Source organism: Acartia tonsa, chromosome 7 (assembly GCF_053477335.1).
Source record: "Acartia tonsa isolate MP-2025a chromosome 7, ASM5347733v1, whole genome shotgun sequence".
Classification (NCBI taxonomy): domain Eukaryota; kingdom Metazoa; phylum Arthropoda; class Copepoda; order Calanoida; family Acartiidae; genus Acartia; species Acartia tonsa.
Window position 1 is genome coordinate 27,612,850 of NC_137266.1, and position 72,089 is coordinate 27,684,938.

General features: G+C 30.8%; 1 protein-coding gene, 1 long non-coding RNA gene and 1 pseudogene across 4 annotated transcripts; 1 reads left to right on the top strand and 2 right to left on the bottom strand.

Annotated features, from left to right (window-relative positions):
* The first annotated feature begins 13,242 nt into the window (after positions 1 to 13,242).
* On the top strand, positions 13,243 to 32,176 carry LOC145325216 (uncharacterized). Of its 3 annotated transcripts, none has more exons than XM_080168108.1 (14): positions 13,243 to 13,596; positions 22,531 to 22,655; positions 23,379 to 23,442; positions 23,753 to 23,869; positions 24,274 to 24,585; positions 24,713 to 24,832; positions 25,350 to 25,480; positions 25,841 to 25,942; positions 26,366 to 26,571; positions 27,894 to 27,981; positions 28,235 to 28,612; positions 28,905 to 29,025; positions 29,342 to 29,430; positions 29,938 to 32,176. In XM_080168108.1, exons 1-14 carry the CDS (start codon positions 13,593 to 13,595, stop codon positions 30,217 to 30,219), a joined length of 2,139 nt encoding a protein of 712 aa, XP_080024234.1. In that variant the 5' UTR covers positions 13,243 to 13,592; the 3' UTR covers positions 30,220 to 32,176. The 3 variants fall into 3 exon arrangements, with proteins under 3 accessions (XP_080024234.1, XP_080024235.1, XP_080024236.1); XM_080168109.1 differs by having other exon boundaries at positions 13,304 to 13,596; positions 25,353 to 25,480; XM_080168110.1 differs by having other exon boundaries at positions 13,304 to 13,596; positions 23,759 to 23,869.
* A 4,947-nt stretch (positions 32,177 to 37,123) lies between these two features.
* Positions 37,124 to 37,941, bottom strand: LOC145324479 (trimethylamine monooxygenase pseudogene; annotated as a pseudogene).
* A 1,129-nt stretch (positions 37,942 to 39,070) lies between these two features.
* Positions 39,071 to 40,757, bottom strand: LOC145324244 (uncharacterized). The gene is made up of 3 exons (XR_013881219.1): positions 40,709 to 40,757; positions 39,427 to 39,546; positions 39,071 to 39,193 (listed from the first exon to the last, which is right to left on the bottom strand). It is a non-coding gene; the product is annotated as an uncharacterized LOC145324244 (long non-coding RNA).
* Positions 40,758 to 72,089: the final 31,332 nt, after the last annotated feature.

Here is a 72,089-nt window from a genome sequence, read left to right on the forward strand (position 1 = left end):
CCCCCCCCATTCAAAATTTACCCCTCCCCAACCATTTAGGAGGGGGTATTTACCCCCCCCCCAAACAATTTTGGGGGGGTAAATACCCCCCCCAAAATAAAAAATCTCTAATAAAAAATTTTTTGCGCGCTTCGCGCGCATTTTTAATACTATATATTTAATAAAAATTAAATTACCCCCCCCAAAAAATTTTACCCCGGGGGTAAATTTGGGGGGGGGGGTAAACTAAATTTACCCCTGCCAACAGATTTCAGGGGGGGTAATTACCCCCCTCCCCCCAAGCAAATTTTACCCCCGGGGTAAAAATTTTGGGGGGGGGGTAAAAAAAATTTGCGGCGCGCTTCGCGCGTCATTTTACCCCCCCCCCCCCAAACACGAATTACCCCCCCCTAAAAAAGGTTTACCCCCCCCTCAAAATAAAAAGCTTGGACGCCCCTGAATAGAAGAAAAAGAATAGAATAAAAAACAACTAAAGAATTTAGTATCGTTTTTTTATTAATGTAAATTATCTATTTTCTAAAAGTTTTTTTTATATTTTATCAATAAAATTAAATGAAAAAGAGTTATCTTTATAGGGTTATTTAGATAAGCGGATATGCCTGAAACATGCAAAGGATCATTATAAAGCTTCACTCAAAATTACATACATATGGGATAATTAGTTTTCGAGATCTTATTAGACAAACAAAGTCATTTAAGATAGAGGAATGTGTAAGGTTGCGCGATTTTTAAAAAAAATTTTAAAGTTCAACAAAAAGTATTTTTTGTTTTACCTATTGACTGAAATGTAACACAATGAAAAAAGAAGTTTTAAATATTTTCATCCTATTTTTTTGTAAAAGTATTTGGAAGAGGATTAAAGAATTAGTAACAGTACATTTTAACATTCGAAGGTCGAAAAAAGGGACTTTCCCTCAAAATGACTTTCGATAACTGGAACATTATCCCCATAGAGAAAAAAATAAAAGAGAGGAATCGAAGCAACTAGAAGACGAAAATAGGCAGTGGGCCTAGAGGCCTACTCAGCGCTATTGCCGCGCTAAAATTTATTGCTATTCCACTACTTTTCCAATGGGAGGATTAAAATTTATTTTAAAAAATATTTTTTTACTTTTTACTATTTCCATATTTAGGGCAAGAATATTAGATTAGATATTTTCGTTTTAATGTTTTAATTAAAAATTACATAGAATTTTATTTTTATTTAAAAAAATTTGTTCATGAAAGATGAATCCTTCTATTTCTAAAAAGAGGGAAATTTTTTTCATAATGAACATTCAGCTGATTCTGACCGCCCACGGCTGTTTGCTAAATATCGCTTTTCTTTTTATTCACATTATTATTTATGATTGACTTACAAAAAGCCCTGGGCGGTTTTTGATTTTCGTCTGCTTCTAAATTTAGGGATGGGGAAGTAGTATTTTACCATGAAAAAGGGGTGAGTATTCATCCTCTTACCCTTTTTCCTTATGATTATCCCCGTTTTTACAAATTTTTTTAATAAATTAACACTGAGGAGCTAACTTTAAATAAAGTATTGAACCTAAAGCTTATATCCGGTTTTAATCCAGTGGAATAAATCTGATTTGGACCACTCTAGAGAAGTTTTAAAAGTGTAAATTGAGGTATTATCTTTAATGGTGCTTCACATTACTCTTCGGGTGGTTTTGTTTTATGTTTTTGAATGAAAGTCTTGGTATGATTATGTATCATATGACCCTACATGCTAGGGGCAAATGATTTGCCGCAAATCCGCAAGTTTAAAAGTAACAAAATATACTGATGCTTTTTTCCTTTGAGGAAATTTTGACAAATGTCGTCATAAGGAAGAAATTTTTCTATCAAATGTTTAGAAAATGTTACATATTGGTTCAATATCTACAAATATTAAATACTGTTTTAAGATTATTACGAGTAACAATTTTTTAGCCAACAAATGAGAGAATGTGTTTATTAAAATTTGGTTTAATTTCCGTTTAATGTTCCTTCCCTTCCCATAGATAGTTGAAATATTAAGTCAGTTGTTTTCGCAATACTTCTATATGCACAAAAGAAAAAAAGGTGGTTTTTCTTTAAAGTGCCTAGTCAAGCACAAACTCCCGCCTTAATGGGGGAGTTTTTGTTTGTTTGTTTATTCTATAGGTCAGGTTAAGTTAGGTTAAAGTTGATACTTCTTAATGGCCCCGCAGAGTTTAGTCTGCGCTAGGGGGTAGGCATAAGGGGACACCACATTATTTTCAATTTATTTCAAAATAAAGCGGGAGGGGGGTTCAGTGCAAAGTGGGAACTTTGATGGAAAGCACCATTCACTGCACAAACAAACAGTCACACATCCATCTACTTAAGCACATTTTAGTTATTTATTGCATTGTATTATAGACAGCTTTCTGCAAATTAAAAATTAAAAAAAACAAGTCCAGTTGCGTTGCCCCCCAGGGGCCAAAGGAAACTTTCTGTAACACAAGGCTATAAATGATTTTTCAGTAAGGCTAAGAACCGGTTCTAATCCAGCGGATATTTATCGGTTTCGTAGCCAAACTGGCATGTAATATTCCCTTTCCATGAGAATTACGCAATGTTAAAATATCTGTATATATGTGATATTTATCTTATTATTGATCTACTTATCTATTATATCATCCATTAATCACTCCATCTATCTTTCTCTGTATCATCGATCCGTTTATTTTTCTTCTTCTCTATCGATTTGTATCTCTCTCTATCTATTCATCCAACTCTATCTCTTTTAATTTTAAAAGCGAAGTTTTTCTATGATTAAGGCCAGTCCGTTCGTACGTCCGTAACGGTTAGCTCTTTTCGTTAATTTAAAACAGGTTAAAATTGTTCTATAGATTTCAAACTTTTTCAATCTATCTCTCCAAATATGTATTCTTCTACCTAAATATCTATCCATCTACCTATCTGTTTATCCAATCAATCTATCTAAATTCCATTTACCTATCTTTCTATCCATCTACCTAACTGACTATCTATCCAGCTATCTATCGATCAATCAGTCTGTTTATTCTAGCTATCTATAATTCCATCTAACTTTATTTGGTATCTAAGATTTAATCTTTCATAAACATTAAACATATTTCATTTCTTTTTATCTTATCCATTGATATAGTTAGTTATATATAATTTTAAAGTGTAGTACCTCTGAAATCATTTACATAAAATCAAAGTTTAAAGTTTATGCATCCTAACATTTTTTTTGTTAAAACTAAAGTATAACATCAGAAATTCTGTTAAAAGCGTAACATCTCTATAAATATGTCTACATTGTGAGTACATTATATTATCGAGATGACCGCAAAAATTTCCATTAGCATTTTGAATAATATTCTGTTTCTTGGAAAATGAAAGTAATTATACTCTATCATTTTTAATGTTCGAATTTTCCAAACATATTATTTACTGAGCTTCGCTTCGTGAATGTTGTCATCCTTTTTTTAATATGTGAGCTAAATTTCCTGTTTGCTTAAATCATTGTCAGTCCTGTTTGTTGGGCACCTTGTGCCTATTTCTATTTTTATGGAGTTGTGTATGTTTTGTTGGCCACCTTGTGCCTATTTCTAATTATATGGAGCTGTGTGTGTTTTGTTGGCCACCTTGTGCCTATTTCTATTTATATGGAGCTGTGTGTGTTTTGTTGGCCACCTTGTGCCTATTTCTATTTATATGGAGCTGTGTGTGTTTTGTTGGCCACCTTGTGCCTATTTCTATTTATATGGAGCTGTGTGTGTTTTGTTGGCCACCTTGTGCCTATTTCTAATTATATGGAGCTGTGTGTGTTTTGTTGGCCACCTTGTGCCTTTTTCTATTTATATGGAGCTGTGTGTGTTTTGTTGGCCACCTTGTGTCTATTTCTATTTATATGGAGTTGTGTGTGTAACAATAGAAGTGAACCAAAATATAGATAAAGCCTATCTTTCCCCCACTATCTCTCTACATAGTAAGATTACACATCTGTATACAGGGACAAAAGGAATGGGTATATTTCCAATAATACTGATGCGCATGCATACCTTAAAATGCTGAATTTAGATAAAGCCTATCTTCCCAACACTATCTCTCTACATAGTAAGATTACGGATCTGTTTTTAGGAATAAAGGGAATGGGTGTATTTTTCAGGAATTTTGATGCGATTGCATACCTGAAATGCTGAATTTAGGTCTATCTTTCCCCTCACTATCTCTCTACATTGTAAGATTACACATCTGTTTTCAGGAATAAAGGGAATAAGTTTATATGTAAGAAATTTTGATGCGCATGTGTTCCTAAAAATGCTGCTGATTTTTTATGCAATAAAAAAGATATAAATAAAAATTGCTTATTCCAACTACTTCTACATTGTAAGATGACACATCTGTATACAGGAACAAAAGGAATGAGTATATTTATGAGAAATTTGGATGCGCAAGCGTACCTAAAAATGCTGCTTAGTTTTTATGATTTAATAGAATACATATATATATATATCTTTCTCCCACTTTATTGTAAGACTAGCGACTACGCCCCTAGAGGCCTCTAGTGGCCTTTAAATGTTTTTTTTATTTTAAATATCTAATTTGAGAAATAACTTGTCTATGTTATCAATTTTTAAATTCATGAGTCTACGCAGCGCGACTAAGCTAGCGAGACTACGCTAGCGTCACTATGCGGCGGAAATATTTAATTTTTTTTTTATTTTATTGTGATTTCTCTTGGGAGGGTGGTGGTACCCTCCCCCAAAATAGTTAAAAACCTTCCCGGGACATATGACAATCTACCCTGTTAAGGAGAACCCAATCGGTTCAGCGGTTAGCGAGATCCTTTGGTACAGACACACAGATACACACACAGACAAACAAACATCCTGTTACTTTAGTATAAGGATTACACATTTGTTTTCAGGAATAAAGGGAATAAGTTTATACGTAAGAAATTTTATTACGCATGAGTACCTAAAAATGCTACTTAATATCTATGATTTAATAAAATAAATATAGATAATTTTTCCCCCACTATCTCTCTACGTGGTAAGATTACACATATGTCCTAGGGATAAAGGGAATGGATATATTTGACATTTGTCAAGAATTTTAATGCGCATGTGTACCTAAAATTCTGGTTTTTTTATGATTTAATGTAATAGATGTAGATTAAATTGTCGTTCCTCAATTATCTATACATAGAAATAAAAGTGTTAAAGATATGTAAAAATTTCTTTAAGAAAGAATAATGTTTTTTAATGGCCTATACCTTATCCATGGAAATCTCAAAATCTTAACCTATTTATTTTTCCTGTTATTCTTGCAGTCTTTCTTTGTGTTGCATAGCTACTACAAAATTAAATCATTTAATTTTTGGAATCTTTAGTATTATTTGACTTTTTAACATTTTTATTATAACCCAAGGATATTAGGTTAAGTAACAGACAACCAACCCTTGAATGCACGACCTTTGTCTGGTAAGTCCTAACTGTACAATTAATTTCGCCATTGGCCAAGGCTTTCTCCATTATCTTACTGTATAGGTCGTGCACCTGACATAACAGTAGTAGGTACCATTTTTAACGTCTTAAGATTCTTAACTAGTTTGTATTTTTAAGGTATTGTTTAGTTATTAGTCCTAGTATATCTCTATTTATTTATAGAATGACATTCAATTTCTTCTGTTATGACAAATATCCCATAGAAATTAATTTAGGCTATTTTTTCCACTTGTTAAAGGAGAAAATGTTTATGCTTTACCGTCAGACCGACGGGCCAAGTTAGTGAAGTGACAGACAAAGTGAATAATGAAGTAGCTTCGCTACAAACGAATGAGGATTGAAAATGACAAATCAAAGATGTAGTATGAATGTACAAGCTCAAGCTTATTGGCCTGATAAATCATCACAAGAAATATAAGAAGCATATCTTTTATTAAAGCTGATAGTTTCTGTTATGTAAATCTCATGGAAATCTACACTATATATTCAGAACCCTTATCTTTAATGATGATTATATCAAATCCCAAATAATAACATATCTCAAAAACGATTACCACGAAAATGATAGAAGAGCTTTACCAATTAAAAGCTTTTTTAATAAGAGGGGTGTAAATATATGATCATTCTTTTTCGTATTGGAAACTGCCTATTCTTCCTACCATAATAAGAGTTAGACAAAAATGAACAGGACACACACAAAATAGATAGATAGATAGATAGATAGATAGATAGATAGATAGATAGATAGATAGATAGATAGATAGATAGATAGATAGATAGATAGATAGATAGATAGATAGATAGATAGATAGATAGATAGATAGATAGATAGATAGATAGATAGATAGATAGATAGACAGACAGACAGATAGATAGACAGACAGACTAACTATATTTTTAGAATAGCTACACTACTAAATAGTAATTAATTCTATATTTCTATTAAAACACTAAAGTGTGTTAGAAAGTGTAAATTACCCTATCAACATTCAATATTGGTTTGCAGTTGTTAATAGATCGGGAGGAGTGGGGCACCTCTTATAACCTTTATTTAATCAACTCCTATTTGAGCTAGAGGGCTGCAAAATTTTGTGCGGTTTACTTTTTTCGTATAGAAGTTTCAACTATCAGAATTTGACCAATAAGTTTTAATCAATAAAAAAAATTACAAAAAAAACCTTAGACCTTTTTAAATTTTAGGTTAGTTTTTTTTACTTGATGAATTTCTTTATCAACCAAAAATAGATGCTAAATATTAGTAGGGGAGGTAGCTAGCTAAAGATAGATAGTAAATAGGTCCGCTTAATGGGCCCCGCAAGATTTTTACCCGAGATACAATTTATCTGATTACGGATATCTTAAAATTGGTCTCTCCTATTAGGGCGGGCCATAAAAACACTCAATCTCAATAGAATAACAACACGATAAGAGACTATTACAAACATAAATTTTACTTTCAAATTAATGTACGATGCCTTTCTAGAACCCTCCTTTATTAATCGCGAAATGCACTTTGATAACATTAACTTTATACTCAGACAGAGAGACAAAAATTAAGCAATTTTAGGTAATTTGAATCGTTTAATATTTGTGTTATTTTGTTGCTTTTACCCCACTTCCTTTTAAATAAAACTTTGCACTTAGTTGTTCTTTTTGCAAGCGAAGCTAAACAATAATTATGTCATTTAAACACATCTAAGTTTAAGTCTTTTAAACAAATTTCATCTACTTTTATCGTATAAGTGTAATTAACTATTTTTATTCTTCATTTAAACTGTTATTATTTTGCTGCGCTACGTGTGGAAATTATTATTTATATCTTATTTAGGGGAGGGGGGGATTTATATAGTTTACATATTATGTTTCATTTTAATTAGATTAATACATTGAAATACTTGTCCCTTTCTCTGTACGACACATACAAACACACATTTGATATATTTTTGTAATAATATTAGCTTTAATAAGGAGTACAGCTTTTATATCTTTTTATTTCCGCTGATCCGATCGGATTTTACTCTTTTACTATTGGTCCTGTGGTGGTTTTAAGCTATTTTCTTCGGGGGTGGGACACCACTACCCCCCCCCCCAAAAAAAAAAAAAATCCCCCCCCCCCATTTTTTTGAATTTTGAATTTGATACTGGGGCAGATCCAATTTTTTTCCCGAAAATTTTGAAATTGATACTGGGGCAGCTGCAATTTTTTTCCCCGAAAATTTTGAAATTGATACTGGGCCGGGGGCAGCTCCAATTTTTTTTTTTTTTAAGGCTAGGGGCGAAGCCGCTAGTCTTATATAAAGTGCTATGTTAGACGTGTTACAAGGATGACAATATCCATAAAAACGAAAGTCTTAAATTAGAAGGTAGGACAACTGCTTGTAGTGTGTCAGAACCGTATAAGCAATATATTAATCAAGCTCTGCTATATTGATTAATTACAGGATATTTTACCCTGTTGCTCTAGGAATGATTATTTCAAAAATTAGATGCATAAGATCAAAGTCTATTTAATACAAGATTATTATATAACATAAAAATGTATTGGCAAAGAAAGTTAAAAATCATATTGTTTTAAATGGACGTACGGACTTTCGGGTAACTTTCATAGAGTTACTACACTTACTAAATCATGCCTAACAGTTACAGGAATCGTAAAGTCTCGTTTAGAAAGCAAGGGCCAATAAATCGATCTTGTTATTTTGATTTAAAATTAAGATTTTCACTTATAATTAAGTTAGCTAATTTTTAAAAGCTCTATAAAATTATCTCCTTACTAAATAGTATTAGATTTCATAATCATTAAATGTGAGGATTTTAAAGAAATAAACTTTTTAACGGATAGCTCTTCTTTTTACTTTTATACAAAAAAATTTGCGGCCTATCTCATAGCAGCCTAAAAAAACTTTTTTCCATTGCATTAAAGACTGGCAGACTAACTGACAGGCGGACAGACAATGTGATTTTTGCAGTGAGTTCGCTAGTTTTTCTTTCAAAAAAATCATCGAGAAAATAAATTCCTTCCAGACTGACAGTCGAACAGGCAGCCAAAGTGAGTTATAGGGTAGTTTCGCTACTACTAATCTTGTAATCTTAAAAGAAAGATTATTAGTAAATTAATCATATTAAATTTCACTAAAATTATCATTACTTAAAAAATATAATTATAGTTTCTAAAGTTATCATATTGCATTATAATAACAACATATTTGCTTGCTTTACCTAGCTGTAATTGTAATGTAATTCTATGGTATCTTGTAATCTTTAGAACCATACAAAATATAATTGTGCTAATATGTCAGAAAATTGATCCATTTAACAAGGATCTAAATTTGTAAGTAGCGCAGTACCAATCAAAAAAAAATAAACCTCCAATTTTTTTAGCAATAAAAGTTTTCTTATCCTATTACATAAAGTAGTAAGCTTTTTTGTATGTAGCGAAGGATCTCAATAAACACTGAATCCAAATGGTTCTCCTTTACAGTGGAGCTTCTTTTAGGTCCCGGGATGGTTTTAGGCTATTTTAGTTTTGTAAAAAAAGTCTTGGGTATTGTTTTAAGCTATTTTTCTGCCCTACTATTTCCCTTTGAATATAAAGCCTCTAGATTCCTATAACAATTAGTTACAATTAAAAGCCTTGATGTTTGATTATTTTAGCAAGTGGCGATAGATTTTATAGAATTTTCCCCAGACTTTTATATCAAAAGCTAGTTTTCTTACCTTTTATGAGTATTGTCATCCTTGTAAATTGTTAAATACTTGCAAGAAGGGAGGAAATATTGAATTGTAATTAATACTTGAATCTAGAAATTAATAACCACGTACTCTCATTCGTTGGTTTCAACTTTGGAGACTTCTACTATGACTTAATATTTTTAATCAGTGTCCAAACTTTTCATTCAATAACTGTTTATAATCATTGTATTGGAGAATGTATAATAATTTATCAATTATTGTCTTATCCCTGCAGTTCCATGTAAACTGTAGTCTTATGATGGCACTCTATGAGAAACATTAAAAAAAGAAGGCGGAGTAATACCTTTATATCTCCACCCACTTTTATTATAAATCCAACTAAAATGGTTGTTTGGATAATCAGACATAGATAAGGTTTCACAAAAATAATAAAATAACAGATAACATATAATTTCAAGTAAAATTTCTATTGATTTATCACATAGTACCTTGTTGATCACTGATAACTGATGGGTTAATGATTTTAAAATTAGGGGAAAGTTCGAGAAAGCCTAATCTTTAACGCTTTTGTATTACTTTTGAGGAGTACGACTCCAGTTACGTCATATACGTTTCGGGAAAGAAAAAGGGAAGGGGGGAAGGAAATCTCTTCAAAAGAGATGGGAGAAAAGGGAAGAGATTTGCTTCCCCCCTTCCCTTTTTATATGACGTCACAGGAATCGTACTTCTCAAAAGTTATACAAAAGCGGGAAAGATTGGGCGTTCTCGAAAGTTCGTTTGTTTGTTTATTTCTTTAGGTCAGATTAGGTACGGTAATATTTGGTTCTGAGTAGCCCGCAGGGGTTAAACTCAGTGGCGTGCGAACCGAAGGGGGCATTTGGGGCAATCGCCCCCCCCCCCCCCCTAGCGACCAAAACGCCCCCCCCTAAATGTTGAAAAATGCCCCATTTTGCCCCCCCCCCTGGTCAACAAAAATGCCCCTTTTTGCCCCCTACCCTACAAAAAGCAATACTATCCCAGTTTCCCAAAAAAAAAGATCAAGAAATACTCAACAACAAAAAATTTTGGCGCTTCGCGCCAATCAGACAGTTACTGTTCATTTAACCTTACCAAATTTTTTAATTAGTGTAGAAATTAGGTTATAATCTTTTTTCACTGAACATAACAAACAAGGTAATAGGAAGTATTTTATTTTGTATAATATAAACTTTTTACCAAAGAAATTTTGTACATCCCCAATGATGATACACAAAATTACCCCTTATATAGATTACAATTAATGGATGAAATGTATGGAAACTCGACTTAATTAACCAACCAATCAAAATTCCAAGTCCCCAAAGTTGTTGAGCCAACAAATAAGAAAATTTTATATGAAATATTGGGGACTAGTGTAATAAATAGCCCAAAAACTTTCCCTCCCTGCATATTTGAAGAAAACAATTTGCAAAATTATACAAAATCTTCAAAATGCCCCCCCCCCTAGACAAAGTGCTTCGCACGCCACTGGTTAAACTTGCGGGGAAAAAACTACCCTCCCCCTTTTTACAATCTATTAAAAAAATTAAGAGGTGGTGATAAAGTGCTAGATAAGGAAAATGTAAAAATTCTTATTAAATAAAATAGAAGATAGATAAACCATTATACAGTAAATTAATATTTTTCGTCGGTCAATGTTTGGTAAATAATGTTCTACACATTTTCAGAAGGGTAGTAAGATTTAGAAATCAGGACAAAAACAAGGAAAACAAATACAAAGATTTAATTCATGTTTTGTTTTTAGTTATATTAGACCCTAAAAAAACTATTTAATGTTGTTTTGTTTTTTTTCTTAATGGTTGGGGGAGAGGGGAGGTGGTTACTTATGGCTCGTCTATTAGTTAATAAGATTAAAACAAGAGCTATGCTCATTTTTGTACCTCTTTTTTTTTTGGTTGTATTTAGATTCTTATTTGGTTTTAAGTTGTTTAAAATATGGAAATATGACAACCAGTATGCCCTCAAAACTTATTTGCTGGATTAAAACTGGTTCTCAGACATACTGAAAACTCATGTTTAGATCGTAATTAAGACAATTTTCTACATACATATATAAAAAAAGAAATTAACAACAATATTTTTATCCGTGGAAAGCTGTCTGTAATACGATACAGTAAATCAGTATTATAATCACCAGATTCCAAATATGTACATATATTCTAAAGGAAAAAGAGGAATAAAGAGTTAGAAGATTTAAGCTACAGAAGACGGAAAGACTACGCATTATGCAAGGCAATAAATATTTACTCATCTTTTGGAATTTCATATTTACAAATACATACATAATAAAAATAAGTTTAGGATTTTGGTACTATGTTCCTAACTTCTTTAGCAAAGAAAATCAATCCCCCATTCCATAAGATAGCTTAAAACCACCTTAGGACAATATTTGCAATTAAAAGATCCTAAAAAGAGTTTTATATTTAGTTTAGTTGTTTATAGTTGTGTGATTAATAATTATGCAGAATAGAGTTAGTTTTCCGTTCGTTTAGACATACAGACTGGTATTAAGACAAATTATAGAGTAGCTGCGTTCCCTAAAGGAGTTTTTATTTAGTTTAGCTATGTATAGTTGTGTTTTTATGAAGTATAGTGTTTATTAGCCATATTTACAGACATACAGACCGCTCCTAAAAAGAGTTTTATATATAGTTTAGCTGTGTATAGTTGTTTTAGCATGTTTAGAATAGTAATTGTTAGTCTTATGTACTGACATACAGACTAATAAAAACCAAGTTGTAGAGCAGCTACGCTCCTAAAAAGAGTTTTATATATAGTTTAGCTGTGTATAGTTGTTTTAGCATGTTTAGAATAGTAATTGTTAGTCTTATGTACTGACATACAGACTAATAAAACCAGGTTGTAGAGCAGCTACGCTCCTAAAAAGAGTTTAATATTTAGTTTAGCTGTGTATAGTTGTATTTTTATGCAGTATAGTGTTTATTAGCCATATGGAAAGACAGACAGACAAAATACAAATTATAGAGCAGCTTCGCTCCTACAAGAGTTTTATATATAGTTTAGCTGTGTATAGTTGTTTTAGTATGTTTAGAATAGTATTTGTTAGTCTTATGTACTGACATACAGACTAATAAAAACCAAGTTATAGAGTAGCTGCGTTCCCTAAAGGAGTTTTTATTTAGTTTAGCTATGTATAGTTGTGTTTTTATGAAGTATAGTGTTTATTAGCCATATTTACAGACATACAGACCGCTCCTAAAAAGAGTTTTATATATAGTTTAGCTGTGTATAATTGTTTTAGTATGTTTAGAATAGTAATTGTTAGTCTTATGTACTGACATAAATTTAGATTATAGAGCAGCTACGCTCCTAAAAGAGTTTTATATTTAGTTTAGCTGTGTATAGTTATGTTGGTGTGCAGAATATAGTGGAGCTCCTAAGTAATAGATGTATTGATAAGATAAGGACACGCTATCAGATTGATCTTTGGATCAGAGAAAGAGATAGAGACAAGGCTTGCTATTGGCTGTACACAGCTGGGCCCGGCACGGATTTACTGTCAACGCCGTGTTATATATAAAGTTACTTCATGTTATTGAAAATATAAGGAATAGTGGGGAAAATATAAAAATTTAGTAGTTATATAAAGCTTATTCTTTGAAAAATTTGAATTTAGGAGCTACATATCAAAATTCAATTTACTAAAGAGGTTAAATTCTGATAAAGGAACTATTACATATGATTAATCATATTCTTATATAGCTTATTTTGTTTTTGTTTAATGACTTATTTTTAAAGAATTAAGCTTTTTTCAAACGATATTAATACCATTAACATGTAAATATTACAAATACACCTTAAAATTTATTTTTATGTGTATCTTTAAGTACATATTTTCCTCATTAAACTATTTCACTTCTATATTAATGCTTTTTGACAAAGCAATATTTTTTGCACACTCACAAACAGAAAAATTAACACGGCTTTGACTTTAGTTTCTGCGAATAACCCGGGCAAGCAAGACAGGCCGGCATGGGACAATACGCCTCTGCAATACACACTCACACACACACACACACACACAGAGTTACAAACGGACAATTTACTTGAAACTATCGGAAAATGGGTTTAGTTTAAAAGAAATATTGTGAGCCGTATAATGCATTAGCTGGGCGGAGAAACATATTTTGGAAAAAAGAGATAAAAAGCGCTCTTTCCAAGGGGGAAGGAACGCGAAAAAGAAGCATAATTTTCAAAGTTTTATGCTATAAATAAATATTAATGTGTTTAAAAGTACATATACTTTATATTTAAGTGGAATTTAGTGGTTTTTATGATTTTTTTCTACATTGAAACCACTTTATATGTGATATGATAAAAATAGAATTTTAAGTGACAAACTCAAAAGAACATCTTCAAATGGGTAAGATTTAAATATCTTTTATAATGAATAAATGTTTCAAAGCCATTGTTATATCACTGTATTATATAAATTAATCCTACTTTAAATTATATGTTTAAAGGGAGTTAAAGATAAATTTAACCACATTTGTCTTTTCCCTCCCATTATAAAAACATTATTCAAATAAAAACAGATATATTAAAAATACTTTTCATATAATAAAATAGATAAATACAGCTAAAATAGAAAAAGCAGATGTATGTTAATAAAAAAAGGACATTTGTTTTCATAAGAAGCGCAACAATATAAAGTTGGTAAAAAGTTGGTAAAAACAATTGTTACTCTTGTGGTATATTCAGTAAATGCTAGTTTTGGTATTTATTAGTGTAGTGTCCTTTATTATGCAGTGATAAATAATTTTAAATAATTGGTTTAAAAGTTTGGACACTGATAGAATGAACCAACCAATGATATTTTACAAAAATTTTCTAAAATAACGAATAAGATGGCAATGAAACTTTACGTGCCATTATTATTTGAAATCCATTGCCCCCTACCTCCCCAATCGATAACCAAGATAGTTTGTACGGACATACACTCTACTTATAGGATAGCTTCGCTCCTAAACAAAATGATGAGAAACTGTATGTATTTGTGTATAAATTTAAGTTGGATATTTTAATCTATGTGATCTATCTATCAGATTAGATATATTTAAATGATAACAGCACACAGCTTTACATTTTACAGCAAAGCTATCTATAATTAGGATTTATCAGTCTGTATGTCATGTACGGCTATCATAGTAAAGATATTAAGGAAGGGGGTGGAAAAATAATTAAATTAAATTAAATATGTATATATATTTAAATGGCAAAAGCTTACAACATTAGATTTTAAGCGAAGATTTCTATAATTAGGGTTAGTTCGTCTTTATGACTTATGAAACAAGGAATAATTCTAATGATATATCTATTTGAATTAGATTATATTTAGCTTTTTTATTATTATTTTTTGTCGGTCAGTCTATATGTTCAATAAATGTATAAGTATAGATGTATAACCCAGACAACTAGTTGGCTCAAGTGCTGGGGACCTTTTTCGTCTGCTAGCAAATTGCTTTTCTGCTCTTTTGTAGCGACTTGGCTGTGTATTTGGCCCAATATGACCCAATTGAAAGTCGTAACTGGGTCCACATTCCGTTAGTCGAGTTACATATAGCTCGTGCCCTTTCTTTTACTTTAATACATGTTACTTAAAAATTGACCCTACTATGTTTGTTTTGCTTATTTGTATTGTGTCATCCTTGTTATTCAACATTCATAAAAATTCAGCTATATTTATAAATTATGTGCTTTCATGACACGATTTTATAAAGAAAAATATAATACACCTTTCTATAGGTATTGACTTTGGGGGGAAGATAATTTTATTGTTCCGTGTCTCATCCTCAAATTCCTGCATTAACAAATATTTTTTACTTAACTTTTATGTCAGTAAAAAGTACCTAATCATTAATGGGACAGAATGTATTGTATTTTTTTATGCATTTAAGATTAATGTATAGGAATGATTTTATGCTTAAGATTTCTTGAGATGTTGATCCTAATTGGGTGTACTTTTCAGCGAAAGTTTATAAATATATTTGGAGGGTTTTAGACTGTTTTCCTACCTCCCCCACCCTCTCCTAGAGGCTAGAGACGTAGTAATTATATATACTAAACGCCATAAGACCCCAAGAACATTAGAGACAATGTAAATACTTTAGTTTGGAATACAATAAAGAAGAAAAAAATAAGAAGAATTTTTTAGTTTAGACATTTCAATGTTGAATCTTGATGGCGAGGTTTAGAGCCCTTTTTAATCTAAAGTCACGTCATATTTTATAATATAACAAGGCCTAATCCAATTGTGATATTTAATTATCAAAATATACCAAAACCGGCTTCTTGATGCGATTCTAGATAGGTTTAGATAGGTCTTTACCCGTTGGGTATGCATTCGTTTTAGCAAAAATATTTTGAAAGCAATGCTTTTCTACAAATTGATGATTTTCTGCCGTCTTAAAGTGCATACCGAGGAACGGTTAGCTCTGTTAAAGATTAAGGGCATGTTGAAATTGTCCCATTACATTGAAACTTTTCAATATATTGATAATTATATATTCCAAAGGTTTGGTTGTGGTAGAAAAATAGCCTTAAACCATACCGTAAACAATTTGAATCTTCCGTAAGATTGGAGAACTCTATTGGATCTTTTGAACTTAAAGGAAAGAAAAAAACTTCACTACTTTATATTTTACAATTTAAACATAATCTAATTTATAATATTATGATTTTTTGTTTTTCTATTTGTTTTACACTTGGCGCACTTATATACACACACTCAAACGCACAGAGATAGAGAGAAGGAAGTGAGTTACAAAACTTGTGAATATGCAGGTAGGGAGAGGATATTGGACTGTAAATCATATACTCATAGTACCCAATCTTTGCCTTAACAACTTTGGGTACTTTTATTAAAATCTTAATTGGTCTTTTCAAACTAGAAGTGTCCAAACTGATAATTTTAATCTAGAGAAAGGTGGTAATTTTGTTTATCATAATAAGGAAATTAAGGAAGTGGATAGAAAAATAGTCTAAAACCATCCCAATACATAAACCTATGAATAAATAGCTAAAAACCAACCATGAATACTCCTTTTTTTAAAATAGGAAAAGTCGATTTTTTAAACAATTTATTATTCCCTTTATTTGTGAGATAGCTAAACCTGGAGTATAGAGAGAGAGGGAAGATGAGATTAAATTTTTATGTCGTAGATAAGAGATTACAGAGAGAGATAGCTAGTCAAGATAGCCAGGCTAGGATATCAAGGATATATACTACAAGTTGGGTATATGGGATATATACAGTTAGAGATAGCTAGTCAAGATAGCCAGGCTAGGATATCAAGGATATATACTACAAGTTGGGTATATAGGATATATACAGTTAGAGATAGCTAGTCAAGATAGCCAGGCTAGGATATCAAGGATATATACTACAAGTTGGGTATATAGGATATACAGATAGCTAGTCAAAAATTTTATGTCGTAGATAAGAGATTACAGAGAGTGATAGCTAGTCAAGATAACTAGGCTATGATATCAAGGATATATACTACAAGTTGGGTATATAGATAGCTTTAGCTACTTAAGATAGCCAGGCCAGAATACCAAAGGTATAAATTACAAGGATAAAAAAATTTATCCCAAAAAACATAATAAAATTTTGCTAATTTTTCTAACTTTTAAGAAAATTTTCCCTTTCAAAGAAGCTATACTATAATATAATATACAGTTTATCTTTTATGGCAAAGAAGCAAAAAGTAAACAGAAGAATATTTCTTTTGGGTTTTATTTTTAGTAGCGAAGCTACTCTATAAATTCAAATGTTTCTCTGTCCTTCTGTCTGTCTGTCTGTCCATCTGATTTTTGGTGAAAATTCGCATTACCAATCAGCTTTAACTAATTTAAAAAATATTTATACCCAAAACAATCTACCTATGTTTTTTTTCAAAAACGATTTTTAACCTTTTAACTTATCTTCGATTTTGATCGTATTATTGCTATTTAAAACCTTTTTTGTTATGCAATTTTTTTTTCAAGTTTAAAATTCAAGTCTTCAATTAGATCTATATAGATTAGGGATAGGAATAAGATTATGAAAACTTAATTGTAGAACAAACATGAGATATAAAGAATGCTTAAATCTTTATATTAAAGTAACAGGATGTCTACATGTCTGCGTATATCTCTGACATTTCTTGGTTGTTTATATTAAAGCTTTCTATGGGTCCATGGAAGATTAAAAATGGAGGGTTACCAGTATCTAATTCTTCACCCTTCCAAAGGAAATCGCATCTCGACCCCCACACAAAAAAATAAAGAAAATTAAAGAAGAAAAAGAAATAGTCCATAACCGTTGTATTTAATAATAATTAATAAAACATCTCCCTTTTTATCTAGATTAAAGATAAAAGAATAATAAAATACTTATTTTATTATCAGAACTTGGTTTAAGTTTAAGAAAATCATCAAAAATAATTAGATATCATTTTTTAATTGTATTTTTATAGAAGTCTTTTAATATTAGCATAATAGACATATTATTACTTGGATCTTACACTAAACTATAAAACTTGTAGCGAGCTAAAATAACGACCACCCCTCTTTACACCATTCCCTCCCCTCCTTTTGGATGATCTAACTGACCAATAATTGACGGGGAAATATGAACCTTAATTGACGATTGTTCCCTTGTCATAATATATTCTACATCCATTAACAAAACTGAAAAACAAAATTGAAGAGAAGTTTTGCTTATGGTTATAAACCAATCCCATTTCATTCATGAAAAAAGTAGGCATTTAGGGATAGGCAAATAAACAAAAAAAATCTCTTTAAAACCGACATTAAATAAAACCCTTACCGACATTTTGTCATATAATTAAACAAAGATTCTTTATTTATTTGTTGTAAAATTGCCTAAATTGTTTTATAAGGAAGTACATGAATTTGGGAAGTACTTTTTGGGATGTTACACCTATATCATTAAACATTATCGAAATTGGAATTATAGCTTTGTTGTAAAATATTAAGGTTGTTAATATTATATAAATATTTATAAAAAAAAAATATGAAAATATATAAAAACATAATTGTTAGGGGAGGGGGTATTCATGTTTTGGGGGGTTAGGGGTGTCCCACTCTCCAAGAAAATAGCTTAAAACCACTACAGGACCAGTAAGTATATTTCCTGAAGAGTAGACTCCAATCAGTTAAGTGGTTACCGAGATCTTAAGGGACAGGCGGACGGACGGTCAGACATCAAGTTACTTTCTATTATAGATAGATATACCAACATATTTTCCAGCTGATATGTATATCCATTTATCCTGTATAAATAATCTAAAATATCCAATATAATACTGGAAGAATAAAAGGCAGAGATATACCTTATAGCTTGCCTACTATCTTATCTACAAAGATTAAAACTCAGGGATCAAGGGATGGGACAATGGACAATAAATTAATGTAACCCCCAAAATATATAGTTCTTCTTGCCCTTAGTAGATGGTAATTATTGGGGAGAAAGATATATTGTAAATAAAATTTACAAGCAATGTCCCTTCCCTCCCTGTTAAAACTAGAATATATAAAAAAAAAACAAGGCTATGTATACTAAAAATCAAATTTTAGAACATAGCAGTTATAGATTTAAGAATAGTTCATTGTTAGTGTAAAATGACGGACGGATCTCATAAGAAAAATAGCTTTGCCTGATAAGACCCAATTATTGTAGATCCTTTTCTTTCCAATATGGCTACGACGCTGGATTAAATATGAATATCCGTTGGAATATAACCGATTCTCAGCCATACTGAAAAATCATAGCATCTTATTACAGACAATTTTCCATGAATATCAAAATAAAAATAATAAAATTAATACCAATTTTGTGAACCATGGCCTTCGGTCTCCTTGGGCCTAACAAAACTGGTTTAAATCTTATATTTTTTATATGAATTTCCGCGAATCTGTCTATAATACGATGCGATAGATAATAATTCCTGTCCTATTTATCTAAATTTTCTTATGCAATAAAGCAACCTTTTGCGTTTTAACCATATCTATAGCTTATCTGCAATCCCATGAGGGACAGGGCAATGGCATTTAAAACAATATACAAGAGGACATTGGACTGTTTGTTGTAGTTGTCCTCAAAGTTTTTTTTTATAGAATTTATTCTCATTCGTTGGCCTAAAAACATTAAGACTTTTATATTTATAAGCTTCGCTACTTATACAAAAAATATTTATGTTGTCATCCTTGTTTTATATAACATGCTATATTATTAACATACTAAATATATAGAAGCTTCGCTGATTTGACGATATTTGTTTTGATTAATGAGTTGTTTATATGCCTTGTTCTACTGAAATATAAAATTACTTGGAAATCAAAATTGTTTTTTTTAACTTTTAGATTTGCATAAATATATTGATGATGGGGGCATACAAAAATATAATTAAATATTAAAAGAAATGGGATGTCTGTCTGTTTAAAAAGATCTCTTTAATTGTTGTTGACTTGATTTAGTCCTCCTAAACACTGGACAATATATTGTTGTACATCCCTAATAATGATAAACAAGATTACCCCTTCTGTGGATTACAATTATGAGTTGAAAAGTTGAAATTCTGTTACTTTAAACCAACTAACCAATACTATAATACAAAGTAGTAAAGTTTTTTTCCTGAAGCTAAGGATCTCGAAAATTGCTGGCACGAATGGGTTGTATTTTTTTAGAAGGTTCATAAATATCTTGGGGTGGTTTTAGGCCATTTTCCTGTCTCCCTCACCTTTCTCTAGAGGATAGGTTCAAATTAACAAGTATTACAAATTTCTAAGCCAAATAATAAACCTGATAGAACTATTATAATTTTCAGTCCAATGTAATTTAGATAATTTGTATCACTCCTTAATTGATATTTGAGTGTATAATTCATAATCTCTGAAATCAAATGAATGAAAATGTTTGTCTATTTTAAACAATGCATAAGATATTCAAATTATCAAAGTGCAGCTTTTCAACAGTTATAAAATGTTCATGTCATTATTTATGACACAAAATGACGGTTAAATTCATTTCCACCCTTTCAAAATAACTGTTTTAACAGATATAATCATTAAAGTAAAAAATAGAGGGAGCAGGAGCTTTGTGTTACTTTACCCATGGGGTACCCTGTGCCGACTCTCAATTGGATCTCTGAATACCAATAGCGTCGTAAAAGTAAACACAGCCTATGCACTACAAAAGAACAGAAAGCAATTTGCTAGCAGATGAAAAGGTCCCCACCACTATGGCCAGGTAGTTGTCTGGTTTATACATCTATACTCATTCATTTATTGCATAATGTAATGGATTAAACGACTTATTCTACATTGTCTCATCTCTTTATCCCTGAATAATAATAGGTAACAGAGAGAAGAAAATGAACGAAAAATCAATCTTGAATTTTGACATTAGTTGTAGATGAATTTAATCTTCGTTGCCATATCCTTGTGCATAAATCAACTTTAGTTTGCAGAGCAGAGAATTAATTTTTTGCCAGTTATCTTTTAATCGGTTGGTCATTCATTTCCGCTTCCTATCAGATGCGCATACTGTTTAATATTCGCAAAAAAATATAATTGCAAACAAATATGCTTAAATAAGGGTCTGCTAAGCACAAATTACCCATTTTCTTATTTTTGAAATAGTTTGAAAATAATGATGTGTGGCTATTTTTTACAGTTTCCTAATCCCCACGGAGGGCCCTAACCCTGCGGAACCTGTAAATACGGGACTACCCACTATCCCAATATAACCTAGCATAGTCTGATTAAAAGTAACAGGATTTACTCAATTGATTGATTTCAAAAAGATACTTTGTGTGAAACAGCCGATTAATACAAATAGACAAAACTTGTTTTTTTTCTGTTGTAATAGTATCCGATTTGAAAATGTGAGGAAATGATCGCGTTTCTTTTATTTTAATCTATTGGTATCTAATCCACTAGTAATTAAGAATAGACAAAAACTTGTTTACGGGCCAAAGATACATTTAAGGATTGGGATAAGAAATGTAGATAATATTTTAGGATTGTTTATGGAAATTTAATAATAACGGCCCCGCCCCCGATGTCTCGGTGTTTGTACCGAAGGATCTATCTACCCGCTGCATGGACCGTTATGGTTCTATTTCACAGTGACGCTTCACATAGGTCCTAGAAAGGTTTTTTTTAATTTGAGCGAGGGTGTCTAAACCATCCCAAGAGAAATCACTACTATAAATGTAACCTCAAAAATTCAATTTACTTTTCCTTTTTAAAACTAAAATTGTAAGTGGGGTTGAGTTGGGTCGAATCCACCACCCCCCTCCCTCCTCTAAGTGCCACTAGAGACTTTTTTGGCGTAACCGCTAGTACAAAAAAATTTTAAACATAAATAACATTAACATTCTAATCAATAATTGTTTTCTTAATATATTTGCCCCATACCAATAGTTTGTTACAGACCTTAGATAAAAGTATTTATCATTTTAATTACTCATATTGAAAATATATATCTTTAAATGTATTTTACTGTACTTATCTGAAATTTAAATAGCGCATCTACTGTTTAATTAAGTACGTTCGGCTACGTTATTTTGAAAATTATTATCCTTGTTAAATCAAAGTAAAGGTTTCTTACATTTTTGCCCAATCCTATAAAATTTTCTAGGCTTTAACTATTTTACCAATCATTTTGTAAGCCTTACTCAAAAAAAAGGAATATGTAAGGTTAACTCCTAGGCTAGGCTAAGAAATTTCGTGGGATAAAATATTTTTTATTTACTAAAACTATCATTTAAATAATCACAGAGCTAAAAATAAAAACTAGTTGTAAGAATAAGATATTTATCTGAACTAAAAAGTCGTCAATATAATTTAGATTTAAAAATATGATATGTGAAATTTATGTCTGATATATTATATTGCGCAAATGGCTAGTTTTTAAATCCATCAGATAAAGTAAATCTATTAACATATTTTATTTATTTCATTGTTTATTTATTATATAACTCAAAATAAGCTGACCATAAACAAACCCTATGAAAAAAAACTTATTTTAGGTTAGGTTAAGTTAGGCCTATCAATGATTGAACTGTTTACATTGCTAGTTTATATTAACATCAAATGAGGGAGGAGACATTTGACTGTAAATTATACTGTCCCCATAAAGTTTTATAACAAGTTCTCTTATTTGTAGCCAATAACTTTGTATCTTTCGTATTTTCATTGGGTTGTATAAACTAGCTGTGTCCAATCTCTTCCACAAATGATTTCAATATTATAATTTTTTAAATCATTAATGGTTTCTTTTTTTCAGCTACTTCCATGATGACCTCAGTGAACCTAACCGTGACTCCGGACATAATAGTTCCCACGTCTGACCGTCAGATGTCACCACCTTATGGCAAAGCCAACAATAAATCTCCGCCTCTTTTATCCCAGGTAATCCTTATACTAAAGTAGCAGGATATCTGTTTGTCTGTTTGTTTGTGTGTGTTGTACCGAAGGATCTCGCTAACCACTGAACCGATCCGATTCTCCTCAACAGGGTAGCTTCTCATAGGTCCCGGGAAGGTTTATTACTATTTTGGGGGAGGGTACCACAACCCTTATAAGAGAAATCGCCCCTAGAAAAAAAATCCCCCCCCCCAAAAAAAAAAAATTCCTCCCCCAAAATTTATTATTACTTTTTTTTAAAATCTAAAATATTAAATTGGGTTATAAAATTCTACTCTCCTAAAGTGACCTTAGAGGCCTCTAGGGTCGTAGCCGCTAGAAAATAAGAACCAATATAGTTTAGCTTAGACTCATAGAGATCTCTTATTGTATGGAAAAGTTAGCACTAATAATAGTTCTAACATCTGACCGTCAGATGTCATTTCCATATGAAAAGTTTACCATCAAGGACACTTTTAAAACAGTTGTATCCATAGATGTCTCTATTTTTCAGACAATAAAATTCTTTATTATTATTAGACAAGCCTCTAAACATAATCAAAAGCATTTTAATAAGAATGAGATCTGACAGAACTAGTCTGTCTGTTTTTCCATCATAATCATGTAACCACTGGACCTATTGCGCTCTTATTCAATGGTAATATGGAAATGGGTTCTAAGACAGTTTTTATCTCTTTTTGGAAGGTCAACATTTTTTTATTATTTTAGGATTTATCCCGAAGAAAACAGAGAAAACCTAAATCTTTAACAAGTCCTGGCCATTCTTCTTCAGGTATAGTCAAAAGGTTTTCAGTTGGACACAATGACTTTTATCCACCCTTTTTTCGCTATCTTACTATCCATATATTAGCCTAAACTGGAATGTATTTAATTTTATACATTAATTTAATTCTTTGATCCTTAAAAAGATATTTAAATCAGCACATGATTTATTCATAGTTACAGCTAAGAATGAGATATTAAAAGAAGATCCTAATGATAAAAATGAAAATATTGATAATGCAGATAATCATAAACATTAAAATAAGATCTCAATGATAAAACTAAACTTTTTGATAAGTCAACGAATGTTATAATAATAGTTTCAGGTGAGAATGAGACAGTGAAAGAAGAACCTAATGATAATATTGACCAGAATAACATGGAGCTTCAACTGAACACTACTGAAGACAGTGATCTTGATACTGGACAAGACTCAGGTAGATAAATAAGGGATATAGGATATACGTGGATATATTGACAGGAGAAATAATTATTGTCAATTTAAGTTGCTGATATGTAACTCATTTATTTGACGGTTTGTTAATCCAGTTGGAGGGGGGGATGGGTAAAAGGGGGTTGGGTGGGTAGGGATATCGTCATTCTAGCCAGCGAGCATCATTTTATGATAGTCTGGTGACATCCAAGTCATACTATATCTATTAGGTACCTTTACTTTCAGTTTGACATTTTTAAAACTTCTAAGAGAAAAAACATTGATTTCTTTAAGAAAATAATGAAAATAATAACAAAAGGAAATCATAGCTTTCAATAAAAAAAAGGTTTATGAAAATATTAATTTTCTTTAAATGACAAAATTTCAATTATTTCTTTTATATTTTAGCAATGAGCCCTGGCATACCTGGAATCGACGACGTGACCAGAAAATGGAACATGTTTCCTTTCGGGGAGGTTACAGTGCCCCACCATCCCCCTGGTGTCCCCATAGTGCCCCTGGCCCTTCAAATGGTGTATCTATACCCTCTGGGCCGCGAGGAGGGCGGGGAGGGAGTGCGGTATCGTATGCTGGTGCCGACTGGGAATGCGGCTGCTGCCTCACCGCATCTACTGATGGGGGCTGCTGGCGGCAATCCTGAGCCGGCTGTTAGTCCGCCGCTGTCATCTAGCGGCCGCCAACATTGGCCACACCACGGAGGTTAGCTTTTTAAAAACTTTTAATAGAACTGCTAATTGCAAAAATTACTTTTTAATAACTATAAATCTTCAAACATCAATCTAGTAAAATCAAAATATATTCATTCAATATACTTTTTAATGTTAAGGTAAGCGTAGCCCTGTGGATGATATTGGTGTTCCAGAAAGGTCCAGATCAGTTCATGATCCCCTGGATCTGACAAACAAATCTCCAGAACCTTCAGAAAATGCGCATGATAATATCAAAGGTAGGACGCGGTGAAATAGTAATTTAAAATATTTCTACATAAAGGTATATAGTTTTTACCTTTTCCTCCAATCCACATAATTTATCGTCTTTTGTATGACCCCAAAGAACTTTAAAACATTGGTCTCCCAAAAGTTTGTCTTTTTGTCTTAATTTGGGATGTCTTAATAGCAAGCTGTAGGTATCAGAACATATTATACAGAAATTCTTTGGGGATTGTATGTCTTTAGACGAATGAGGAGAAAATATTTTAAATAGGCATAAGTTATAATGAAAATTAATCTTCTTCATTTCTATATTTTCTCTATTTTATTAAACAGAAACATCATTTTTTTTGTAGAATTCTTATGTATGTCTTTTTATTTATATATCATCCACAATAATAAGGAACTAAAAGACATTGGAGATGAAAGAATCGTCAGATTAGAGTAGAATTTATTATCGATGTTGCCTCTTGTAGAAAAAAAATTTATTTTTAAGATTTAAGGGTTAGTATGTGCAATATTTTTTTTTTCTAGAAGAGGTAGCTGGTCCCTCCCTGTCAAGTCACCCCTCAGGCACATCCCTGGCGCCCCCACCACCCCTGGTCAACAACAGCAACCGCTGCAACGAGTGCAACATCAACTTTTCAAAATTTTCAAACTACCAGGCAAAATGTCTTTTAAGTATTCTATGATAATAAATATGAGTCAGGGAGAGTGGGATTGGACAATGGACAATAAATTAATCTTTCATACAATATTTATAAATTCAAACAAACAAAAGATTGATTTATATTTCATTATTTTCCTTTATTTGTTCTAAAAAAAACCTATTGTGCTTCATTGTTTTCTCTCAGTCAAAATTAATCAATATTTAGTTAAAATTGTGTTTTATTTCATGAAGTTAATTATGTTTAAATTACGACATTTTATCAATGTCATTAATATTTGTTATTCATTAGTTTATATTTTTTGAAAATTTGTAAAATAAGTTTGAATGAATACTTATAAAGATATTTTGTAAACAGGCCCATAAGAAATACTACTGTAGTGGCAGTAAGGGAGGAAGGGGAGGTGAAAGTGAAGGGGTGTCTCCGCCCCCTAATTCCTCTTCTAAATTTAATGTACAGGTAAACCCTTTGTTTATACTAGCACAATGAATAATATATATTGACAGGAGAAAATTTGTTGTTTATTTAGCTTGCTAATATGGACATCATTTATTGGTCAGTTTGTTTATCCAGTAGGAGGGGAGAGGATTGGGTAAAGAGGGTTTTTGGAGGGTATCTTTATTGGAGTTCATCAAAATCTGTTGCAATATCCAAGTAATAATCTATCGATATCACTTTTGTTCAATTAGGGTACTGTACATATAGTGTTAGTTGTTAACTTATTATTGCTATTGAACTTATGGTCATAAATGTCATTTTTATGAACATTTAAGATATATCTTTATTTTTACTAATAATATTGACTAATACACTTTATTGCATTATAGGAGTAATTGCAAAAGATTTGAAAAATGATAATAATAATTTTTTATTTTATTTAAGGTACCAAAGAGTAAAAGTCCTCAAAGTGGGAGCAACAGCAATGCTTCTTCTAGTAGCAGCGGCAGCCACCAACAGCTGTCGGAAGCTGCTGGCGAGCCGTCGAAAGCGGCTGGTGATGTACGCGAGCTTGTAATGAAACAGCAAGAGGCTTTGCTTGCTAGTCTTAAATGTTTGCCTCCTAGACCTCTTCTCATGGCGAATCCTAGGTAACTTAGAATATGCCCTTCTGCTCGTTGTCGGGAAGGTGATAGTTTCGAATGTCTGTGGCGCGTCATAAATAAAGTATAGAGGAATTGCCTTGGTCAAAAGCATACACAACTCATTGTCCTGCACAGTTATTAGCTAAAGTTTTAAAAATGCCTTCTCTTGATTGGTTGGTATAAACTAGAAGTAATACTTAGGATATAAATCGTGTCTTATCCCTTAAGATCCCGTGTGTTTATGGATGTGATTAAGTGTGTTTATGCCTGTATTAATGCTTCTTTTACAATGCCTGCAAGCTACTAAATACCCTTTTTATCTATTACCATGTATATACACTTTCTTGTGGGGGATGAAGGGGTTGTGGAACCTTGAAAATCATTTGTTATATTTTTAGTTTGTCAGCTATCATACATCTAAAGTTCTTAAAGCATAATAATTTCATGATCCATGCAACAAATTGCTTTCTTGCATTTACTGCTTTACTCGCGGACTTAATTGATCTTGTTCTGAAAGATACCTTTAGATAAGTTGTGTTTAATAATTCTGACATTAGTTATTAACAGAAAAACATATTTTTTTTGTTCAGTTCAAATATCCCTAACATCTCTGACATTTTCTTATGATGTATGCAGCCGTGTTTATTGTACATGGAACATTACTCCAAAAAGTTATTCACAGTAAAGTTGAACTAATGTTTTTATCTTAAAATCAAAGTAAAAACTTTTTACAAGTATAACAATAAGCATAAAAAGCACATCAATAACAAAGTGATAGGTACATTGTGCTATTTTTAATTTGATGGGATAGGTTTTTTAAAAAACTAATCTTTAAAAGATATTTTTTTTGTAAAATAATTCTCTACCCTTCGGGTGTTATATCTCTTTATTGAAAAGAATGTTTTTTATTCTGCAAAATATATATTTATCCATTTAGATAAATATTTTATAGTTTTTTTATTATATAAAATATGCAATTTTCATGTTTTATATCTTTTACTTGATAGATATTAAACATTTTTTTCTGATTTGAGAAAAGCATTTGATAGTATTCAAATTAAATTTATAAAACAAGTAATTTTTTACTTTAAATGTTTTAAATTGTTGGTATGTTTTAATTAAAATTATCTAATTTTCCTTTAACCTTTCTCTAAGTGTATAATAACTGTTGCCTTTGATTATCACATTTTTCTTTGTTGACAACAATTATTATAACATTAAGGTTATGAAGAATTTTGCATCAATCATGATTATAGGCAGATTATTGAGAAAGAAAAAAAGTATTTTTTTAAATAAAAGTTCTGTCTGAGTTTCCTATTTATTTTCAGGTTACCTGTCCCTCCTCTGCAGCAGCAGGCCATGTCATTTGCCTGCAACGGGTGTGGAATTTGTTTCAAGTCAATTAGCAATCTACAGGTAATTAGTAAATTTTTCCTATTTAACCCCCAATATACCGTAGAACCATAAATTAACTTGAGTTAGTATAGGTTAATGTGGGTTAGAAGAGCCCTGCAGGCTTTAACTTTCTTGTTTATTAAAGGATTTTAAAAGTATACAAACTAATTGTTTGATATTAAAAAATACACCTTTTGAACATGTTTATCTTGAGATTTATTGATAATATCTCCCGAAGTACTAAATCTTATAATTTGTAAATTTTTATATAAAGGCACATCAGTCCCGCTACTGTGCCGGCATGAACAAGAAAACAGAAGAAATGAAATTCCTGGAGGCCCTCATCAAGTCTGCATCCCAGCCGCCAACTTTGGCGGCACAACCCGCGCCATCCGCGTCTTCCATGTTAACCAGCCCGCGCGCGTCAAGCTCTAGTCCAACATCTTCCGCAAATTCACCGCCGTATAACACTGCGGCCGCTACGGCAGCTGCCGCGCTGCTAGCTGCTGGTCTTCCAACCGCATCGCTGCCGCCGGGTCTGGGTGCGGCGGCGGGTATGCCGGGATTGTCGGAGATTTTAGCGATGTTGTCCTCGCGGTCTTCCGCTAATTCTGCTGGCCCGTCTTTGGCGGAGAAATCCGATGGTGACAAGGTGCGTTAAATTAAAGTTTACTCTGGTAAATCAATATTTAACATATTATGACATATTCAGCAAAATTTTTTTAGTCAGTCCATTAAAAAATAAAATCCCCCACCCCCCTCCAAAAAACTATTTTTTTAATTTTCATGATAAATCTAAAAGAAAAAATTGGACGGTGGTGAAATCCACCCCCAACTCTTCAAGTATCATTAGATGCCTCTAGGGGCGGAGCTGCTAGTAGTTAAATATAACATAATAGAGTAATTATTAAAATTAATTGTTAACAAGAACAAATATTTTCCAGGAGCGTGGTGAAGGAGTGCTCAAGAAGGAGGAGAGCATTAGCGACGAAGTTTTCTGTAGATTCTGTGGAATCAAGGAGTCAAAAGAGAAGCTTATAGATCATATCTATTCGCACGTTGTAGGTAAAGACGCTTTTTATATGTTTTAGAGTAGCTTTGCTTGTTTTTTAGTCATTCAAACTTTATGTAATAGGACCTAAACTTTATAAAAACCTAAAATCTTCAAAAATAAATTTATTTGAATTACACGAAGATTTAATTAGGATTACTTTGGTCCTTTAGCCTCCAAAACAGGCACAACTCTTAAACACAAATTAAACACTTCTTTTGTAAGGACTCTGCTGTGTTTATATTTTCGACGCCATTAGCTTATTTCAAAGACCCAATACAAAATCTTTATTCTTTTACTTTAACTCTAGTATAATGAATAAATATTTAGAACATGTAAAGAAACGAAAAAGCGAGGAAGAACTAGAAAACGGCGAAATCCCAGAGAAAAGAATCAAACCCAATGATTTAGTCAAACAGGTTTTTATTTTATTTTAATTGAGGCAATGGATTTATTATTACTCGGATGTTACACCAGATTTTCAAGTTCAGTAATAAAGTGATACTAGCAGCTGGCTAAAATAACAATACTCCTCATCCTCTGTCTTCCTACTTGATGAACGAACTGACCAATAAATGTGTTCCTTTTTAGCAACCTAAATTAATGACAATTTTACCCCTGTCTTAATGTCCACGTATATTCTAAATCCATTATTGAGCTCTGCTTGCTTTGATTTGACATATTTTTCCTTGTAAGTTGCACATCTCCTCTATAAATCTGATTTTTGGGTCTCTGTCAATCACGAAGTATTTATTACATTTTTGTATCTTGTATGTATAAAAAAAGGTTATCTTTAAACACAGTAAAGAAGGAATCATTTTGAAATCAATTGTCTTTCAACCTTTTTCCCGTCGATATTTCGGGAATATATTATTCAATTTATTTTGTGTATACGTTCTTATGTAAACTAATCTCGTTTAATTTAGGAGGAGGGCATCTCGTCGAAAGGGGAGGATATAAAGTCAAACCACCACCATCCCTCCCACTCCCATCATAACAACAACATCAGCAACAAGGGTGACAAATCTCCAACCGGCGGCGGCGGCAGCAGTTCAGCGGTAGCACAACAACCGCCAACCGCCGCTGCTGCCACAGCCCCAAAAAATCCCGGTTACCACTGCGAGTTTTGCGGCATTCGGTTCTCGCAGCCGGCTGCCCACTCTGCCCATGTTCAGTACTATTGTCAGAAAAAGGTGAAAACGGAGTAGCGCATAAATACTGCAATACATGGCAGACAATTTTATCAACCCTGGGTGGCTAGTTAAAAAAAAACCACAAGAAAAAAATGAAACATTATGAAGAAAATAAAACAATATAATAGGACAGACAAAGATTTAGTATCAAAAGAAAATCTACTAATTTCAGATTTAAAAAAAAAATATCTTGGGCAGGTTAAATAAGGAGTTTTAAAGTTTTGGGAGAGTAAAAAAACACCCCTTTACCTCCACCATTGGACGCCTGTAATCCTTTTTTTATTGAATATTTTAATAAATCTTTGACTGTCGGTACCATTATTTGTTTTAACTACCAAAATATGAAACTAGCAATTATTAAAAGGGGGACTCTATAATTTGGTCTATTTTAATGAATTTAAAAAAAAAAATAAAGAAAAAAAATTAAGTTCGATATTTTATGCCTATTAATTTTGAACAAATTGTTGAAGATCCTTTCAAGAAACAAACCAGAATAAACGAGTCACCCTTTTCAATATCAAAATCCTAAAAACTTCCATGACTTTATTGTTGAAATATGCAATGGTTATTCTCATAAAAAATAGTTGAAAGTGAAATCACATAATACCTATATTTGAGACAACTTTTTATTATACAGAAACTTCCATTTTTGAAAAATAGAAAAGATCCCCCCCTCCCCTCTCGGGTTGGTTTGAACCTGCGATAAACATAAAAAGTATTTCATGTAATTTCACTAATCAATATTGAATCTCAGATTAACTTTTATCAAAAAAATGTCAATTTTAGGAATGCATAGATAATAATTGTAATAATTAAAGGCAATTTAAAATAATTGTTTCAAACAAATAGTAAAAAGTAAATTCTTTCTTGGAATTTTCATTCCATTTTGTGTAATTCTTTATTTTAGATAAAAGTTATACTAACTTTAAGCTTTATTAAATTTGTATACTTTTTTTAACTTTCAATGTTAGATTTAATCCTTATTTTTAATTTAATGTACTATTAGATATTTCTTTTGAAATGATTTTAAAAAAATTCTTTTTTTAAAAAACTACTTTTTGCAAAAAATCAAGACTTAAAATGATAATTAAATATATACAAAAGCTACCATCAAATAATAAAGTTAAACATCATAAGACCCATTAAAATTAAATCCATATCAATCTTTAGCTAAATTATACTAACAACAGTTTTTTTTAAAAATAAAACTACACGGTAAAAAATATTGTATTATCATATCAGAGACCTATGAGCAAGGTCTATAATATCCTCTTAAGCTCCCCTAATGTATGATATTCTGGCTCTGCCCATGAGCAGTGATGTCAATTCTAAAAATAATATCATTAATTTTTAGATTAATTATCTTTGACACTGTTTAGATTAATCAATACAGAACTGAAAAAATGTAATAATTATTTATCTCGTCGTATTAAAGACAGCTTCACGCGAAAATTAAAATTAAAAAAGTATAAGATTAAAGCTAGTTTAATTTTCGTGGAAAATTGTCTGTAATACGATGCTTACATGATTATTCTGTATGGTTGTGAACCGGTTATAATCCAGCGGATATTAATCGGTCTCGAAGCCATACTAGAAAAGTAATTAAGTAATATTTCAAATGACAAAAAAGTATCTTGACAATATATTATTTTTTTACAAGATTTTGATGTTTAAGAAAGTACTAGCAAGTTAATAAAATTAGTCTTTCAGTGTTCTAAATGCTATAGTAAAGTCAAAATGTCTTAAATAACAAAATCTTCGTATTTCTGACTTAAATCTTAATTTAGGGAAAAACCTTATTTTATTTTGAACTCTCTGTTATAAAATATTCAATTTACTAAAACTATGCAATTTTTGTTATAGATTATCATTAATATTATTTTTATGATTTTTATTATGCTTTATTAATTTGATATAAAAACTAGCATAAGATATTATTTCAAATTTATACCAATAAATTATTCATAAAAGATGTAAATATTTTTTTTTATATAGCGAAGCTACAATTCGGGTTTGTCCGTACGTATGTCCATTAACCTAACCGAGCTTAAATTAATATAAACCTAAGCAATACTTTACCACCCCGTCCCCCCCCCCCCCTAAGGGGATAAGTGGGGATTCCTAAGCATGACAAGGTACTTTCAAAAATATTACCGAACAGTTTGATTCACATAACAATACAGAATAATCCCAATAGCGTAGCATCTCTATAGTAAGTATGTACGTCTATTTTAAACATGAAATTGGATTTCCCTTAATCCTTGAACGTAATAACCGAGAGGAGAAAGCGTTTTAACCACGGGTAAACGAACAGTATCATTTTGGAAAGTTCAATAGTAGCAAGCAAAGCTGTCTGCAATAATAAGCTTTATATAGGGAAAATATACGTAAGTGGGAGTAGAAACAAAGAAAAGTAAATTATCTGCACTTTTGATAAATATCTGCCCAGCCTAGTATTAAAGATGGACAGACAGACGGACACAAACTCATAGATATAGATTTGACACTAGTATGCGGATAAGAAAATGGAAAATAAACAGTTAAATTTTCTGATTGCCATGGTTATCTTTAAATGTTTGATTCTTTTGAAAATAATATCATATCTTTGTCTTCTATTCCAGTATATTTAAGTAAAATAAACAATTAAATTTCTATCTTTGATAATTAATAAACTTAAATTGTACCCCTCATTTTGTACAATTCTAACCACATTCACCCCTCCCTGCATCCCTGTTTTTATCTAAGTTACAGATAAGCTTCAGTCCAAATTATCTCCCCACCTTTTTACAATTCACAGTATTTTATATGCTTTAGTCTGGTAGAACACTAAAATTAACACATACAAATATATAAATATTCGAAAGCGAAGCTACTCTACCTTCTTTAGTCCTTATCGGTTAGTCAAAGATGGACTAAAACCGCATATTCAAAACTACGACCTGTTGAACTTGGGTTGTTGGTATTATATCAACATGATATCATATTGTTTGTATATAGTTTTTATTTGTCCGTTGGTTCGTCCAGGATTTTTGTGCTTCGCTTTATATGGATGTTGTAATTATCAGACAATTTAATCTTTAATTCATAAAAACCTTCTTTAACTTCCTGAAAGTAAAAAAATATACATAATAGTTGTATGTATGAATAAATTTAATGAATAAAGACTTTGTACACCCACGCTTAATTAAACTGATATATATACAACATACAAATATGTAGTTTTTATATACAGGTTGTCATGTCTTTGCTTTTCATACATCTTTTCAGTCATTACGCATGATAGTTCAAAGAAAAAATTACTAGAATTTCAGGGATCTAAAGGGATAAATTGACAACATCCCCAATGAAAATACATCAAATTACCCATTCTAAAGATTACACTTAGTTATTGAAATTTTTGTACACTCAACTTAATAAACCAAAGAATCAAAATTCATAAAAAAAAACAAAGTTGTTAACCCAACGAATAAAAAAGCATTATCATAAAACTTTGGGACTAACTTCATGTCCCTTTGTCTTTGGATAAAGATTTGTTGCTTTAACTCAAAACCTTCATTTTTATTTTTTTAAGAAAAAATATAGGAGTAGGGACAAAACACCTAATTTAAAAATGCCTAATTTTATAATTGTATAATGTGACAAAACACCTAATTTAAAAATGCCTAATTTAAATATATACTAGCAAGTGTGGGGGATCTAACCATAAGAAGCTCTTTGTACCTTTAATTAACCTAACCTAACATAAAATTTAACAAGCATGAAAATTTTATTTTAAAGTATGTTTGGGGTTCATATGCAATTTGAGGGAATCCTTCATAATGAAAAAATATTTGCTTTAAATATTTGCTACAGAAGTCAAAAGGGGAAAAAGTAAAAATTGTACTATGAAAAGGTGACGCTATTAAAGTAAAACAATAGAGGGGAAAGGGGATAAATGACTGTATGTCCCCACCCCTGTTCCGAATTGCAATTAGGTCTTTGAATATCAGCCTAAAGCGTCGGGAAAAAAATACAGCCAAATTGCTACAAAATTGCAGAGAGCAGACGAAAAAATGCCCCAACACTGAATCTAGGTAGTTTTCTGGAGTATATATCTATAATTATACATTTTTAGTTACCATTACAAAACAAATCTTTATTTTTTAAAGTTATGCTTATAATTATATTCCTCAATAAAAAATCTAGCATGCTCAATATTTTTGATTTGTGACACCCCTGTCCAAAAAATTGAGTGGCTAGGTGACACTCATGAAGCATAGAAAATAATAATAATAGAATGTATAGAAATACTTTTGTATAATTCTTGTCAGTACATATACTAGAATTATGTACTAGCGGCTACGCCCCTTACAGGCTAGAGAAGGAAGAGAAGAAAATAGCCTAAAACCCTCAAAGACTTTAATTTTAAAATAATAAAGCTTGAACCAATCCTATGTCTATATGTAAAGCTTCCCTAACTTGGGAAATCACTGGATGTTAGCGAGATATTAATGCACCAACTAAAACCAAACTTCTTAGAGGCCTCTATGGACACTTGAGTAAAAGAGAGGGGGGGGGGGAGTCGACCCTAAACTTTTAAATCTAGTTCTCAAAGGATAATATGTTTTTTTTTAAGGGGGGAGTCTTTTTCTAGGGGCGATTCGTCTTTGGAGGGTGAATGTACTCTCCCTCAAAATATAAATAAAGCTTCCCTAGACATATTATATGAAAAGGAGAACCTTGTCGGTCCAGTGGTTTTCGAAATCTTAAGCTACAGACAAACACACACTGACACAGAGACTTACATACATCCTATTACTTTTATTAAAGAACAATTATCATGAACCATTACTTTTTATTTATTCTAAAAACGCTAAATTTTTAATTCGGCTGCAGCTGAGAGATCACTGATCAATAATCAGTTATCTGCAGCTGCAACTGTGCCACAGCCGAAAAATTAGATGCCCTCAGCTAATATCCACTAAATGGTTTTGGCCAATCAAATAATAACTCTGTTATTGTAAGAGGTAGTGCAAGAAAATCTTGAAATTAATATCTTAGCACAAAATCAAATCATATCAATCCTATTCATCAAAAATCAAGTTTAAATTCAACCACAGTTTGTACATATGTTCAGTTTAAAATTACCAGCGACTGCGCCCCTAGCCTCTGGAAGCTATGTTTTTAAAAATACAAAAATAGATTAAAACCATCCCAAGACATCTTAAAATACAATAGCCCAAAACAACTCTGGGTCCTATTTGAAGCTTTCCTACTTTATATTATTGGATTATTTTTTGCAAGGCAACTCTATAAGTCTTATAAACAGGTCAACTGTCCGTAAACAATAAATGTTTTTAGATGGGATGAATCAATTAATATCAATACAAATCGACGAATAAAAAATTTATATATGTTAAACTTAAATGGTATTTGTTTTAAGTATTCTTGGGATTTATCGGTCTAATTTGACTTTTTAAATTGCCTAGCCGTTTTCAAGATCTTAACATAATTCTAGAAGTATAATTCATTTTATTTCTTAGATCATTAACTTTGCTGTTTCTAAGATCTTGCCTTACTAGCCGACAGACACAAACCCTACAAATAGGATGTATGTGGGTATGTATCGTAAGATCTAAATAATCAAAATTAGCATCAGACATTGATTGCCATAAGAAGAAATTGAATTATACTTTGAATTTGAAATGGTATACATTAAGACCCCTATCTTATTGAATAGTTAACTCGTAAAAAAATAAGAAATTGTCATGTGTGACGTCAAAAAAAACGTCTAAAAAAGAAGGATGAGAGGAGAGGTGGGAAAGGAAACCCCAAAAAAAGAGATGGATTTTTATGACGTCACACATGACACTTTCTCGTAAAAAAATGTGTTTATTGTTCCTGAAGAAATTATGTGTATTTTGTGGGAAAGGGCGTGGCGTCACACCCCCAAGAGTTAGGTCCAAGAAAAAGAAATAACCAACCCCCTTCAAAAAAAGGTTGCGATACCTCCAGCCCATTCTATTGGCAAGGCCCCAGAAGCTAGGGGAGAAGCCACTATTATGTATCAAATATACATATTAGACGAGCAATTGTTGCTATACAAATAACATTTTCCACCCCTTCAAAGAAACATTTGTTCAAATAGACCAATGCAAGGTGATCACTGGTCAGTGGAATCTTCACAAAAAATCCAAAACATTTACCATCTCTACCAGATAAACATACGGACAATGACATACCATTTGAAATTAATAGTGTAGCTTCTTTGCTTCATTAAAAGGGTCTCAAATATGGACAGGCAAACAAAATAAAGCGAAAAAGAAATTGCGCAAGATCCAGCACAATGAGCAAAAAGTTATTCAGACTCCGCAATTATAATGTGAGCCATATGAGAGCCAACTTGTAATTTAAGAACAAGGATGATAACAGCCAATAAAACGAAGCTCTGTAAATATATTTTTTTAATATCGTTTTCAATGCATATTCAGCAATATCTAGAAGTTCCAAATAATTTTTTCAAAAATTAAAGAATGCATTATACGGACGTACTTATATTTAAAGACTTTAATATAGAGATTCTGCGCTTTTAACACAGTAACACTATACCCTTGTAAGAGGCCTGGAGGATACATTAAATTATTGCTCTTTAACCTGAGAGAATAGATAACTATTAAGTGATGAAAAATATATACACTGGGTGTTTTGATAGCAAAGGAGACATTGATCTTAATTGTTATTCTTTATTGTTTTATCTTCAGGTACAGTGTCTTACAAGGTAAATAATTCTTATTTATGACAAATTTGAAAGCTTGCTTAATATTATTCTGTTAACATGTCAACCTTTTTAGTTGAGCTTTTTGAAAAGTCTTTGGTTATACTGAATTGTTTTTGTATCATTCAGGTCCAAAAAGGAGATAAATGGTTTAGAGGAATGGGTTTATAAAAGTCCATAGTTATACCTATACCTAAGATTTTCTCTGAGGAATAGATAAGAATGGAAATACCTTGTGCACATTATCACAGCATCCACATCTGCCTCTTTTCCATCCTCAAAGACAGCTGTCCTGCCGAAGAATTTCTGGACCAAAGGCAATTCCCGGATTTCCTTAGGCCATCTAAAGCCCAGAGGTCTTGACCTCCAGGTACAGATAACAGATTCTGCTCCATATTTGATACACTGCAATGCAATGTCCCCACCAGAATAGCTGGCCCCAATCACCAACACCTTTTTCCTCTTGAACTCATTGGCATCCCTGAAGTCATGCGAATACATAACACGCCCTGGAAACCTTTCCACACCTTCGAAGTATGGTACATTGGGAACAGAATAATAACCAGTGGAAACAATAACATAATCAAATGTTTAGCTATTTAGTACCTTATCTGTATCAAGTCCTTAACTGATATGGTGAAATTGTTAGTAGCATCATTGTACACAACATCCCTAACCACATTGCTGAACTGAATATACTTCTTAATGTCTTCTTTAGCCCATCTCCCCTGAAGGTAGTCAAACAGTACCTCTCTTGGTGGAAATGATGGAATTGCCTTGCCAAAAAGATCTTTAAAGGTATAATGAGGAAACTCAATGCACTCCTTGAGCCCATTTGACCAGAGATACCTGCACATACTGCCATGAACAGGCTCTCCATGTTCATTCGTTCCTGTTCTCCAGGTATAGTTCCAGAGTCCGCCTCAGCCTGACTGCTTCTCATAGCACACAATCTCTGGTATCTGCTTTCCGTCCCAGGCCATCTTAGCAAACCAGCATGGGACAGACTGTAATAATTCGCTAATAAATGATAAACAAAATTATATCTTTCTCTTAGTTATATTTTCAATGTTCACATTCAACAGTAACAATCCAACTCATCAAATACAAAAATTAATAATCCTAAATCACATTTGACAAGTGTGGTTTAAATTTTAGATTGACGTCATAAAATTATATATTTTGTCCAAATTAAAACAATTTTTCTACAATTTCATTGCTTGAATTTATTTAAATTTTACTTTTTTATCAGAAAAGTGTCACAGTCTGCCCCCACAAAGCTTAAAAATTCATCTAATCAGGGAAAACAAAATTTCAATTGGACTGTTTGATAAAAAATTTTAATTTTTCTGAACAAAATTGAATATTTGAATATATAAAAAAATTGTACTTTTTAATTGTTTTACTTAAAAATAAAGATTTAAAAACATACTGTAGTTTTGCTTATTTTTTCAAAGAAAAAAGAATAAAAAAACGAATTACAGCTTTCATTCAGAATTTAGAATAGTAATATTTAGACATATTTGGAAAAATTATAATTACAATATTATTCAGGGATTCAGCTTTTAATTATGAAGATGTTCTTGTTTTTGTAGGCACTCCTGGTGGCATCTGTTGTTATGGTGTTCTATACTTCATCAGCTCCTGATGGTTCCAGTTTGATTGTGTTTATTTCTCTTTATTTCCAGGGATGAATGGATATTTCATGGTGCCTCAGCAGATTATGGATTTTTCTGCTCCCATTGGTCGAACTCGCACCCGGATTGACGTTGTTGACTCATCATTGGTCAGGTAACATAAGTGATTTCCCTTTAATTTGCATTTAATAATATTTCCAAACGCTATTAAAAGGAATTTTCTAAAGTTCTAAATTGCTATTAATCAAAAGACAAAAAAAACATATTCAATTTGCTATTCATAATATTCAAATGATTAAAAGGAGGAAAAAAAATTTTCTTCTGTACTTTTACTTTTCAACAAAATTTTTATGTTTACTTTTTACTTTTAATAAAATTTTAACTGAAACTTTCCGAGGAGACTTCAACATAATTGTAAAAATTTCTTTAAATAATAAAATTTTCTATTTTTTAAAAAAGGAAATAAAACCACAACTTTTACATTAGAACATTTACAATAAGAGATTAAACATAGAAATCACTTGACTATTCCTTTATCCTGTTTAGTTTGAGTTTCTTGATTTCAGGTTTTTGTTGATACCAGTTTCAACCCAATTTTCTGTAATATATTTAATCATTAGTTTTACCGTTTCCAGTGATCTATATACATCTACTAGAATCTATCATTTTAATCTCTAATTTTTTTTTATTTTTCTTGATAAATTTATTTTAATTATCTTTTAAACTTTCAATAACTTTGTATAATCTATCATAAGTATTCCAAGAAAAGTAATATCTTTTTAATAATTTTTATAGATATTTTCTAAAATGAGTTGTAGAAATACCATTTACCTTCAGTTTAACAAACTTATGTCTGTGTTTACCGTGGCACAGGCATTCAAATTCCTACTCAATGAGCCGTTCAGCGCCATTTTGTTTTTATCAGGATCCGTTGACATATCCTTGGACACCCTAAAAGTAACAGAATTTTACTTTAATGAATTTTTTCAACTGTTATTTAATTCTATACATCTTTAAATTAATTATCTTTCTCAAATTTACCTTAGTTTATTATTGGTTTTATTTCTTTTATTTCATAAACATTTTTACCAATAATGCTGTATTGTTTTAAAATTTTCTTTAGGCATTTTCTATCTTAAATTTTATTTATCTTTTAAAATTTTCTTTAACCATTTTATCTTTTTGTTTAAATTATCTTTTTAAATTTTTCTTCCAATATTTCTTTAAATATTATCGTTTTATAAAATTTCATAAGTTGAAACCTTAAATATTTCACAAATTTACCATTTTAAAGTTTCATTAAATTTGAAACCTTAAATATATCTTTAATAGCATATGATAAGTATCTTTTTGAGGTTTAAACCTTAAGATATGGATGATATATGGAGGATTTAAGGTTTAAACCTTAAAATTATCGTAGAAAAAACATTAAACTATGGTATGGCATTAATTATCTGACAATTTATGAGTAAAAGGATTTGACGAGTATTTAATAATCACAGGAAATTTGAGTATTTAATATTATCTTTGAGCATTTAGTTTCCAATATCACTAAAAATGAGAATTTTAAGTATCATAAGCGTAAGAATATATTTGATATAATGTGTGAAATTTATATTTGAAGAAAAATTTTCTTTTAAGGATGGAACCCTGATTACAACTCTGTGCACGCAATTTCTTCGCTACTTGCTTGTCTGTTACTCCATAATAATGGTTTTACTGGTGACTTCATATGAATCCCATACAAAATTACCCCTTTTAAAATGAATTTACCATTTTTACTTTCATTTTAAAAGTATTATTACCCTTTACCTCATAAGGGTAATCTTTTTAGAATTACTTTTAACATATAATTCATAATTCTAAAAAGCTTCGAATTAATGGTTACCGTAAATTAATTAATTCAAAGAATTTTTGCTATGGTTTAATAATGATATTTCTGAACGTTTAACTATACTTTGTTCAATTGAGGGATATCTTTATTATAGTGTTCTAATAGATTTTACTCAATTCTCTATTCACTAGCCCATAGACTTTTATATTTTTTTCTGTAAGAAGCGTGCCACTGACAAAAACCCGTCTGCTCAAGAAGAAATTAGGTAATAATTTTTACCTCATATCTTTATTCCTGTCTCTTTCTCTATCTCTTGCTTGCTCCATTTTCTTCTGAAATTTCACATATATCATTAACTGTATCATAATTTTAATTTATTTCTTATTTTAAATAAATTAAAACCAAGAATTCTTGTTTACTATAACTGAGATCATTAATTATTTTAACTTGAGATTTGTTTCATATAAGAGTATTTCTTACTAACTAATGTCATACCAGCTGCTTTACTTTAGTTTGATAGTTTTTTGTCCAGTTCTAAAAAGATGTTTTATTTAAAAGAACAGTCTTATGTTTGTTTAAAAAGATGTTTTATTTAAAAAAACCGTCTTATGTTTGTTTTTCTAAAATTTTTTTTCCTTGTTTATTATTTCTATTTAAAACAGATTTTTTATATTTCTTTTGTTATTTTTGATTAATAATTTATTTAATAATTTCTCAACAATATTTATTTCAATTTGATATATTAACAGACCGAGTGTCCCTTTTTTAAAGCATAATTTATAAAAGGACAGTCTCTTTTTTCTTTTGACTTTCTAACTTTATTTTTAACTTTATTTCAACAATTTTTTATAACCTAAGTTATCTTTTATCATATTTCATAAACCACATTATCTTTTATGAAGAATAATTTACAAGTCTTTCATTTTTATATTTTTTATCTTATAAATTTTTCTTTGTAAGTGTCCCTTTAAAAAGGTAGTTTATAAAAGGACATTCTTTTATTTAATGTTTTCTTAAATAATCATTTTAATATGTCACCCCTGTTACAATGTATAATTCCGGGGGGGGGGGGGTGGTGTGGTTTTGTTATTTGGTGTTTATAACTCTGACACTTTATCTTTTTTCCCTCCATCTTTAATTTTTTCAGTATGTTGGGGGGGGGGGGGGGGGGTTGTGGTGTTGTGTGTGTAATGTTTGACCCTTTATCTTTATCTTTATATCTTTTTTTTCAACTTTTATTTTTATTTTAATTCAAAGTAAATCATTTTGCTTTTTAATTTTACTAAAAGAGTGTCCTTTTCTTAAATTGGAGACCCCACTTTATTTTTACCTGACCGTTTTTATTCATAGTGTATAGGACACTCCATTTTTTGAACATTTTTTATATTAAAACTATCTTAATGTTTCTCATGGATAATTTTTCTCATTTCCACTAACATTTTTCTTCACATAAGTGAATATTTAAAATTTTATTTATCTTAATAAAAATTTTCCAATTAAACACACTATGGTTTTTTCCTTTTTAACTAATATTTTTTACTCACAGAAGTAAATATCTAAAATTTTATCTTCTCTAATCTTTTTAAAAGTTAACGATTATCTTTCTTTAATTAACAAATGATTGTTGTTGTATACATTTTGAAAATATACATTTACATTTTAATTTAAACTATCATTATGTTAGATTTTTTAATGATCAGCAATTATTTCATGTCTCCTATTTCAAATCTATAATAAGTTACTTTACACATTTAAAATACAATTTTTGTTTATTTAATCATTTTTATGTTTATGAAAGTTTATTTAATCATTTTATTTTTATATGACCTCAAAACTTTTTAAATTTTTATGAATCATATACCTTTTTGAGTGTTTATTTTATCATTTTATTTTTATATGACCTCAAAACTTTTCAAATTTCTATGAATCATATACATTTTCAAGTGTTTTTATTAAACATTTTATTAACTAGTGTACACTTTTTATTTAATTACCCCTAATTAGTGCTATTAGGTCTATTTTACAGGTGTCCTTTTTTTTATGGTTTGATGACTATCATTTTAAAGCATTAACACGCAATCATAAGTACGTTCAATTTCCTAATTTTCTTTCACAAGTGTTCTTTTTACTATCATTTAGTTTATTACTTTTTAATTACCGTACATTCAATTCTTTACCTTTTAATTTATCATTTTATTTATCATAAAAATTTTATTTATCATTTTAATTATCATAAAAATTATCTTTTTTAGAAATTTTCATTATTCTTTCCACAATTTATTCAATAGATAATTGTATTAACTAAATATATTCAGCTATTTTGATTTCATAATTTATCTCCGTAGTATTATCTTCATCTAAATCATTCTCTTCCACTCTTTTTATTGGAATTTTCTTTGTCGTTGTAGTTTTATGAACAAATCTGAGATATTTATTTATTTGGTCTCTATTAAGCAATATAAAATCATGGAGTGTTTCACTATTAAGATTTCTACCTAATTTAGCTTCTTCTATTCTCAAAATAGATAATAGTTGAGTTGGTAGATATTTCATCATTTGTGAATGTATCCTTCTTTCTTTTTCACTAGCAGACATAATATTAGGAGGCAAATTATTTATTTTTCTTCTATACTCATCATAAATATCTTCTATGTTTCTCTTGGATGTTTTAAATGTTTCAAGCATATAATCAATGTTATGATTAGCTATTCTTCCATTGTTAACAATGTCACTGACAATGTTCAAATAATCTTTGCTAGTCAATTTTGCTGGGTTTATATTTTTGCATTCAATTCTATCTTTAGTATCTCTTGGGAGAGAATTGTGGAAGACCGCATTGAATTCATACTGGGAAAATCCATCGAAATCAAATTCACAGAATTGGTCGATATAATCGATCAATCCTACATTTTTCAGTGAGAGGAGTTGATTTTTTATAATTTTTAATTTATCACTAACTTTTTCAACATTGTAATATCTTAAACTTGTATCTATAAATCTAGGTGTGAAATCTTCACAATTGTAAAACTTTGATGAATTAAATTTATTTTCTAGTGTTTGTATCTTACCAATTTTTGATAATTGTTTAATAACATTTTCTTTCATTTTTCGTTTTTCTGCTTGATTTGATACTAAATATTCCTCTAATAATTCTACCGCCTCTGCTGCATGGGTCAGCGAGAGTCCCGCAGGGCTAGTGTCCCTGTTCTCAGCAGATCTATATACTGTTTTAGCTTCAAATTTTTCACCTCTAGCTGGTTTTCGTTTTAAATATTTTATCTCCATATTTAAATTATCAATTTTCTTTTGCAAATCACCATATGCTTTTTGTTTAAATAAGAGTCTCTATTTTCTTGAAAATTATCTTTTCTGTATTGTCTAGAATTTCTCTCATTTCTTTCAAAATATCTTTCATTTCTTGGATATCTTTGTTCTTGTTTATAATCAAAACCTCTATAATCACCCCACTGATTTTGATATTGATTATTTTCAGAGTCATTTGTGTTAAAATTTTCTCTATCAAAATTAAATTGATTAGAATTATCTCTATGTTGATTAAAATTTTCTCTTCCAAAGTTCATTTCTCTATCCCTTTCATCCCTTAGATTTCCAAGTGAAATATCATCATTAAACTCTGTAAAGTCATCGTTTGTCATATAACTTTCTACCTCTCTATTACGCAATAAATCCATTGTCTCTTTATTGAAATCTGCTTGGTTTTTGCATACACCCTTGTAATCTTCTCTATTTAAATTTTACAAGTTATCTTTATATCTTTGTAGCCTTTCTAAATATTTTTCCTTATTTTTCAGAACCCAATTACTAAACTTTCTTCTTCTGGCACCAGCAAAATAAGGATCATTTTGTTGTTCTGTGTCCGACATCTTTTATCTTCTTTATCTTTATTTTTAAGAAAAAGTTTTTTTACGGTGTATTATAAAATAAAATTTGGTTACCGTTGGAAGTTTTTATTTTAATTAATATCTTTTTATTTTTATCTTACCAAATTATATAAATCAGGAACAATTTTCTTGGCAGAGAATATCTTTACTTCAAATTTTGATGAAATCTGAACAGGAACAATGTATTTTTGATGATTTTCCAGATTAATCAGGTAGAGTTATCTTTTTAAATTATCTTTACCAATTTTCCAGATTTGATAAAATCTGAACAGGAACAATGTAGAGTTATCTTTTAAAATTATCTTTACCAATTTTCCAGATTAACAAGTAGAGTTATCTTTTAAAATTATCTTTTCCAATTTTCCAGATTTGATGAAATCTGAACAGGAACAATGTAGAGTTATCTTTTAAAATTTTCTTTACCAATTTTCCAGATTTGATAAAATCTGAACAGGAACAATGTAGAGTTATCTTTTAAAATTATCTTTACCAGGTAGAGTTATCTTTTAAAATTATCTTTAACAGGTAGAGTTATCTTTTAAAATTATCTTTAACCTAAAAAAGAAATTTACAATGTTTGTTTGAACCTAATTCTTATAATATTTATAGAACCAAGACTAATTTGACAGCTTCGAATTTTTTCAATCCAATGTTGTCCTCTAATTTCAGTACATAGAATTTTTAATTTCCATAAACCGAAAATATTTAAGCAAAATTTTATCATTTAATCACTTCAACAATAATCTTAGTAAATTTTTATTTTACTAAAATATTTTTATCCAAGTTATCTTTTAAATTATAATTTTATTAGTTTTATAAATTGAACTATTCTTTTGTGTTCAATATACAAAACTTTTATTTTATCTTTTTTAATTATCTTTATATTTAGTTTTATAATTTGGACTTTTCTTTTGTGTCCAATATACAAAACTATAATTTTATTTTTCTTAACAATTTTTTAAAAATGTTAGGTAATTAAAAATTTTCCAACTTCCCAACTTTTTTTAATATCATATAATAAAAGACATATAATTCCAGTGTATGTCCGGTGTACACACTTGTATTAAAATATTTACACTTTTATACAACAATTTTTTTTTGAAAATTTCAATATTTTTATATTTTTATGACGTATATTTTTAAAACTTTATTCGGAATCAGAATGATAGATATTATCAATTTGACTATTTCCAACTATTATCGTTCCTCCTAAATATCTTCTATCCTCTCTATCATATAATGAATTATTATTAAGATTCTCAGCTGTATCTCTATCTTCTATAGCTATATTATCTATTCTTAGTAGATTATATCTATCTTGAATTAATCTTTTAACTGCATGGTATAAAATTTTTAAATTTTCCCCAATTTTAAATGAGAAATTTGCTTCATAAACATAAAAATTATTATTTTGATTTATTGACTGATCAAAAGTTTTCTTTTTTACATCAAATTTAATGATAACTAGTTCAAAAATGTTTATTACCAACCTTAGAACGTAGTGTAGCATAAATTTATCTTTGTTGCCTCTATTTTTAGTAGACAAACTTTATTTGTACTATCTTTTTGTCCTTATCAGACAAAATTATCTTTTTTATACTATTTACAGTAACTAAATTTTATCTTTTTGCCTCTATTTTTAGTAGACAAACTTTATTTGTACTATCTTTTTGTCCTTATCAGATAAAAGGGGGGGGGGAAAATGTGGTGACTCGTGCCACGACATACCAGCAATTTTATTTTGGGTGCTACTCCCTTAGTTTTAGAGATAATTGGGTGAAATCTTTTGGGCTGGGTCACTAATTACCCCAACTAGAGGTATCTTTCAAAAAAAACGGCGGCGGCTCCGCCGCTCCCGCTGTTCGCCGCCATTTTCCGCCGCCGCCAAAAAAAATTTTTTTATTGCATTTCTCGCCGAATTAGGCAATTTGGAATCATTTAAGACCATGTTATTTTTTTCAAAAATTTTTCACCTTATAACCAACCCTGCGGGGGGACTTGGTCATTTTTTTTCAAATTCTCGTTTATCAAGGTATATCTTAAATTCAGTGCCTCTCCTAAGCTTTTAAAGATATTGAGACAAAACCTTTTGAGGTAGATCAGTAAAAAATATTTGAATAAAAAATGGCGGCGATACCGCCGCTCCCGCCGTCCATCGCCATTTTCCGCCGCCGCCGCCAAAATTTTTTTTATTGTATTTCTCGCCGAATTAGGCAATTTGGAATCATCTGAGACCATGTTATTTTTTTCAAAAATTTTTCCCCTTACTAACCCTGCGGGGGGACTTGGTCATTTTTTTTCAAATTCTCGTTTATCAAGGTATATCTTAAATTCAGTGCCTCTCCTAAGCTTTTAAAGATATTGAGACAAAACCTTTTGAGGTAGATCAGTAAAAAATATTTGAATAAAAAATGGCGGCGGTACCGCCGCTCCCGCCGTCCACCGCCATTTTCCGCCGCCGCCAAAATTTTTTTTATTGCATTTCTCGCCGAATTAGGCAATTTGGAATCATTTGAGACCATATTATTATTTTCAAAAATTTTTCCCCTTACAAGCCGTCCTGTGGGCGGCGGAAAATGGCGGTGGATGGCGGGAGCGGCGGTATCGCCGCCATTTTTTATTCAAATATTTTTTTGCTGATCTACCTCAAAAGATTTTGATTTTGAGTCCCCCTGCAGGGTGGGTTATAAGGAGAAAAATTTTTGAAAAAAATAACATGGTCTCAAATGATTCCAAATTGCCTAATTCGGCGAGAAATGCAATAAAAAAAATTTTGGCGGCGGCGGAAAATGGCGGTGGACGGCGGGAGCGGCGGTACCGCCGCCATTTTTTATTCAAATATTTTTTACTGATCTACCTCAAAAGGTTTTGTCTCAATATCTTTAAAAGCTTAGGAGAGGCACTGAATTTAAGATATACCTTGATAAACGAGAATTTGAAAAAAAAATGACTAAGTCCCCCCGCAGGGTTAGTAAGGGGAAAAATTTTTGAAAAAAATAACATGGTCTCAAATGATTCCAAATTGCCTAATTCGGCGAGAAATGCAATAAAAAAAATTTTGGCGGCGGCGGCGGAAAATGGCGGTGGACGGCGGGAGCGGCGGTACCGCCGCCATTTTTTATTCAAATATTTTTTACTGATTTACCTCAAAAGGTTTTGTCTCAATATCTTTAAAAGCTTAGGAGAGGCACTGAATTTAAGATATACCTTAATAAACGAGAATTTGAAAAAAATGACTGAGTCCCCCTGCAGGGTTGGTTATAAGGGGAAAAATTTTTGAAAAAAATAACATGGTCTCAAATGATTCCAAATTGCCTAATTCGGCGAGAAATGCAATAAAAAAATTTTTTTTGGCGGCGGCGGAAAATGGCGGCGAACGGCGGGAGCGGCGGACCCGCCGCCGTTTTTTTTGAAAGATACCTCTAGTTGGGGTAATTAGTGACCCAGCCCAAAAGATTTCACCCAATTATCTCTAAAACTAAGGGAGTAGCACCCAAAATAAAATTGCTGGTATGTCGTGGCACGAGTCACCACATTTCCCCCCCCCCCTTATCTTTAAAAAAAGGAATTAGATTTTATTCACAAACAATTAAATATCTTTTCACATTTATCTTTATTTGAAATTATAACTTAGATTTACTTTAATTAAAAGTTACCATTTATCCGACTAAAAAAAATTTTGAAAAAAAAAAAAAAAAAAAATTGTCCAAGTCCAAAAATAAATTTTCCTTGATTCTTGACCGATGGGGTTGCCAATCTGTAATAATTCGCTAATAAATGATAAACAAAATTATATCTTTCTCTTAGTTATATTTTCAATGTTCACATTCAACAGTAACAATCCAACTCATCAAATACAAAAATTAATAATCCTAAATCACATTTGACAAGTGTGGTTTAAATTTTAGATTGACGTCATAAAATTATATATTTTGTCCAAATTAAAATAATTTTTCTACAATTTCATTGCTTGAATTTATTTAAATTTTACTTTTTTATCAGAAAAGTGTCACAAGACAGACCAGACGGACCTGCACCAAAAATGCAAATTTTTCCAACCATATTGTCTAAGGCTTGATTTCTTTCTCTTACACTATATGATTATGATAGTTCCATAACAGGCATTGAATTTCATTGTTTTTTTAAAGCCCGATGCTAATTTATATTAGTCTCTTTTGTGACATATGAATGTTGTATGATTTGGTAAATCAAAAAACATTAGCAAAAACAACTTACAGAGCCCCGAGGCTAGAACTATCCCTATGAAATATACACTATTACGTATTATGCGATGTTCTAATTGAACTCACTTAAGCTTGTCAAGTCTAACTAAAGTATGAATTCACTTTCCTGTGTGTATTATCAAACTTTTTTTATGATCCAATAAATCTAAATCTTTTTATAAAAGAACTTATTTATTTTTGTCACTTTTCTAATTAATTATACTAAAATTTATATACTTTTTTATACTTTAGTAAAGACCCGTAAATCATTTTTTTAGTATTCCGCAATAAAAATGTGTTTTGGCTTTTTCTGATGAACAATTTTAAATTAATACAAATGAAAAACTCATAGAAGTGTAAACAAGCAAGCATGATAACATCCATAATTATCAGAGAGGGGATAAGACAATTATACTTCCACTCCTACTCCCCCCTTTTTTAAAGTTTATCGATTAGTTTATTATTCATAAGCTGTATTGGTCTGAAAAAAGGAAAAGGTCCAAACATTTTTTCTAATGAATTTAATTGATCTAAGGAATCATTTTGTGCATCGTAATCGAGGGTTGAATACTGTTTGTTTTGTTTGTTGTTTGTTGATTCTTTAAATTGTATTAGTATTAACTAACCCCCCCCCCCCCCCCAATGCCCCACACACACGCACCACACACACATACACACTCATATCTCCGAAGCTAAGGCTCCAACCAAAAGAATAATAAAATTTAAGTATGGCAAAACTTTAAGCAATGATTCGTGCAACCAATTTTACAAAATGGTTTACAATAGAGGTGTCCACTCATGTCCGCAAATGTTTTATATAATCGAATCATTAAAACAGAATCCTATTATATAAAGTAGAAAGCTTTTCTTGTCTGTATTGAAGAATCTCGATATGGTTCTCCTTATAGTAAAGCTTCTTATTCCTGTTTTGGTTTTAGGCTATTTTATTTGTATTAGGCTATTTTTCTGCCAACCCATATCCCTCCGAATATAGAGTACCTAGATACTGGAAGCGCAGCCGCTAGTAATATTAAAAAGAAATACACTTTATTTATTATTTGCTATTGTGTTTTTTTGCGAATTTAAAACGCTATGCGGATGTGAATGTATACCTACAATAGTGAGGAATCGGAAAATCTATAACAAAAATAATTCATCCAAAAATCTTAAAAATAGTAAACCAACCAGGGGGGAGGGGACATTGAGTTTGAAGATATTCTCTGGACTTTTCTTGATTGATAGAATAAATTGTTGCTTTTGGTAAAATTAGATAGAATATATCCTATCCTATTTAAAGAACCTGAATAAATGTATGCAAAGTAAGATCTCGACAACTGATAAATAAATCAATATTCTGAAAAGATTAGTATTCCATCTTTTTTGCGAAATTTATGCTATTTTGCTAAGCCTTATAAATAAAATAACAGAATGTCTGTTTGTCTGTCTGTACTTGACCAATTTAGCTTAGTGAATCTTCATATAGTTCCTGGAAAGGTTATAGCGGGAAAGCCAAAAGTAGAAAATTAAACTATTGCTTTATTGAAATCTTTGTGCTATGTTCTGTAACTTATTATTTTCTAATATAAGTCCCTATCTTGGAAGTAAGTGTATATAATAGCATTTAACTTTATATTTATATTATATATATTATTAGTAGCGCAGCAAATAATCCATGGGTACGATAAGCTCGTCTTTATGATTAAATAAGGACATACATCTATTTCCATGACAACATTAAATATGAAATTTCATATATTCTTAACTATTGTATAAATTACATTTTTAGATCCACCAATAAACAGGAAAGAACAAAATATAAGAATTTTAGCTGCACTACTAGTAGAGATAATTATCCTTGTTATATAGAATTATAGTTGCACTACTAGTATAGATAATTATCCTTGTTATAAAGAATTATAGTTGCACTACTAGTGTAGATAATTGTCCTTGTTATATAGAGTTATAGTTGCACTACTAGTATAGATAATTATCCTTGTTATATAGAATTTTAGTTGCACAACTAGTGTAGATAGTTATCCTTGTTATATAGAATTATAGTTGCACTACTAGTATAGATAATTATCCTTGTTATATAGAATTATAGTTGCACTACTAGTGTAGATAATTATCCTTGTTATAGAGAATTATAGTTGCACTACTAGTGTAGATAATTATCCTTGTTATATAGAATTATAGTTGCACTACTAGTGTAGATAATTATCCTTGATATATAGAATTATAGTTGCACTACTAGTATAGATAATTATCCTTGTTATAGAGAATTATAGTTGCACTACTAGTGTCGATAATTATCCTTGTTATAGAGAATTATAGTTGCACTACTAGTGTAGATAATTATCCTTGTTATATAGAATTATAGTTGCACTACTAGTGTAGATAATTATCCTTGATATATAGAATTATAGTTGCACTACTAGTATAGATAATTATCCTTGTTATAGAGAATTATAGTTGCACTACTAGTATAGATAATTATCCTTGTTATAGAGAATTATAGTTGCACTACTAGTGTAGATAATTATCCTTGTTATAGAGAATTATAGTTGCACTACTAGTGTAGATAATTATCCTTGTTATATAGAATTATAGTTGCACTACTAGTATAGATAATTATCCTTGTTATAGAGAATTATAGTTGCACTACTAGTGTAGATAATTATCTTTGTTATATAGAATTATAGTTGCACTACTAGTGTAGATAATTATCCTTGATATATAGAATTATAGTTGCACTACTAGTGTAGATAATTATCCTTGTTATAGAGAATATAGTTGCACTACTAGTATAGATAATTATCCTTGTTATATAGAATTATAGTTGCACTACTAGTGTAGATAATTATCCTTGTTATATAGAATTATAGTTGCACTACTAGTATAGATAATTATCCTTGTTATCTAGAATTATAGCTGCACTACTAGTATAGATAATTATCCTTGTTATATAAAATCATAGTTGCACTACTAGTGTAGACAATTGTCCTTGTTTTCCAATGTTTTCTAAGAGTGGGTTAAACATAGAGAGATAGGAGAAAGAGAGAAAAGATAAGATACAGAAAATGGGATAGTGACTGAGCTTTTGAAATAAAGTTTCTGTAACTTAAATTAGAGATGTCCGAGGGGAAGGATAATAGGTTAATACCCTCTTCCGCCCCCTCCCCCCCCCCCCCAAAAAAAAAAGGAGATGCCTTCCATCAATAAGATTTTGAAGACCCTACTTCAGTGTTCAGTGATAAATTATTTCTAATGGAATTTGTTAGAAAAACTTCCCCTTTCCATGTAAATATATACTATATAGAGAGTTTTAGTGATTTTATCTTTAGTGCGTATAATTCTCGTCTGAGAGGGGTAGATAAGGACCAGGGATAAGACACCAGAATAGAAGGATTTTGATACGAATTTCTTAAAACAAATACAATAAGAAGCGCCTAAATCCTATAATTTTTTTCTGTGTTTTTTTAGTATGATTCTGAAAGTTGTAGATAAGGACCATCGGTAAGATACCAAAATAGAAAGATGGGGACAAGAAATTATTAAAACAGCTACAACAGAGAAGCATATAAATTCCGCACAATAATTTCTTTTATTTTAATATAATTATGATCAGGATAGATAAAGACCTGGTCTAAGATACCTGAATAAAGGGATGCTGAGAAAAATTTCTTGTAACATGTACAAAGAGAAGCGCACTAATACTGTAAAAGTGAATGATCCCCCCAAAATCCCATCACGACACGACAAATGATTACTTAGTTTGAATTATTTAGCAAAAAAATTGCCGAATCCTTATTCCTGATAAAACCCCTTCCCTATCTATTTATTCTCTCACTGATAATATGAGGAATTAAGATTTTCCTCTTCCCCTCCACCATTTTCCAACAAAAAAAATAAATTCATTTGATGTTTTTTTTTCAAAAAAAATCTTGAAAGAATTTCTGAATCCTTATCCCTGATAAAACCCCTTCTCTATCTATTTATACTCCCACTGATAATATGAGGAAGGGGGGAACACCCCCCCCCCCCCTCCCACTGCTCTCGTCCATGCCTGCACACACTAGATAATCTCTGGCAGCATGGGAGAGATACCAACTAACTTTCTATACATCGGTCACTGCCATTTTCAGCATTTTTTTCATTTCGTTACTTTTGTTAATGGAATTTGACAAATAAAAGCAATATTTGTGTCTTGAGTTAACAAATAAGTTTACAGATCGACCTAAATTATTAACGAAAACGCGAATTGCAACTTATCTCAGTTTCAAAACTGCAGCTGTTGCTTTAAGCCACTTTTTTGTGTTTTAAAGCATTGTGTGTTTTTAAAAATAAACTTATTATCAATTTGACTTTTTATAATAATTGATATCATATTAAAGAATAAGCAAATCATGTTTTACTTTAAAAATCTGAAATATAAAGTACTTAAATTTCACCCTTTTTATTGTTTAAGCAGCTAAAAATAAGAATATAATAAAATTTTAGCATTCAACATTCCAAAATCACACTAAACCAAAAAGCTTAAATTCGTAGTTTTGATGGTTATACCGAAAACGGCAAGGCCGACGTGGCTCAAAGATTTGCGATAAGCAGCTAGGGCTGTTTTATTCTCATATTGCTTTCCATAGTCCCTATAATTGTATTTTAACAATAGAATTTCAGTTTACTTTATCCTGAAATTGTGCTGTGATAGTAATTTATTTTCTATCTGTGGAAAGTATCCTGAATTGTATGGTATCTGGATATCTTTGTTGCTATCTATCTTGCCTATCTATCTCTGGTCTATGCCATAATCTAACTATTTCAAATCTTTTTTTTACGTTACCATGCTTTTCACATTTATTTATAGCCATGCCTTTTCAAATACTTAATAATATTCTATATTTACATTATTTAGAACTAACGACTGCACCCCTAGTATCATGTACTGGCTCTGTATTGAAAGGTGTCGGCAAGGGCAGAAAAAATAGCTTGAAAACAACCCAGAACTAAAATGTAGCTTCCTTAAAAAGAAGATTTCAATTGGTTCAAGTATTAAAAATCTTGAACTACAGACAAAACAATATCCTTTAATGTAAAATAAATCCTTAATTCCAGTTTTGTCAGCCCCGAGGAGCCCAAATAAGAAAGGCAATGTAATTTTTTTTATAGAATTTAGCAACGTTTTAAGCAAATATTATTTATCCTTAGACTCTTGAATTGACAAAAATATCTAAATATCAAAATCAGCTATAATAAATTTATTCATCTTTTAAATAAATAATTGGAAGATATAATGATAAAACTACTTTAAATAGATACACCTATTGTTGTTTTAAATCATTGTTGAATAATCGTCTGACCGCGATTATTATTAGTTTTTATTACAATGGATATAGGATATACGTGGATATTATGACAGGGGAAATTTTGGCGTCAATTTAGGTTGCTAAAATGGGCATCATTTATTGGCAAGTTCGTTCATCCAGTAGAAGAATTTTGTTAAAGGTGGTAAAGGAAGTATCGTTATTTTAGCCCGAGAACTTTATTCGAGAATATAAAATTGTAGCGAAACATACAAGTAATAATATAACTATTTATGCTCAACTCTTCTTGTATCAGGGAGGAAAGGAAAATTACTGCCTTAAAATACAGCTCTTTCATCTCCCCAAAATCATTCACCATAAAAATTGGATTTAAGTTTTTTTTATCACCCATTGTCCAATCTCTGTTGCCCTGCCTTTTTCTTCTCTTAAAAGATGAAAATCTAAGATTAAATTAAAGATCTTATCCTATGATTAACCCTTTTAGAATATGGATAGATGGGGGGGACTGACAACATAGGGCAAACAAAGGGGAGAGCAGGCATCATATGAGATAATAGACGGTCGATGACAAATTAATTCCACGCTGTATCACGGGATGGGGGCGTGATTGAAATATGTAGTATACTCCTTTGATTAAACTCAATTTACGGGTTTTTATATAATTGCAACGTAGTTATAAGACTTTTGGTAGCAATAAATTGAGACGTTGGGTATCCCTCTAACTGAACCGATTTTTGATTAGTCAACGGTCTAAATTTGTCTCGGCCAGGATATGATTAAAAGCCTAAATCGGCCAAGGAATAGCCGAGTACAATATTTTTAAACTTAAAAAATTAAAAATAAAGAGCTAAATGATTTATTGTGTCTTTCTCTTTTTATCGACAGACGCACTTGGATATATTATTTTCATAATTAATTATATGTATTTCCCATGTTAACGTCACCTTATGTGTAAATTTGGTGAGCCACAGTATTGAGTAGCGTTGTTAAGTTAGGATGGAAGAATTTTGTAATGAAAGCAAAAGTGGGGTAGAGGATAAGGGATGGGGTAAAACGGGTTATCATAATGTTTTATTTTCTTGACTTTAAGTTAAACTCTATCATAATAGACGGGTAGGAATGGAGGGGGGGGGGGGGTTGTATAACGCCCACTCAGTCAGGGATTTGGGAATAAGATTTTTAAAAATAAAACAGAAAAAAAATTTTTTTGAAGATAAGTTACAATACGATACTCTATTTTTCAGTTTGAGTCATAACTGGTTCAAATCCAGTGGATATTGATCTGTTTCTAAGCTAGACTGTAAATTTCCTTTTGTCTCTGATCAAACAAAATTGCAATATATAAGTTGTAAGCAAAGCAACTTTTTTCTAGCGATCTTAAGGGATAAGCCAATAGACGATAAAATTATATCCAATATTATTATAAAACAAATAGATTTTAACTAATATACCCAAAATTCTTTCTACATGCACTTGCTTTATATTTAGACTATAATTTTAATAATGACATCCCTGAATTCATTCATCTCAAAGAAAACTTTTATCTTTTTAATGTTTGGTACCTTATTTTTGCTAAAAATAAAATATTTTGTCAATTATCATTGCTAATTCTAATTGCAGAAGATCACTTATTAAAAATTAATAAAGATAAATGTTTATCAAGATGGACTATTTTAAACTAAAGTCTGTTTCTCTCAATCATTGTTTGTTGTAAAATCTGCTTTAACAATTTTAAATAATATGGGTCTAAATTCCGATTTTCTAAATGAATTTCTTGAGTTTCTTTTAAAACAAAAAATAATACCTCATAATTCAAATGTGCAGGATTTATATTCTTTAACTCGTAATTCGTGTCTATTATAAACATTAAAAAATACATAAATAAATTTTTTGTTTCATGTTTACCTCGAAAAATTATATAAAAACAAGGTGAAGTGTAATATGGTGGGTCCGGCTCTCTAAAACAAGTTTTAATATTTGTTAATTTACAATCCACGTATTCCATGAAAAGATATGTTTCAAGTAATGCAACTATTATGTATTGTCTAAAACTTTATCCAGCCAGATAAATAGTAATAAAAAAGCTAAAGATTTAATTTCAACCAATTTTTAATTTGCAGCATTAAAGTAAAACACTAGAGGGAGAATGGGTTAAATAAATGTATGCCCCCACCTCAATGTCCTTGTTCCGGTCTTTGAACATCAACCAATAGTATCGGGAATATTAACACAATCAAGTGGCAGAAAACAATTTGTTAGCAGACGAAAAAGATCATTGAAAAAGGTGAGAGATATACACATCTATACTATAGATCTGTTTTTTGCATTTATTCTATAAAGCAGGGAAGGAGGAGACATTGAACTGGAAATTATACTGGTCCCCAAACTTTCATAAACATGTCTTTTCATTCATTTGCAGAAAAAAAAACTTTGGGGAATTATATAATAAATCTTGTTTAGTTGGTGAAAATAGCATTGATCAAATATTTCAGCCAATATTTTTCTTTACTCACTGTTTTATATTTAACTGTTCTATTTTATCAAAAAATAGGCTAGCCAAAACGTAATTAAATATTTCTTACCCCTGCAGAAGATTTTCAAACAAATTGTTAATTCACTTAATTTAGCCTGACTATAAACAGAGTAAATTAACCTTTTTAGTAGCGAGGCTACTCTATAATTCAATTTATATGTCCGTCATTCAGTCCGTAACGGGGGAAATATGATTCTCTGGGGTGTTTTCGAAGATAGACAGCCGATTTTTTTGTGTAGAATCCCATTAGATATGTGCATCTATTCTAGACATTGTTTCATCTGTTTGTCTGACGGCCATGCTTAATAAGACATGAAACTTATTTTTTTAAGTTTCGTGATTTTCTCAGAAGTTTTGCATGTTCTCTCTGTTTCTTTACTTTGCTAAGACAACTGAACATATGCTCTTTGTTTCATTTTGTTCATTCCATGATTTTTGTGCTTCGCTACTTTTGAATATTGTCATCCTTATTTATCGTTTAAAAAGACCCTTTTGTTGATATTCTCAAAGATAAGGAAAGATATATAAAGATAAAGATGGAAAATATAATGGCCATAAATGTTATATAGCATCCTAATTAATAACGCAGCTACTATTTAACCATAATTCTCTGTGAAATTATAATATTTTCATATATTACAACATTCATAATAACAAAGCTCTAAGATCAGACGTTATGACAAACGAACATTACCACTTGTAGAGTGTCAGAACTTAATAAGATGAAAACAATCTATAAGTCTAAATAAAATTGTATTTAAATTTCTTGTAAAATTGATTAAATACAGGATGATGTTTAAGGACCCGCTTACAATTTTTACGACTTGATTATTCAGATGCTTCGCTAATAATATCATACCTTGTTGTCCTAAGAACCATTATTCCAAAAAATAGGTGAACACGATAATAAAAAAAATTGTCAAACAGTTCAAGTGCTATGGAATTTTAAGAATTAAGTCGAACCCGATACCTCCCGACACCATGCAAGCACGTAAACAAACTTACTAAAGAAATGAATTACTTACTAAAGCTGCGTGCCTCTCTATATAATTATCCTTGTATGTTTGTATATACACTAGAAGATAATTCAGATTTTAATCTCCCTCTATTGCTGTTCACTTTTAAAGGAGCCATAAAAATGCAAAAAAGGATAAGTTTTACAAATGGATATAGGATATATGTGGATATATAGACAGGGGAAAAATTGTCGTTAATTCAGCGTGCTAATATGGACCTCATTAAGTGGTTCGTTCGTTCATCCAGTAGAAGGTGAGGGGATGGGGTAAAGGAGATGGATGCTGGTATCGTTTCTTTAGCCAGCTACAAGTAATGCTTTATCAGAGTACATGAAAATCTGTAGCAACATCCAAGTTATAATACATCGATTGTTTAACAGAACAAGGACCATTATATTTATAAGTAGCACAGCATTAAAAGTCAACAAAACATTAGTTGGAAAACAAGGATGATTACATCCACGTATAGTATAGCACTTAATTTAAACCTAGGAACAGCCAAGCTAACTTAAGAAAAAGGTGTATGACAAAAAGATGTATGTACGTACGTCCATTTTAAACATTTTGATTGTTTGACTATTTTTACATAAATTTTTACATGGTTTAATTGTTTTACCATCTACATCTTTAAAGTGGTTTCTTGGACGACAAGGTATAATGTCTAAAGTAATTACATATAAAGTTCCATTCAGATTTTAAAATTAATATATTAATATTCTGCTTATAATAAAGTGGTGACACTTTAGAAGTGTTTATGTTCGATTATTTGTTTATCTGATTTGTTAAGCTTCGCTTTTATGTAAAATGACATCCTTGTTGATATTATTTTTACCAGCAGAGATTAAAGTAGTGAAATGAATATTTTTTCATATTCAAGGGATAAGAAAATGGTCGATAAATTGATATACATCCCAAATGATCATAAACAAAATTACCCCTTCTATGGTTTGAAATTATTGGTTTGAAACAAACCAATCAAAACTCAATAAAATTGCCCAAATTTTTAAAGCCCATAAATATGACAAATTGGTTATAAAACTTTGGGTACCAGTGCAATTTACAGTCCAATGTCCCCTCCCTGCCTGGTTTACATCCCACTCACCTGATATGAATCTCTTCCAACAGCCCTATTTCAGATAAATTCAATGAAACAAGGACAATTGAATCCACGAATAGCCAAGTATCAAAAATAACATTGGTATAAGGATAAGACAATGGATGATAAATCAGTTTTATTATAAATTAAAGTGTGTGTGACTGTGCAATCCTCTTTTTAGTAGATTAAAACTATTGAAGGCAAGAATTTGATTTAGTAATAATTAAATATATAAATCCAATAATGTAAAGTATCTTGCTGAACCGGTTCCTCATGTTAAGTAAGCTCCATACGGTTCCCAAGATGATTTTGGGCTATATTATTATAAAATTATGTGGTGTGATGTCTATGAAATTTTCTCATTTCTGCTTCCGCCTTTCATCTCCAAATAAAGAGCTCCTAGATGCATGTTATCGTCTGCTAGAAAAAGTCTCAATGTGACATGGAAAAAGATGGTATCATAATACACATCTATACTTTAAGAAGATAATGAAAATCACAGAATTACCGACGTACAGACTAAGAAAATCAAAGAGTAGCTACACTTATGTTATAATATAAATGGGCCCTCTGAAGTGATCTATTAGATGGCCATGCTATAGTAGATCAATTAAATTATACCACAGTGCAAAGTGTCTGTTGGATTGTCTGTTATGCATCAAAAAAAGGAAAGAAAGACAGCTTTTTGTTATACATAAAACAAATAACAAGTAAGAACTAAAATTGTTATAAATCAAAGCACAATTTAAAAGAAATATTTTTTTAAAATTTGACTAAATTGTTCTTACTGTAACTTTGGTTTAATTGCTGTATTTATCAATGGAGATAAAATTAACCGTTTAAAATTGATGGTTCAAAAGCTTGGAAACTCTTAGTTAGAACCAACCAATCAAGATTTAAAGTTTTAAAAGTGTAGAACTTGGTAGGGTTATTTTTATCCAGAGCTATTTCTATTTGAAGGGCCGAAGTTTCTCCTCCCACAACCTTAAAAAAAACGTACCTGAACCTATAAGAAGCTTTACTGTAAAGAAAAATTAAAGGTAAGCCAGAATTAAGCTACAGACAAACACAGATAGACATCCTGTTACTTTTATATAAAAAAATACAGCGTTTCTAACTATCTATCTCTATTCAATTTAAAAACTAGATTATCAGAAAAGCAATTAATTTAGAACAAAATTTTTAGTTTAAAGATCCACCCAAACAACCACATACCAGGGATTGGTCAATGAATGATAAATTAATCTTCCTCGCATAAAAAATTATAATATTTTATAGGCGGTTTCCACAATTTTAAGATAACATGAAAATAGAGATGCGTGTTCTATTGTTGTAATCAAGGTTAGTTTATCCTCAATATACAGAGTAACACTATGTAATTAGGGAACGGCAGTTATAGGCCCCACTGGGTTCAAGCCCCTAAAGGTGTTAAGGGAAGAAAAAATTACATTAAACCAATTATTTTTAATGACGTATCCCTTTATCCCTGCAAGTCAATAAGGCATTTAAAAATAATGCTAATCTTTTTTCATTTTCAAGATAATTTTCAAAGAGACTTTCAGAAGAACTATAGGTACAAGTTATCAGAAGAAAAACAGATAAATAAGCATAATCTTTATGTGAAAGTAAAAGGTTCTGGTCAGTGAAGCTTATTATATGTATGTCCAGAGAATTTATTTACTATTTTTGGGGAGGGTACCTCCGCCCTTCTAAAACTTTGAGGGAAGCTAAGCTATTTAACACACTTTGCCTGTTGAAATCAATGGTTTGTAGAGCTCACTTGTTTGTATTTTCTTTTCAATCCTACTATTTAAAGTAAGTAGTAAAGTTGTTCTATAATGAGCTTAAGATTATAATAACTACTGAACCGAATGAGACCTCCATTTCATGGAAGTTCCAGGATAGTTTTAGTATATTTTTTTTTGAGTCAAGTCTTTGGAATAAGGAATAAATGTATAGAATAAGTATAAATGCATCACGCAGACAACTATCTGGCCCAGTTGACGGAACCTTTTTTGTCAGCTAGCAAATTGCTTTCTGCTCTTTTGTGTTTATAATTCCAACGCTAATAGCTGATATTCAAAGACTCATTTTAGAGTCGGCACAAGGTCCCCACTATTCCTTATTTTAGTATTTAAGGTAATTTTTTAATCTTCTAATACAGGGCCCCTAGATGCTAGGGGCACAGTCACTATTTTTCCTTTAAACTAAGTACATATAAAATGTATTGAAAAAAGATAATTTCACCTACAAAGCAGTAAAACCTGAATAATTATCTGGTAGGCGCATCATCTCCCCAATGTGTGCTGGAATCTCTACATCTAGAGGTGACAATGACAAGTGTAAAACTTGACAAAAAACGTTGATCAATTAATTAACGGGTTTTTAGTTGGGTTCTCAGTTAATTGCTACCCATAGTATCACAGTATAATAACTGGCTTGGCTAATTTACAACCATTCTGTCATTCTGATGAAATAAAAAGACATTATGTTTAATTTTTAGCAAGGCCTGATTATAATAAAATTAACTATTGACTGCTTGCCTGATTAATAAAGATTGGGCATAGAATAGCAGAATTAGGGCAAAAATGAAGCTTCTCTTCGTGATTGCATATCCTTTTATAAAAGTAACAGGGTCTCTGTCTGTCTGTTTGTATAGAAGGATCTCGCTAACGTTGGAACCGATATTGTTCTTCTCTACAGTGTAGCTTTTCATAGGTTCTGGGAATGTGTGTAGCTATTTTGGGGGAGGATACCACAACCCTAAATAAAAAGGTTCTTATAACTCATGTTTTTTTTTTACTTTTTCTTTCTGAAACTAGAATAGAAATTGGGGAATGGGGGCTTAATTCAATCTATAGACCTCAAGGGGCGTACACGCTAGTAATAAGAAAATATCTTAAAAATTGCAGCTACCATTAAGTTTAATTTTTTAAAAGAAAGCTTTATTATGTCTTTGAGTATTTTTAGGCCATTTTTTTCAAACCTGAAGAGGGAAACTTGAAAAATATTCAAAAATGACCCAGAATTTTAAGTTTTTGTGTATTAATCTTTAGCTGTCATTCCACATTCCGACATATCAACATTTGTCTATACAGTATAATACTTCAGGGAGGGAGGGGACAATAGGCTGTTTATTACACTATTCCCCAAAGTTTTGTAGTAACGTTTTCTTATTAGTTGACTTAACAACTTTGATGATTTTAATTGAATTTTGATTGGTTGGTTTATCAAGTTGAGTGTCAAACGTTTCAACCATTAATTGTAATCTACAAATCTTCTGAAAGGTTAATTTTGTGAGTCATCATTGGGGATGTACAATTTATCGACCATTGTCTTATTCCTTTAAAATCCCTGATAATACTTACAAAGATAAAGTAATGAAAAAAAGTTACAATTTCTACAGTGATCTTAATGGATAAGACAATGGACAATGGATTGGTACACGTCCCCTATGATGATAAACCAAATTATACCTTCTGTAAATTAAATTGTTAGTTAAAAAGCTAGGACACTACTAGTTTGAACCAACCAATCACAATTTAATGAAAGTACAAAAACTTTTTGAGCTGACGAATAAGATAAAGTATTTATAACTCAATTTTGGGTCAATCTATTAAACTTTTTTTGCCCCCTCTAATCATTAACTTCCTGTAACAAACAACAAATTAATTATTCTCGTGTACAATTCTGACCTTGGTGCATTTTCGACGGAATAAAATGGTGTTGATTAATTTAGTGGCCATAGTCCTCTACCTCGTTGCCAGTAGTTTTCTGAGAAATTTTCAAATTCCTTAATCTCTGAATAATTTTAAACAGTTTCTGATAAAGTCACGGGGTTTTCAAAATTAAGATATAGGAAGAACTTCAAACAATTTAGCATATTTTTTCACCTTTTGTTTCCATGAAGTTATTATTTTATGTGGAAAAAACTAGCGGCTTCGCCCCTAGCCTCTAGGGGCTTTGCTCCAAGAGGTTTGAAGGGGGGATTTTTTTTTTTTTTTTTTTTTTTGGGGGGGGGGGTTAGTCGACCCCACTATTTTAATTTTAGTTTTAAGAAAAATTGGGGGGGGGGGTATTTTTCATTTTTGGGGGAGTTGGGGGTGTCCCACCCCCCAAGAAAATAGTTATAAACCTTCTCGGGACCTATGAAAAGCTACCCTGTAAAGGAGAACCCGATCGGTTCAGCGGTTAGCGAGATCCTTCGCTACAAACAGACGAACAAACAGATAGACATCGTTCTTCTTTGTATTATAGATAGAAATATTCGATAAAACAAGGATAACAACTTCCATGATACATTTTAAGACTTAACTATAGCGATATTTCGTTTATAAAATTATGCCTTATGAATCATTAAAAAAATCATAGTACCAATATGGACATTCACATACAGACTTTCTAGGAATGATTATAGAGTGGCTATGCTTTATAAATCACACATTTTTAAAACAATAGAGCACACCTAAATTAATATTTAGAGACGACCAGACTTACAGGTGTAAAAAACTTCGATTATAAAGAATTACATACGTAACATTTAAAATAGATGAAATCAAAAAATCTTGTTTAAAATAAAAGCCATCGTTAGAAACCAATTTTTTAAATGGATTTGATTTCAGATCATGATAAAGGATAGAATAGGCGTTAGGGATTAAATAAATAGTCTTTTTTTGGCTAAACAGCTACTCTATAACTTTATAGGATAATTTAAATTGAAAAATAGGCCAAAACTAACACTTGATCAAAAAAGTTTTGTAGAAAATTAATTTATACTCCATAGTCTTCTTCCTCCCAGGTTTTTAATTGAAGGTATTAATGCAAAATGTAACTTTATCTGATTCCTGAAGATAAAGAGATTATTCTATTTAAATCAACTCTTAAAAATATATCAAAAATTACCTAATAGTTTATTCTTTAATTTTTATTTAAAAACTATTGTGTTTATTTAAAAAAAAATCCAATGGAATATAAAATTTAACCCTTAGTTTTAAATATACATTTAAAGATTATATATATTATTTTGGATCAAAAGTTTTTTAGTCCCATAATTTAAAGCTAATCAATTTGGAGTCTTTTAAGATTTTCATTTTGTTAAAGTCAATATGGAATGGATCTTTTATTAGAATTAATTTTACATTTACAATTGATGACGGTAAATTTAATATAACGTCTCCACCCCTACCCCACCAAAAAAAAGAAATTATCCTATTATATAAAGTAGTAAGCATTTTTTGTCTGTCCCGAAGGATCTCGCTAACCGCTGAACCGATATTGTTCTCCTTTACAGTGAAGCTTCTTATAGGTCCTGGGAAGGTTTTAAACTATTTTTGGGAAGGGTGTCTTCACCCCCCCCCAAAAAAAAATATTTTTGTTACTCTTTTGAAACTCAAATTTAAAATTGGATGAGGTCGACTTTTTCCCCTCCTACCTTAAGTGCCTCTAGAGGCTTCTAGGGGCGTAGCAGCTAGTATGTAATAAAGGCATACTTAAATACCTTAACTTTATGGGGGATTTATCTCCGTTGCCTTATCCATGAAACCAAGATTATAAAGATACAGCTGCATATACAATTTGTCCCCCACCCCCCAAAAAAGGATACAAATTGGTAATTTACTGGTTAGTAAACATTCATTCCCTTAAAAACTAAAATCCTCCAAATATACCAGCGCACCAGATTTGGATCATTAATTACTGGGTAGGTGTTGATGGACATGACACTAGAAAGTATTCAAAGATACCACTACTGGTATCAAGATAACAAGAATGATACTATACGTAGTAATAATGAATAGGATACTGGATAGTATTCAGAATATTACTAGTATCAAGATAACAAGAATAATACTATACATAGTAAGGATGGATATGATACTAGAAAGTATTCAGAATAGTACTAGTATCAAGATAACAAGAATAATACTATAAATAGTAATTATGGAATTGATACTAAAAAGTTTTCAGAATACTACTAGAATGAAGATAACAATAATAATACTATACATAGTAATGATGGATATAATACTAGAAAGTATTCAGAATACTACTAGTATCAAGATAACAAGAATAATACTATACATAGTAATGATAGATACTAGAAAGTATTTAGAAACAACAATTCTCCAACAAAAAGACAAACAGAATGACAAATAGAGTGGCTTTGCTCCTAAGAAAGACCAGTTTTCTGATATCAGTCCATATCAATCCGTCTCAAAACTGTCTCAGCAATTATTCATTTTAGATTATTATCTACATTTTTATACTCACAAATACACACACACACTCATATATACATTCAGACACAAAAAGCTCGGACTCAAACATACTAACACACACAAATAGGTTAAGGGGTTCTAATAAAAGATTGGTATATTTCATATTTTAATTGTAGTAGGTACTCTATACATATGTATTATGTATATCTCTTAGTCAATGCTAACATGAACAGGAATTATAATTGTCATTTGTATAGCTTTGAACTGATTTCTATCAATTATTTCTAAAAAAAATTAAATACAGACCAATTAACATTTGTCTGTGTGCAATTACTCGTTGACAATATTAAAACAACAAAATTATTTTTTTTTGCTGCGCTTCTTACTAACAGCATTGTCCTTGTTTTGAGTTAAACAAGTTGTAAAAAAAAGTTCTGAATTAGATCATTGATCATGTCTACTAAGATTTTTTTTGCTTGATTCTGCTAATTATTTTTAGATTAACTATCCATGTCTAAACAGACAAACAAACAAACACAGACACAAAAATGTTAATTTTGAATGAGTGAGGAAAATTAAGTTTGGAAGATTTTTAAAGTGTTAAGTCACAGTAATAAAACATCACAGTAGCAAGTTGTTTTAGACTTAAATCCTGTTGTCATTCCATGCAAATAAAATTATTAAAACCGCCAATAGTAGATCTAGTGCTACCGCTTTTAATCATATGAAATGTGTTAATTTGCTTGAAGAAAATGAACAGTAAATGACTTTTTCAATTGACTAATTTGGCAACAAACCCCCCATATCTTTTCAAAAATAAATTGAAAAAAAGTAGGGGGATAGTTTATCGTTTGTTTGTTTATTACTTTAGATCAGGTTAGTTTATATTAAAAGGGTACTAGGTAACCCCGCAGGCTTTAGGCACCACAGTTATAGGCCCCGAAGGATTTAGGCATAGGAAATTTAGTGATCAATAGGCACATTGAGCCGGAAAGGCACCTAGTTAACTATACAATCCAAATCACACACTTTTGTATTTAGGCCTATCAAAATTATCGTTAATTCGACGAAATGCATTAAGATTTCAGTGCTATTCTCCAAGATTATATTATTTTTGGTATATTGTGAGGGAAAATAATTTTCTCATCCCCTGATATTTGGATGTAAGCATTAATCTTGATCTTAATGATCAAAATTTGGGAAAGAGAGAGATGTAGAGTTATATTCAAAAATTGTCACTTCACTCCTTAATGTTTGCAAGTTATGTAGTAAGTATAATTTACATAGTGTGTTTTCACAGCCGCATATTATTACAATCATATTTAAAGTAAGAGAAAAGAGTGGACATAAGCTAAATGTAACTCTACCCACAAGGCGAAGGCCCTGTTTCGATTTTGTATTTGGTCTTTGAAATCAGCTAAAAGAGTCGGAAATATATTCACAGCTAAGTCCCTACACAAGAATGGAAAGCAATTAAGCAATTTGCTAGCAGATGAAAAGGATCTTCACCAATTGGGCCAGGTAGTTCTCTGGATTATAACAATAGCATATTGTTTCATATTTGCAAAATATACAAATATAAATGTATATAGGGGGGTTTTCAATCATATGATAAAAGCAAGGGGATGGTTGTTTGTGTTGTTGTAATAATATGAATCTTAAACAAGTGCGGAATTTAATACACACTAATTTACATGGGTGACTAAGTTAATTTTATTGGCACTAAGAGTGCAAATTTTTTGGCAATCAATTTGAAGTAATTGTATAGTAATGATTTACAGATAAAGGGTTTTACATTTTGAAGAGTCTTTCCAGTATGGCTTCGAAACTGATTAATATCAGCTAAATGAGAACCGGTTCTCAGCCATATTGAAAATTCAGGTATTGCTTCTTCGTAATACAGACCATTTTCCAAGAATAATAAAATGTAAAATATAAAATTAATACTAGTTTTGTTAGCCCGTGTCTACGATCATTCAATCTTCCTTGGACCATTTCCAAACTCACCTGAAAATTTAATTAAAAATCAGCCGTTTACGAGGTCTTTCGGAGTATACTAGCGAGTTAAGGATAATGGACGAAAAAAATATTCACAATACATGCCCAATGATTATAATCAAGATTACCCTTTCTATAGATTGAAAAGTTTATACCATAATTTTTATTAAACTGAAAATAAAAATTCCAATAAGTGCCTAACTTTTTAGATCACGAATAAGATAAAGTGGTTATAAATATATAATAGTAAAATAATATCACAATATATTTAATGCTTTGCTTCTTAAATACATAAATGCCTTTGGTATGCGAATATTTTCGCTATCATTAGCTAAAAAGGCCCGTAGACATAGACGAATTGTTATATCATAGCTAGATAATTGTCCTTTGAAAGATAATTCATATAGTTGTTTCATTTGATAGTATAACAAAAGAATTAAGCTTAGATTTGCCTGAAAATCTGCTGAAATACTACCATCAATTAAGTCTTTAGGAATTAACTACTTCTAAGAGGTTTTACGTGATTAAGATTGCAAGTTACTGATATAAACATGTTAAAAAATAAGATTTAAAAAACTTTTATTTAAACAAATAAGTTAATTAACTATTCTAAAAGTAATGTCGATAAAATTTCAGAAATTCAGTCATGGCCACTTTTATTTAAAATAATCGACATAAACCATTGGGATAATAACAGCATCTAGCCCTATTAAAAGTATTTCCATGATTATTAATAAAACATCACTATATCTTTGTTTTCTCTTTCACACCATCTAGAAGAAGTTTAATGGCCTTAAAAGAACACTCTTGCACTCTTTGTCTATTTAAATTCTAGCAGCTACGCCCCAAGAAGCCTTTAGGCTCAATCGAGATGATACCCCCCCCCCCCCCCCTTTTTCAATTTTATTTTTTAAAAAAGCGCAAAAAAATTAGGGGGAGGGCATTTTTTATATCGGAGAACAATTTCGGTTCAGTAGTTAACGTGATCCTTCGAAACACACAGACAGACATACATACATCCTGTTACTTTTATATAAGGCTTAAGTTTAATAAATAGATCAATTTAACACTCAGAGTATGTTCTTTAAAGCTTAGATTTTCATGTTATGAAAGTAACAAAGTAATGCCACTCACACATAGGGAATTTATGTTCTAAGGTAGTTTTGGGAGGCAGAATAATAACTTAAAATCATCTAATTAAGTTTTGTTATTAAATTTAATTGGTATTATTCTATTCAATTTATCCTTTTTTTTAAATTTGTCAGCTTTTTAATCAATTTAAAAAGTAATTAGAAAATTCATATAATTTTCATTTAAAGTACAAGAAATCTTAAAATAGTAGAGTTTCCTTTCCAAAGATATCATCATTTAAAATGTCTCATATTAATTAGTCTCAAAGATAGAAAGATTAAGTGATGAAAAACAGTCAGAGAAATCACTTTTTATAGCGAAGCTATCCTGTAAGATTTGCTTGTTGGTTGTTCTGTCAGTATTGAACTTCTTACCAATATGATATGGACAAAGGGACATTGCAGCATAAATTTTTAAAACTGAATAAAAGGATTTAATAATACAAATATGTAAAAATAAACAAAAGTTAAGCCATAAATATTCATAGATTTTTTGAGAATTAACGTTGTTATTATAAAGTATGGTTTTGTTTTAGTTACAAAACTGACTCTCAAAAAATACATTTTACTGAAAAAATAGACTTATCCTTACATTTCATTTATGAATTATACTAATATGATGTTTTTTTAAATCTCTTACTAGACTTTTAGACAGAGGAAAATTTGTCCTCAATTTAGGTTGCTAATATGAACCTCATTTATTGGTCAGTTGGCTCATCGCGTAGGAGGGGAGGTGATGGGATAAAGGATGTGGATGAAGGGTATCGTTATCTTAGCCAGCTGCAAGTATCATTTTATTAGAGTACATGAAAATCTGGTGCAGCATTCAAGGAATAATATATCGATTATTAAAAATAAAAATATCACCCATATACCCATATAAAGCTTACATGAAAAAAAAAATTTAATGGTACCAGAAATTAGCAAGATATTATACTGGTACCCAAAGTTTTATAAACAAATTATCTTATTCGTTGGATCAAAAACTTTGGTCACTATCAGGGGTAGCCAGTCTAACCAACAATTCTACAAAAAAAATCACGAAATCTTATTGAGTATCTGGTGGTATATTTTATTTTTGTCATGTACGTGAAGAGGGGTGGGAAAAAAGGGGAAGAAAAGGGGAAAGGGGTTCTTGGGAAATTTTCCTTTAGTGTTTGTCAGAATATCATTCCTTTGTCCCTGGGTCACTATAAATAATTTAATTATTTGGTTCAAACTGACTGTGTCCAAAATTTTTAACCAATCTACTAGAGGGGTAATTTTGTTTATGATCATTGGGGATGTTATCAATCTATCGTCCATTGTCTTATCCCTTAAGATTCCTGAGTTTTATATAATGATAGTTTCTAATCAATCTTATCTATACTGGACTAAGGTATTTTGTATTTGTGAACTGGCAGGGATAGCAAGGGATAAGACAATGGATAAAAAAAAATTAAGCACATACCCAACGATGGTAACCAAATTCAACACTTCTGTAGATTAAAGTTATTGGTTGAAAAGTCTAGAACCTAATAATTGAAATATTAATAAAATTATCAAAATTTTGAGCCAACGAACGTTTGTTGTAAAACTTTGGGTACCAGTGTAATTTATAGTGCAATGTCCCCTCCCTGCCTGGTGAACTGGTAAGTCCACTTAGCAGACACTGATAACCAATCTTTTCAACACTTTTTGCCTTAAACACACCAACATAAACTATGATATATATTCATAAAAATATAAATTCATGGAAGGACAAACAAAATTAATGATAGAAAAGATGTTCAGTTGATAACTATACAATAATTCATAGATTTCACAAAACCTTTCTAAAAAATAATATTTATAATGAATTTTTATGCATGTCTGACAGGCTGATGGACAAAGTAAATTTTATACTCGAAGCTCATTTATATAGGGAATCTTTACCAAAAATTTTAGCTGTCTATCTTTTTTAGTAGCCGAGATAATCGTGGTAATTATAACACCAAATTTTATAGGATAGAAAATTTTTGAAATGAGGATTCTTAGGACAATTAGGAGCAATAGATGTCTGCTTGTTATTTTATTAGTTTTTTAGATTTTCTTTCTCTGTTCCTTGACCAGTAGTAGCATAACTGATATCTCCCAATTGGGTGTCAAATCATGGACCCTTTTTTTGATAGCAAAGCATCTCTACGCAAGCTTTTTAAAATCATCTTCATGATTATATACTTCATGGATCCTTTTTTGAAAGCGAAGCATCTCTTTAAATCTGTTCCTTTTAATAATGTTGTGTTCTTTGTTCTTTAGCTACTCTTCATTTTTAAAAGGTGGCTTTTCTATAATTAAATAGGTTCTGTTCGTCCGTATGTCCACTCTATAAAAGTTATAAGAAAGTCCGCAAGTCCATTCGTTTGTAAATTGTTATCCTTGTTTTATCATCCTATCATCTAGCTATGAAGACCTGTTTAATTTTAATTTTGTAATTGTTTTGTTATTAATTAAGATACCCTATATGTAGTGCTAGTCTAATTTATCAATTATTCATCAGGACATAGAAAGCTATTCTGAAAGTAACTTGATAATTTTATCCTAAAAGTCACAAAATATCCAGGGAAGGAGGGGACATTGGACTGTAAATTACACCTGTTTACTCAAAAACTTTTTATATTTTTATGGAATTTTGATTGGTTGGTTCCAAACAAATAGTTTCCTAACCTTTACAAAAGAGGTTATTTTGTTTGTTGTTATTTGGGATGTACGGAATTTATCGTCCATTGTCTTTACCTTAAAAACTAAATCACAAAATAAACTTTCTGGTTTCTCCGTGAAATCAGTAAAAAATATTAATAATTGATATCAATTTGAAAAAAAGAAAGGTTTTGTGAATAAAACTTTGGTATTTTGACAATTTGGATATCCTGCCTTTTAATTTGTGGGGGGAAGGGGGTGGTGGGTGGAGGTATAGCCCTAAATTGCCAAAACCTGGATTGAACGTAAAACAATTAAATATTGACAGGACTGTCCTTTTAGATCCCTGTCTTTAAGTTGAAAGACACATTGCAAAAATTTGGCGATGATCTAATATAAGTCTTTATACAGTTAAGCAAATAACAAAATTTTATTCACTTCAAATTTCCTTTAAGGCTACTTAAAAAAGACCTTGTTAACTAAACTAAAATCATAGTGGGTGTATTAAAAAATATTCATTAATTGTCTTTTCCGTTGATATCCCTACTTTTGACCCCAAACTTTTTTTTATCAAAATAGCTCACTTTTTGGCAACAATTGCATTTTTGATTTGATCCTTGATTCTGTTGATTGAACATTGAAGAGAGAAAATGGCTAATAACTGTAGTCTTAGTTAAAGAATATATGGCCGGATGACCTCCATTTTAGAGTCAATGTGTGGTATTCGCCACCCAGAAGCCCCTAATTGTATATTGCACAGCTTCTCTATAACTACACTTGTCCACGTCTGTTCACACCGCCGTAATACCTGGACTCGGGAAGCGGCTGATAAACTCCGGCCGCTACCACAAATGCACTAAAAATATTTCATTGGCAAATCAAGAATTGCTTTCATCAATGGAACCTATAAGATCTTTAAACTTTGATACAAATAATTTCTAAGAAAATACAATGTTTTTCAACCGCCCAACCGATAAACACACTCAACTCAATTAGATAAATAATCTTGCATTTAAAAATACATGAAATTCAAGTATAACTAATACAAAGGGTACGAAGAATAAATGATAGCTGGGTTCTAGAGGTGTTTCATCACAGTTTTAACACTGTATTTTTAAAATCTCGTTGTTAATTTATAATTATACTTGCGAATACACCTTTAGAAGTCTCCACTCTCATTTTTTGGTATTTTAATTATAATTTTTAACAGCTTATATTCACCTTGTTAAATTCAAAATGGTTTTAACTTTATTTCCTAAGCTATGGTTGTATCAATAAATGTATATTGTATAATTATATGATCTAACATAGAATGAATAACAAAAAGTTATAGGTAATACACTGTGTTTCGTATTGATACTCTTCAGTTACAATAACATTTTGATACTGACAATAAAATCAAAATTCAAAAGTTTCAACGATTTTTACAAAAAACATTAGAGGATTTTTCATGACATAATTTAAATTACAAATATTTTTTTAAAAACTATCTTGAATCGAGCAGTATTAGGTTCCATTTTCTTCCAGGTGATTGATCAACAGGAACTTCTCTCTATGTCTACATTTAC

What these genes read in the sequence shown, in the direction of transcription:
- LOC145325216 (XM_080168108.1), top strand. An exon ending in TGATACTGGACAAGACTCAG is followed by an intron (nt 23,870 to 24,273) that starts GTAGATAAATAA and finishes TTTATATTTTAG; the next exon opens with CAATGAGCCCTGGCATACCT. An exon ending in CTTCTAAATTTAATGTACAG is followed by an intron (nt 25,943 to 26,365) that starts GTAAACCCTTTG and finishes ATTTTATTTAAG; the next exon opens with GTACCAAAGAGTAAAAGTCC.